The 65,000-nt window shown below is 38.7% G+C and overlaps 2 protein-coding genes across 2 annotated transcripts; one reads left to right on the forward strand and one right to left on the reverse strand.

The window, feature by feature from the left end:
• The first annotated feature begins 5,563 nt into the window (after positions 1-5,563).
• LOC139715513 (ras association domain-containing protein 3-like) lies at positions 5,564-11,481 on the forward strand. The gene is made up of 2 exons (XM_071627082.1): positions 5,564-6,027; positions 6,644-11,481. The coding sequence occupies exons 1-2, from the start codon at positions 5,917-5,919 to the stop codon at positions 6,815-6,817; spliced, it is 285 nt and encodes a 94-aa protein (XP_071483183.1). The 5' UTR covers positions 5,564-5,916; the 3' UTR covers positions 6,818-11,481.
• Positions 11,482-16,599: 5,118 nt separating this feature from the next.
• LOC139715485 (mitochondrial-processing peptidase subunit beta-like) lies at positions 16,600-32,645 on the reverse strand. The gene is given in 14 exon segments (XM_071627056.1): positions 16,600-17,506; positions 18,002-18,166; positions 18,658-18,809; positions 20,304-20,398; positions 20,662-20,700; positions 21,573-21,677; positions 22,316-22,508; positions 23,143-23,177; positions 23,179-23,250; positions 23,825-23,916; positions 24,271-24,400; positions 25,413-25,499; positions 26,492-26,635; positions 32,580-32,645. Coding segments are annotated over 14 exon segments (1,437 nt in total). The 5' UTR covers positions 32,643-32,645; the 3' UTR covers positions 16,600-17,441.
• Between the last annotated feature and the right edge of the window lie 32,355 nt (positions 32,646-65,000).

Below are 65,000 nucleotides of genomic sequence, written 5' to 3' on the forward strand. Positions count from 1 at the left end.
GGGGGGGGGGGGGGGGGGATGAGGAGACTGGGAGGGCAAGACCTTATGGTGGAGTGTTATTTTTATCTCTCTGTGTTGCATAGGTTTGAATACTGTAAAACCAGAAATTTCCTAAACTATATGCATTGAATGCCAGTAGCAATACGTGAGAATATCATGCCACAAATATTTCTGGTTTTACAGCGACTTGCCCACTATTTCATCAGCACATCTGGGCCCTGTTTCATGAAACTTGTTATCAGTGACAACTGCCACATTTCTATGACAAATTTGCTCTCAGCCAATCAGATGCATGGATTTCAAAAGCTTGTAACAACTATGGCAACTTGTCACTGATAACAAGTTTTATGAAACAGACCCCTGATTATAATTACTTTTCATTAAGTGGTATATTTGGATACTTTTGCCCAGCAACCAGACAGTTAAGAGTTAAACCAAACAGTAGTTTGCAAAAACTATTCCAGAAATGTTTGCCATTTTATAATTGGACATCATACACCATCATTAGCAAGTGGAAATCAAGATGAAAATGTGGATGTCAGGAAAGACCAGTATTTGATATCCTGGCTGTTACATTTCCTCTCTTCAGCCTCCTGCACATGCTCAAATAATTACCGGTAGTGTCAAATCCTGATTTTTGTAAAAATCATTTGTTCTCATCCGCAAAAGGGAAACGGTAGTTGAAATTTGTGGTTCAGTGAACATAAAACCTTAAATCATATCAGGGTTAACAAATGAAGTTTCGATGCATAAATTAGAAGAGCTTCCAAGATAAGCTTTACTTTCTTTTTAAAAGTCTGTCCTTAAATCATATCAGGGTTAACAAATGAAGCTTTGATGCATACAAATTAGAAGGGCTTCCAAGATAAGCTTTACTTTCTTTTTAAAAGTCTGTTGATACCTAGTATGTATAATCTGTCAGGCTATGTAGGTATGGTAAACCAATTACTGCAACTCTTGAAAAGAATGAATTTATCATTGTGGAAAGTTCATAACAGGATATGGTTGTTGTTATATAATTTTTTTTTTCTACCTTGAATGTAAGTCATAAACTCTGTGTTGCTATTAATCAGAGTGCAGTATTGTGAGCAGAGTAAAGTAGAAGAGCAGTCCTGTTTTGCTTTATAAAGAGAACATTTTAGGATACAATGTATTTTTATATCGCCAATGGGGAAAATTGTGTCCAACATGACTTTGCAAAACATCAGTTAAACCATTGCAAAAGAAACTTCCTTTTTTGAGTTTGATAATAATGACTTGTTAGCAATGAGACAGCTACAGTTTAGAATGACATTTTACATCCTCAAAACAGTTTCAAACATTCATTTCTTGGTTAATTCCACAAGACGATGGACTGCCAAGCAATTAATGTAGGGGTATTAGTGCCAAAGCTAAAGCTGAAGACAGGTAGGAAGCTTAGAGTATTGATTCAACCGTGGAGATAAATAATGATGGAAAATTGAAAATGAACTAGGGTCCAAAAAAGAAAACTAGTGAAGGTTATGATATTTGGTTTGGACTGGAGGTGGCTGCTTTTCGAGAAAATACCCTCGCGCGAAAAAGGAAATGAAGAAGAAGAGGGAGAGAGGAGTGTTAATAGAGGAGCCGAGTGTTAATGGAGGAAAGGAGATGGATGAGGTGTCAAACTGCCATGCTGATAGCAGCTAGATAAATTTGTTTTCTTGCTGGGGTGGGTCAAGGGAGGCTAGATGCCAGTCAATTATGGGATGGGATGCTCAGATAGGCAGTGTTTAATCAACATTAACTGTCTTCCAGGGTAGGCAGGTGCTGTCTGCCTGATTCCCAGGTGCACAGATGAATTAAAACAAAAAGACCCAAAAAAGAAGACATGATATGATGTTCAAAGAAATCAAGATTGTCCAACTGTGGCAGACAATGAGAAAGAAATTTTATAAACCTTGTTTTGTGAGGACATGTTAAAGAATAATGCTTGATAACCCTCTATACTTTCAATACATTGAGTGCAAAGAGATCCATCAAAGGTATTCTGCTGTCACTGGGGCTAGATATCACTGATTACATACAAACAGGAAAGGGTATATGAGTGTATGTGTGCATGCATGTTATTGTGTGTCTGTACCTGTAGTGTAATTAAGTAGCGTGATGGCAGAGTTCACCGCAGGGTTGTGCATGGCTTCATCAAGGAGCTGTCCAAGGGTGGTGAACACATGTGACAAGAAACTCAATTAGGGATAGCATGGGGAGGTACTGCATGGTACATGTCTCTGGTATCAGGGCATCAAGTTTAGCAGCTTGTCTGATATCTCCCTTTAAGTAGGACAGCATCAGCAGTCATCTGGAGAGTTGACTTTAACCTTGCTACATCACATTACATCACCCCACACTCTTTTACCACTAAATCAATCCTGCATTGAGAGATTGAAGAGAAGTGCCTGTGTCCTCATCCAGTCTTCTTGAGCTGAAAGATTAATGGCTGAGGGCAAGAACCAAGCAAATAAAATGTGAGCTCTTTTGCCATAATGGGTTAATTGTCAATTTGAGAGAGGAGAAAAAAGTCAGTGTTTGAGTATTGATAACTTTATTTAGTGCCCAGTTTCAGATGTAACTCATCATGAAGCTGCATTTCAGAAATCAGCAAAAAATGTCTTTTTTTTTTTTTTTGCTGTGGGCTTTATGAAGAACACATTTTCTTACTTTGCAATAGTTACAGTGATATTTGACCGTTTTGTCGATTTATGATCATGATCTACTGTCTGAGCTATACTTCACAGTTCATTCAGAGCCAATACTGAAATATTTATCAATGGTATACAGTAGCTTGAACTAGATGATTGTTTTGGAATTATTGGTCACATAGAATTGCCATGGGTGGAACCCATTTTTTTCTCTTCTTTGGTTGTTTTTTTCTCGATTGTAAGGGGGTTCAATAAGCTATAGGGCTGAAGGGCATTAGAGGCATTATTCTATTAGAGAGTTGGTAAGAAAATATCATGTGGAATAAGAAAGGGAGGATGTAAACAGACCAGCAGCTGTGTATTGGATTATAGACGGATCATGATAGCATATTGTGACAGGAACAGATTCTTGGGTGACAGACATTTTGGTATTTGTGTGCCCCCCCCCCCTTCTTTCTCCTCCTTCTTCAAGAAGGGTATTTCTTGCTGCTCATGTAAGACAATGTTTCATTCAACTTTTTGCCCTTTGCCAGACATCAGCCTCTTTCAGGATGGCAGTTCTCCTTTGACATTTTCATTATTTTTATTTTAGTGAGACTTACAGACTCTTCAGCAAGTAAAAACTGAGATAACAAAGTCAGATTTATCCTTCTCATTTGAGACTTTATCCCTTGCTAATGTACACCCAACCTGGAACCCAAGGTATCTCAAAGTTGGAAATGTAAGTTGCATAATCCAAAACATATGCCACAAAATTTGATGTGAAATTGCATTTGACATCAAAGTTTTTAGCACACACTACAGTGTAGACATCACTACATCGCCCTTGGCTTATTGTACTGCTTGCAGTGAGGAGTGTTAAAGAAGGCTTTATCGGAGTTATTAAAAAAAAAAAAAACACCCTAAACTGTGGTAGAGATGTTATTTGCTTATAGGACATTGACACCATTCAAAACAACATCGTAGAAAACAAGAACAAAACTTGCATCTCACCTTGTGGAGTACAAACTGTAGTTGTTATTGCTGTTTGAATGTTGCTTTCTTGTCAAAGCATTTAGCTGATGTACTAGCCTACAGTACAACTATTTGTACTGCAGTGTTGTATTTTCCCTTTGGCCAATTTCTAAGGAAAGTTGTTTGGTTGAGTAGGGTTTCTCCTGTTTTTTTGGTTTTTTTTTTCATTTCTAAAATGTATAATGGTGCATGAGAGTTTATGCAGGACTTTACAATTCTCTTCCTTTTTAAAGCACTGAAAAAAAATTGCTGGTAGACACACCATAAGACTGAGAATGCTGTGCACATCAGAGTTTTTGAAGGGTGGCTTTCCACGTGTACAGCATCAGGGCTTTGTTTGCTATTGTAATTCAGAAAATCTGAGCATTGAATTATAGGGGCATGGCCAGCTCACAGACTTTGTTTCAAGATAAACAGATACCTGCACTTTAAAATGTCACAGCATCAATGTGTAGTCTTACCTCAAGACTGGGATGATATATGATACTTAGTCTAGAGTATTGTACAGAAAAGAGATATATATGAAAGTAGATGAGAAGAATCAGTCACACTCTGATCTATGAAGGTGTGCAACTGCTACATCACAGAGAAGACACCATGTCCCTGCTCTCTAGTGATTTCTCCATTCCCCGGCATGATGCCAAGACAGTAGCGAATCCCGGGAGCTTCTGACTTCCATCACCCATCACCATCAATCTGACAATGTTTGAATTAGTGCAGATAGTTTCCTTTCCAGACGAGTCCCCTTTCCAGCCGGAGACATTCTCTTCATCTCTCCCGGTCTCGATATCAAGCAGGAAGACTTTTTTTTTTTAAAGGGAGAGTCACATCTTGTGAGAGTCATAACTTCTAGACACCATCTTGTGCTATATGCTATCTCCTAGTTAAAACAGTTTTCTGGCAATGGCCCAAAAGATAGTCAATGCACTTAACACTATCAGTCAAAATCTGCCAATCTTGTATTGTATGATGATGATAATACATACAGTTTTCCATTTTCCATTCTGATTAAATGCTGGAGGTGCTTTACACCAAAGCAAAACGACTGAAAATACATACACCATAAACGAAGAAGAATATGAAAAAGAAGACATGGTATGGTCTATATGGTACAATTTACTGGCAAAATACATCTTGTAGCATGTCAGACATTAGTGTCTATTGTCAGAAATGAGAGCAATCTGATATAAGAAATGATAAGAAAAGGCATGACAAGGTTTGATTAGTCAGCCATTGCTCAAAAACTGAGGGAAATTCCATCTTAAGTGACCATGTAACTTCCTGACCCTAGGGAGAATGTCTGTATGCCAAACTGGAGGTTGCTTATATTCTGTGGGTTGTGATAGTGGCAATCAATTGTTACACAAAATAGTCTGGAGAATGTCTGAAAATAACACAAATAAGCCTTTTAAATTGCCAAACTCACTGAAGTATTTTGCCTTTTCTCTTTGCTGAAAAGGAATGTGCATCCAAGGAAGACCTTTGTTTTTTGATATCTTTTTTCCATTTTTTTTTTTTTTTGGGTGGGGGGGGGGGGGGAGGGGGTGATGGTGAGGGGGCAGAAATTGAAGGAGACCAAAACAAGTCACATTAGCAGAGTGAAGATCCAATTACAGATGACTGTGCCAAATTATTGAGCGGTTGAAATTTGTTATCAAGATGTCCCGGAGGAAAGATGAGACATTAATTGCAGCCATATACAAGACTTCATCCTTATTGAAACCATTATGAGGTGTTAGGTTTCTTTGTGTGCTAATAAATCAGTGTGTTGAAGTGCAGGCATGTATCTGGCACCAAACCACAGGGAATAGTGAACCTTAAGACCTGAAACTATCAGATATGTGCCAATAGTGTATCTTCTTCTAGGTAACTGTTCTGAATGGCCAAGTATTGCTTGGCAAACATATTAGCTAATTTAAACTACTCTCTATAGAGTATGTATGAAATCTCCAGATTATAGCTTGTGTGGAGTGAGAATGCAATGTACCACTACATACCGTTGTAGTTGTCCTTATGGAGTGGGGACAAAACAAGAGGTATTAGAACTTTCATCTGAATTCAAGAGAGCTGCCTCTAGTGCTTGAAATTTTTATCCTGTGTCACTACATCTCTGTAACAAAGGAAATTTGAGTTAATTTCAGTAGGGATCCTGTGAGAAGTGATTGTGTCTGCAAGACTCAGACAGCTAACAAACATATCTTGTGTTTGTGGCCCCACACTGTTTGCATTCTTTCCTGCAGTGTTCATGCGTAAGATGGTTGACGAGGACAAGCCCCTCTTCTTGTGCCTGGGATGGGTGAAAGCCACCGGGGACAAGAAATTTGAGCTTCGAGAGAATGAGACCGGAGTTATTGAGGTGAGTTAAAGGTCCAACACTACATGGCTGACAGTCACATGTACTCACAGTTTCCATAACTAGCATGTTATAGTGGTAAACGGTTCCTGGTCTTCTAGGTGACAGGGCTCGTGGCACAAGTATAGTTTTGGAAGGTACAACTTATGCTTTAATATTGATATCAATGCATTGCATGAACATCAAAAGGCATTTGATCAAATCAGGAATAGAGAAGAAATCTTCTCCAGGGCTTACAACTGTTGTAAACTGATCACGTCATGATTTCAGAGAAACAGAAAGTACTCACAAGTTTTCTACACACCTACATTTTTGTGATTTCACCTTTTTTTAAACACAATTCACTTCTGTTTTGCTTGTCTGCTAAGTTTAGCCAGGTTCAAACTTAAGGTCGGCTTCCAATATAATGCCAGGCATTGTAAATTCACTATTAGTAGTAATATTATGTTAGGGAGTATTTTAAAAGATAATGCCAAGAAAAACCTCACAAAACAAACCATCCATGGCAGTGCACTGACCTAACCCTACACTGTATCTACCATGAATGTGTATTCAGAGGAAATAATCGGCTCAGAGTTAATCCTTGATTCCTTGATTCCTTGATTCCTTGATTCTCCAGTGGGAAGCCTTCACTGTCCCGGAGCTGCAGAACTTCCTGCGGATCCTGGACAAGGAGGAGGAGGAGTACATCCAGCAGGTCAGACGCAGGTACAACAAGTACCAGAGTCTCCTGCAGGAGGCCATGGAATCAGCACCAGGAGCCAGCCCAGAGAAGGAGGCTGTTAGATCTTGAGGGGGAGGCATGGCCGCTACGTACAGTCCCACATATTGTCTCCTGTGTGGTCATCACTCTCTTGATAGATCTGTCTACTCATAGTTTAGATTTCATTTGCTTGTTGTATGTCTCTTTTATTCTGCTTTCAGGGTTAGCATTTAAAGCTTGTAGTGCAACTGAGCCTTTGGTATCTTGTGACTATTTTGGGCTATTAAGGGGATTTTTTTGTCAAATAAGAATTGGGGAATCTGGGAATACTTAGAATATCATCTGGTTTGAACACCACTTGCTGGCACGCAGGTTATAAGTGCACCATTGTGGAATATCTTGGTGGAGGGATGTCTCAATAAAGTCTTTTGTAATTCTTTAAAAGGAATTGACTTAAATTTGAAAAATGCAAAAAAAAAATAGAATAATGGCTAACAACATATAGATGCAGGATGGAGAAATGTTGGAAAAGATTAGACAACATCCCAGACATATTAGGATGTTGTTTTCAAGAGCTGTTAGAGTTGACATTCCCTCCCAGCTCTCCCCCTGTATTATGCCAACCTCATCCTGTGTTTTGCTGCACAGAACTATGTGAGGAGGGTACAAGGGTTGACAGTGGAACATTCCATAGCTGTTTGACATTTCATACAGCAGTCTCAATTCTAGGCCATTCGTTAGGAAAGAAGAAAAATATAGTTCCGTATTGTGATTGGTGTCAACCCAGAGATCTTATTTCCAGTATTCCTTTTCCAATGGACCATTTGATGTCAATATTCATTTATCCTCTCATGGTGAGAAATGGAATGTATAAAGGTGAAGTTGGAAGTATCTCAAATAACCAGGCAACACTTGTGATTTTAAGTTACCTGAAATGCATATGGCTATCATATGGTTGAAAAGAATGTTCCAATATTTGACAAGATTTTGGCCAAAGGGAATTTAAGTGTTTTCTTTTGGTTTTAGTGATTGTGAAATTCAATGCATTACTTTAATGTTGTATGAAGAGCAGACAGAAATCAAACATTTAATCAAACTAAAAATTTGACAGATGTTGTATAAAAAGAAGTGAAGGCCTGATTTGAGATACTTTCAAGTGGAATGGCAGCTATAAGCACAAATTTCCACTTGGCGAGAATGAGACAATGCAAGATTCAGGAAGAGATGTTGATATTTTGTTTTCCTCATGACAAAGGGCTTATCAAGCTATGACCAAACAATCTCAGACTTGTGTGTGCAGGTGAAGTGTCGTACCAGCCACAAGGTCCGTGACTCGCCGGATGGGTGGACAAAGTTTGCTGCCGTATATTTGTTGTGTCAAGTTCCTGCTTCAAATCCAAAGTGAACAAACATTCCTTTTCCAGAGAGATGGATACGTGTATCAATTGGTGTCTAAACTGGTCTGTAAAATTTCAGCCTTCTTGGGTGTAAAGATTTCTTGATGTAGATGTTTTAGATGCAATAGGATTTGCTTCCTGTAGATATGCTTGCTGTGCTTCTTTTTTTTTCACCTTTTTTTTTTCAATCCATTTGGTGAATGACAACCTGAAAGAGTTTGTATGAGATTCAGTCAATGAGCCGCAGTTGAAGAAGCAAAATGAGATTCCAAAATGAAACACTTTGACAGAAAATTTGATGCTAAATAAAATACAATGCTCCTTGGACACCTGTGATAAAAGAAAGGATACAAAAAGAGATGTTCAGATTGGAGCTGCAATCAAAGATTTGTATCTTATGAGAAAGTTTTAACCTGTGTTTGATCAGTTTCTCATTTTACTGCTTGTGTGAGCTTATTTCATGCTAGTTTAACTCATAGTTGTACATTTACTCAAAGTTTTGTGTAGATATTCTGCTTGTGGGTGCAAATAGAACAAAATCATTCTCATATTGAATGTATTTTGGTGTGATGAGTGTGTGTAATTACAAGGCTCTGTAGGGCTCTACTTACAATATGTTGCAATCTAGGTTAATGGGGGCTACGATTAATTGTAAGGTAGGTTGAGGAACTTTTATTTTTTTATATGTGTGTCAAAAAGGAGAAGTGCATTAACTTACATTTTACCAAACACATCGATGTATAGGACATAATGTTGTAAGATACTGAAGTATTTGTATGGTTACTCCTATCAGTATGAATTAAGTAGCAGAGACCAACGAGATCCATCTTTTAATAGTGTTGGTAGTGAAGAGCTTTTTTTAGCCTACCTCTTTTCATGTGGCAATTCATATCACAAGGCCTATTTCCATACCAATCTTAAATACACAGTCTCTCTCTAGTCACTGTGCATTCCTAGTTGCATGTCACTGAGTGTGAATCAGTGTCAACCTAATATTCTGGTTTCTGAACCGTTTTCTCAACAAAAAAACAAACAAACAAACAGCTAGGTTCACAACAAACCATGCTGAGCAGAAGCACAGACAGCCAAAAAATACAAAAAAAGAGAGATCAATTTGATGCATATAAGGCATATCTCATGCTTTGTTGCTTATACCATATTTGTGCATCTCATGTATTTCTAGGATACAGCATACCAGACATAATTCTTCAAGATAGCTATCCCAAATTAAGCATTTCAAGCAAGACAGAGTAAACATCAATTGCCCACAGCTTTGAGATCTCTCACTACCGAGCTCTTCACTGCCAATACCAAATCTAACACAGTATTTTCTGAAATATATTAATGTCTCGTTCTAGGACCAAGACACCAGACTGACTGTAGTTACACTTATACTTGGTACACACTTCACGGGATGGTAGCCATCGCGTAAGCAGTTCCCTTTTATCACAAGAATCTGCCCACTTATGCTCAAAAGTATGTGTATGTCAAGACAGTGTATGGATCATTATCATTATTTTTGGGGGGTTTTCTTTAATGATTAGCTGCAAGATATTTTCAGGTGCTAGGGTGATTAGGCATAGGGTTAGCTATACTTTTTATTTTTAGTAAAAGCAATTCAAGTTTTATCTTGCCAGGTATTTGTATTCTTTGTCTCAGTTTGGAAAAGTTTGGATATTGTATATTACTTTTCTTTTTAAAAGTGTAAAGATATATGTTGTACTTCAGGGACTAACAGTGATTAACTTGTAAGTATGTCATAAGGACAGTGGTGCTTGAATTAGTGGACTGAGGCAAACTCTTATTCACATAGGATTACAACACAACTTACTTCTACCTTGATCAATTGAACATCTCAGTCAAATTGTGAGTTTTTTTGTTTAAGTTTGGAAAGATCGTTTGTGGTTGTTGAGGTTTTTTTTTCTTGAAAGATAGGATGTTTCCTTAAATCATAGAGTCCTGTTCTTATTGTATATCTGATAACCTTGGACCTTGCGTACATTCCTTGTGTCAATTGAATCCAGTGCATTTACTCCACAATCATAGGACTTAATTAGTTGTGCAATGTTGAGAGTATACAAGGTATGTGCAAGCATGTTCCTCTTTTCAAAGGCCTTCAACATCAGTCAAGTTCCTTTCAAATTGGGAAAGAATTAATTGTTAAAGTGATATTGATGAAGAACCCTAAAACACACTGGTATTTCCAGCCTGCAGTCAATGCATTGTCACCGATATCCCCGTCTATCTATTCCTGAGTTAGATGAGGTAGGATTGTGCAATGCCCTTTTACACCTATATCTTGACTTTCACAGTCATATGGTCTAAAGTCTAGTGATAGTCCCTGATGTGGGCACTGGTATGATAACAAGATCCCAGGCGAGTTGTCCAGAACAACTCTGCTGGGTTGGCAAATTTTTTTGGTTTACCAAATTTTTTGGACAATGCCTGACATTCCATTCACTGGGTGGCCCTAAAACTTACTCGCTTCCAGTCATAACAGATTATGGTATGCTTGCACACACCCTGTATATAATTCCCATTTGGCTGTAAGATAGCCAACATGCCACTCATGGAGAGGATGTTATAATTCCCATGTGGCTGTAAGATAGCCAACATGCCACTCATGGAGAGGATGTTATTACCAAAGCTAGGTGTAATTCTTGTAGTAAGCATTAACTGAACAGGTGTGAATCCATAGTCATTCTATCTGTGTATACGAGTGTATCTGTGTATTCATGAGGTCTGAAGTGTATAATTTGGTTACGTTCATATTTTTGACACCTTGTCATATATTATTACTAAGGCTGCAAAAAATGACTCCCCAGAGTAATCTTATACTTGTTCTCAATGTAAGCCCACCTGTTTTTGAGAAATGTGAGGAAATATCTTCTAGGGCTACTTAGCGTATTTTCATTTGTATGTTTTATCATTACTATGACTGTAATGTGTCTTCTTTGACAGTATTAATGGGTTTATAACTTATTCCAGTTGAAAATTCTTGTCCAAGTGAGCAAGAGGTTTTCACATGTAAAATAGGCTGTATATCTTGTAATCATTTGAGGACTGTGTCGTTTGAGTCCCCAGGACTATTTTTTCCCGAAGTATTACGTGCAAATTGCTGTTGATACAGACATTGTGATGCCTAGTTGGTTAGTCTTGTGAGATTATTTGAGCATGGCTCCTGAGATAGTGCTCTCAGTTCAGTTTATTGAAAGTAGATGGTAAATATGAGGCGTACCTGAAGCCACCTCAGCGGCGTCATCAAAATGGAATTTGATATTTGCACAACCATGTATGGTCTGTAACCATAGCAAGGTGCAAAGTGTCATTGCAGAGTAAGGCAAGAAGTGAAATGTACCTTGGGATGCATGTACGCAGAATTCTAGTTCTGTGTTCCCTGCATCTTCAAGGAAGGCGGATGAATTTGAATTGAAAAGCAGCCATATCTCAGTATTCATGCGCTTCGAAAATCTCAGTGGACTACACAGTGAGGCATCATGGTCATATATCATAAGGCATAAAATTCTACAAAGTGTGTGTATCAAGCACAGGACTGCTATGAGTTACAGACTTCGCTTTGTGTTTTTGCTTTGGAGTATGAAGACAGGAATTCAAGATGAGAGTGTGAATGTGCATCAACCAGGGTGATATAAAGACTTCCTGGTTTATGTGCAGGATATGTCTTGGATTTGTGTGTGAAAGGTTGCTTAAAGCGACCACGAGAAGTCTGAACCTAGATTAGAGGATACTGGGTAGATCAGACACCAAATTGTTTTGTGCTTGGACAGTGCCATACTCTTAACCACTCATTTCACTTGCCTCTGCTTACTATGCAGACAGGAATTGATTTGTGACCCATGACAGAAGTGTGAAATCCCTCATGTGACTTGGTTTATGTTGCGAATGTCATATTTGCTAGTTACCTTCTAACCATCACAGTGGGTAGGATAACAAGGGCAGTTGCCAGCTGGTCACAAGTCAGTGAAATCTGTCGTAGCAATAAAGTGCCGTTTTTACACCAAGGCTTTCTGTTGAGGTAGAACATAGTGAAGGCACATCTTCTAGAGCAGTCTCTCATTTCTGGTTGTACAATTGTGTGGCACTGACAGGCTTTCAGCAGCTTACTGTACGTTGCTTCAAGGACCAGGGAGACTGAATTAACCTATGCATTCTCAGCAGGATTATTTGTAAGATAGGGGCATTTCTATGGTAACCACAGTATTGTAAACTATGTAAGATCAAGGTGAATAAGGACAGATCAAACATAATGTACATAGGATATCTAATATTGATCTGTGTAATGTGACTACCTAGGTACTGTATACATGTAAATAAGAGTTAAGGTGTAAGATAGGCCAAATCACCAATCTTTGTAAAATATGTAATAATACTGTAAATTAATGATACAAAAACGCCAAATCTATACCGTTATATCAAAGCAAGGACTATGTACTATTGCATCTTCTTCCAAGAAAAGTATGAAAGAAAAAAAAGTGGACAAAAAAAGTGCTACAAATATATATATTTCAAGATATGCATGGCATGTTCTATGAATTTTTTTTTTTTTGTATGAGATGTAAGTGCTACTTGTGCTACAAAGGGAGCAAGATTCTTGCTGACTAATTGCAAAAGATGAGTTTTGATGTGTGGCAGATTTGAGTCAAAATGACGGGTAGAGGCATGGATTTTTCCTGCAATCAAAGTTATTTATGGCATATTTGCGATCTACACAATGAAAGAATGCCAGTGGTTAGTCTATCCGTCAGGAACTGGATGATCTGTGGGGATGGAGCCTTTTGCACAGAAGTGGTACCAATGACAATGTCTGGTTGGTCCTTCTGAAAGAGTGCCAAGATCTGCCCCTCAGGGGGAGAATCTCACAGCCGTGTGTGTGTGTGTGTGTGTGTGTGTTAGAGAAAGCTGTTTGTATATGTCATCGACATTTGAAGAGGCTAGATATCTAGTACCAGGTGATGCAGTGATTGAAAGGAGAGATTGATTAAGAATGCATGTATTGGTTTTCACCAGGAGGGAGGGAGACATCTTGGAAAATCCAGAAGTGATGGACAAAGAATAGACAGACTACATTGTGGGTTTTTTGTCTACAAAGAGAGTATGTTTATGATGTGACGTATATTTGGTCACAGAAGCAATTGTATCATGTTGAATTGTGAATCCTTGGAAGTCTACTGTCATCAAATTGACTTCAAACTCCAAAGTGTGTGCTGTAAACGTCGTGCAAGAAGTTGCTGCTCTATGGAGGTTCTTTTTTGTCTGTGTTATGTGAAAGGAAGAAGTGTAAAGACTAAGGCTGTACCTTGAATTAAGGAGTTAAGATTTTGTCATTTCCCTGTTGGACGTGGGGAATGATTTATTGTAAGGAGCTTAGGATGGTCTCATGAATATGAACTCTAATTTACTGTAATAAATTAGGAAGATTTATGAAGATGTAAGGAATGCTTTGGTTGTTGCCAAATGTTTCAGGTACTTTATATGTCTCTAACATGTTATTGTTTTTATTTTTTCCATGTCAGGGAATCACAGAGCCTTTGTAATGCATGTTTGAAGATTCGGAAAAAAAAAAATTATCAACAGTTTCATGTTTGTGCAGTATTGTCGGCAATAAACTGTGAATTGTTGAGAATCGTAAAATCACTTCCTGATCCAGCATTGTTGTCTTCCAGTATTCTGAATTATTGAAGCGTGTAGTGTCAATGTGAATGGTGCTCTACAGTGTGTGTGTTTGTGTGTATGAGTGGGAATTTTTAAGACTCTACTTCCTTAATGGAAGTAGGGCTTCTATTTTGTCCTTCTCCTTTTTCTTATCTTTTCTTCTCTTGCTTTCCTCCTCCTTCTTTGCCCAAGATATACGAGAGGAACATTGACTATGCCTGTAGGTGCAGGAGGCAAATGTTGACTGTGTGAGGATAAAATGAAGGTCTAAAGACAAGTATTGTACTAATAAACATGTTTTTGTGAAAAGGAATGATCAAACATGCTTGATTAGGTGCATGCGAAGCACTCCCTGGCAGATAAAAAGGTGTGGAAGTGTCAATGTGTACAAGATACATGCACATTGTATATGCTTTGTTGTTACCTGAACTCCTCTTTTACTACTTCCATTTCACTGAATTCATTTTCCCCAAACGTTAGTTCCCCTAGCACAAACTGTGAAACTTTTCCAGGGTTGGCTACATTTTGGTTGAGCCGTAGAACTAGACAACAACTATACGGCAACCAGACTAAATTGTATCAGACTCGGTCGACGCATTAATACCCATGGGCATATGGGATATCAAAGCTCCAAACTGACCAGTGAAAATTGCACTTTGGTATCTGAACCACGGCTGGATACTAGCGCTTAGCCACTTCCGTAGAGCAAGTAAAAATATGAAAATGGGGCAAAGTTTCTTCTCAGAGTAAGGGGGAAAATATCAACAAAAAAAAAAAAAACAACAACTTTTGTATCTAGCCAATTCAGTGTAGGATTCATTCGCATTAAGAAGTCATTATTATCTGAAAAGATGCACAAGTTCAGGAAATAAAAAAACAAAAAACAAAACAAACAAAACATTGTGACCATCATATTGGTAAGGAACAGAGACAGTGCTGGGCTATTGATGGCCTTGAGCAGCATTAGGTACTGGCTGTCTCAATGCCAGAGCCAGCCCAGGAGCAGCTAACTGAGCCGAGAGAACATGTGTACTGGGACTTGACATCGAGATATGGCGGTGCAGGCACCAGGGTTAGTTATGTACTATGTTGTGTATGCAGTGCAATTGCATGGTGACTAAACTCAGATTGCAAACACAGTTGACCAAAAAAAAGAAAGAAAGAAAGAAAGTTGGAGGAAAAATGACATTAATTTTCATGGTCGCCGATTGCTGACAGATAGTGAAAAATTGAAACCAAATAATTCAATTTTATGAATCATTTTGTTGCCTGTCCAGTGATCATATTTGTCATCCTCCCCTTCCCCTCCCTCCTATCATGGGTGATTTGAATCGTATTACTGTATAGTCGTTTAGATGTTTTAGTATGATCAATTGACAGAGATTAACACCTTGCTCAAGAATTCTTAAATAACTTCAGCATCAAAATCATGGGCATCTAAACCAGGGCTCCCTGCTCTTCAGCATATTCCTCTAAAAATTTTGAAGAAAAAAATAATAAAAAAATATTCAAAAAGGTTTAGAAATGTCCACATCTATTATTATACACATAATGACTACTCGTCTGTTTTGTTCCACTTTGCAAAGAGGGATTTATATTGTATGAAAGCAGTGAAACACAAAGAACATGTGGGATGAAATATGAGCCAAATAACCCCAAATCATTAAAGCCCAAATTGAACAAAGTCATTTACCAATATAGAATGTAGCAGCTACTATGATTACTGTCTGGGTGATTACAAAGAAGAATGATGTCAAGATATTGTGACATCTTGCTCTTTGTCCTTAGCAACATATTCAGAAGTTTTGACAAAATTCAGACATTCAATGGCCAATTTCAATGACATTTTCACTTGTCTGTTGCTGTCATCCTACTGTTTGTCAAAGGAAAGAGTCTCCAGCGTTTTAAAAAATGTTGAGACTGATTGCTGGTACTCATGAAATGCAGTCCTGTGGCTAGCCTGAAACTGCTTCTTGTACTGTAACACAAAGCTGAAGTTGCACTGTGCCCCGACCCTGCTTACATATACTGGTCCACCTCACATTCATTGTCAAAATGCCGTTGGAGCCCTCCCAGCTCCTTATGCCTATACTCCATGTGAATCAATACTCCAATGAGATATGACTTGAAGATATTGTATAATACAAAGTCATGGTAAGAAATGTTCAGTTTCATGTTTTGATGCTCATACCTAAAATTATATTTGTAAAGATGCAAGTTGTTACCAAATAAGTTACCAAGCACTGTACATAACAAATATGTGAAGCGCATATCTGCACATAGACATGCATGATTATAATGCTTGTATTTTTGTTGCAAATACATGTGAGATACTATATCATGCCATATATTTCATGTGTTCAAATTCTTTACCAGGAACCACACTGACAGAAAGTATTATCACTTTTCTAGAGAAAAGTAGCAATTTCTCACCTTTCAGATATTTTTGTTGCAGAAAATAACATTATTTGCAAAATTGTGAAATTTTCCCACACACACACGCACACACGCACACACACACACACACACACACACACGCACACACACACACACACACACACACACACACACACACACACACACACACACACACACACACACACAAATACACCGTGCTTCCAGCAACCATACCTGGTGCATGTGCAGACACATCCCCACATGCGACTACACCTGCACATTCACACACCACACATAGAGGTACAGATGCAGTAAATGAAAATGAAATAAGCAAATGAAAATAAAACAAGTGCATACACCATTCTATGGTTTCAACTTGGAAAAGACAACCACTTTACTCTCAGATTTACAAATTCATATATTGCCTTCTCCACATGACACAAGAAGTGTAGTTGCTTCAGTTTGCATGAACACATATGATGAAAACAATGCTTTCTTAATCCCTGTCTGGTAAATCATCTGCGTTAGTTTACAGCAGTGTGGTATCAAGGCTATCATTCTAATAGACACATGGTATATATTATCCCCTCATGAAATAGCTCCTCTTAAGAAGGGTTGAATGGGAACCTAAGGATGGTGTGTAAGAGAAATGTCATTGCATTTGTTTGTTTGTTTGTGTCCAATTTCCATTAGATTATTAGTTATTAGCAGAAGGAAACTGAAAGTATCTCACTGAGACAAACTGGATGGGAATAAATAACCGTTCAAAGTCAGCATTATATCATTTACAATTTTCATTTCTAGAGTAGCAGCGTCCTATCAAAGTGCCGAAAGGCTACATGTAAGAACTTGCTTCATAGTTGGCGAGGTATGAATATTCATCTGATTTCATTTTGACAACTGAAGCCCCACAGGCTCTCTATTTCCTCTGCTGTACTTCAGTGGCACAACGCTTCAATAGCCCAGCACACTCTCTTTGTGGTGAGATGAGATTTCATAGAACACATATACAAGACTTCAGTTCCTGTATCTATGTCAAGCACAAGACACAAACCACCAATGCACATTGCTTGACAAGAAAACAGCATAAAAGGTTTATATCTTTGACATATCTTCACACAACAAATCTATATCTTCATTTCTCTTGGTCTCTGGCTATCCCGTCTTCACAGTCGAAAGGTAGTCCCTCTTGCATTTCATGTGACTGGAGTCCAGAGAGAGCCAGAACGGAGGACCATGGAGGACCATTATAGCCTGATCCAGTACATGCTGGTGCGTATTCTGTTGTAGTCGGGCAGCTGCTCCACTGGGCCTAAAAGCCAAGACAAACATGCATACACAAACCCTCATCATTGGTGCTGGACAAAACAAACAACTTTGATCAAAACTAATAACATGTTCAGTACAACTTTGCTGATTCACACACTACATACTGCATCTATGGGAAACATACTTTTGTTTCCCTTAACTGATACACACGCTAATCTACCCATTTTTAGAGAACATGGATATCAAAAGGTACTGTATGCACTGAATACAATAATACAAAATTTTCCTCATATTGACAGAGGCATGTCAAATCATGGAAAGGGGACAAAATATCATAGAAACTTAGTTTGGCAGGTAGCTTTGAATTTTGATGTAATTCTCAAAAGTGCACGTAAACATCATAATTTCAAAACTGTCATAATTCAGAGTCAGTATAGGCTATTTTATAGCACCTATCAGTGTTTGCACAGCGCTGTCAGAAAAATCATGCTGATAGAACGAAATCTAAAATACTGAGGGTTATTCAGTCCACACTCACCAACGCCAGCGACAGCAGGGCATTTGTCATAGATGTAACGGGTGCATGCATCACGGACGGTCTTGGCACTGATGCTGTCAATCCTGGCGTCAAGCTCCGGGAGGGGAATGCGGCGACCATAGCAAAGCATCTGTCGGCCAATATCTTCACAGATTGGAGTAGAGCCTGGGGAAAAAGGTGAGATACACATTTTTATCATTCTTATTCTACATCGACCCTGTGCAGTCACTTACTCAAAATGAAGACACAATACTATGCCTTATTAAGCATGAAGTTCCTTGGGACTATACAAGTTTTGTACCTCCATATGCAACTATAATCCTGCTTTATTTTGAGGATAGAATACTTCAGTTGTAAATAGATTTCAAACAATGTACTACTTGAATACCTAAAAATACATCGCCTGTTCATCTACACTGCTCATATATCCACGGAAAACAAAATAATGTTTTCATTGGGTCATGTGGTCTTGTTCTTATCAAAGGAACAGAAAATGGAAATATATCATCATAAGAGGAAGCATCTCATGCCATAAAGAAAACACAGGTTGGAAAAGGCAAACAGGAAGACAATAGCAAGGCAGACTGACAGTGACATAGGAAAAGTGAAAGTAAAGCTGTTAATGAGAAAGAATCACTGGCGGTCGACACTCTTACCATCCAACTGCAGGAGCATGTTGGTCTTGAGCAGGTTCTTGGCCCGTGACACCTCTGACTCAGTCACACTGGTGCAGAGATACATCCACTGTTGCTGGATATGGTATACCATGTCCTCAACACCCAGAGGGTCAGCCACCATGTACACACCCCTGGCAATAACAACAAGCACATTCATTCACATTTATGCCTCTTTCCAACTTTTCAGAACAATGTGTGCAAAGTAAACTTGATGCTATAGCTTCCAGATTTAAGTCATGTGCAACCTATTGGTACTTTGTCCCATGAAATAACTGCACTTGGTGAAGAGGCATTACTTCCACTAATATGCCATTGCATGTAAGGCTACTCAAGACTAGCAAAAATGCGGTTACAGTTCGTTATTCCACGGGTTCGTTATTCCGAAGGTTCTTTAGTCCAAGGTTCGTTATTCCGAAGGTTCGTTATTCCGAAGGTTCGTTATTCCGAAGATTTGTTATTCCGAAGGTTCGTTAATCCGAAAATGTGATAAGGTTTGTTATTCCGAAGGTTCATTAATCCAAAAATGAAATAAGGTTTGTTATTCCAAAGGTTCGTTGATCTGAAAATGAAACACAGCTCGTTATTCCCAAGGTTCGTTACGGACCCTATTTCATTTTCGGATCAACGAACCTTCGGAATAACGAACCCTATTTCATTTCGGATTAATGAACCTTCAGAATAACGAACCCTATTTCATTTTCGGATATACGAGCCTTCGGAATAGCGAACCCCATTTCATTTTCGGATTAACGAACCTTCGGAATAACGCCACAAATGTTCGGATTATCGAACCCTTTTTCATTTTCGGATTAACGAACCTCTAGGTATAGGGACTTTGTGTGTTTCGGATTTACGAACCTTCGGAATAACAAGCCTTCGGAACAACAAACAGCACCCCAAAAGTGCTAACCTAAGGGTGCATTCCAGTGCTCTCCTAAAGTGTACTGCAACGTACCATACCCGCACCAGAAGAGCACTAAAACGACCTTTCAGTGTACAATACCATACCACACCATACCATACCGAACCAAAAATGGACCACTTCCTGATGTGCTTAAAAAGCATACCTTACCGTACCAGAAGTTGGCATGAGAAGAATGAATGTAAGATGCACTACATCATACAAAGAGTTGATTCTCTTTGTTAGGGACAACTGTACATAGAGTGAGTATGTCGGGTGAATGTGTTGGTTGCTGCAAAATGTGTTACCCCTCTGACTAGAGTCCAAAAATAGCTAATGAGGTACACTATCTCCACAGAGAGCTTGAATATTCCCAATAAGGCATTACATGGTATGGTACAGCATGGTATGGTTTGGTTCCATTCGGTTTGCTTTGAGCAGTCAAACATGGCCTGAAAGGACTCATAAGAAATAAACTGTGACATTGACATTAGATGGTAAACAGCTGTAAATACAGTCAACCTCGCCTAAGTCAAATCCAAGGGAACCAGAGAAAGTCCTTCAACTTACGGGAATTATGACTAACACAATAGAATTGACTCTTGTATATCCATCTTGGGAAGAATTTTCCATGACTTAGCTAATTTTGCCGACTTGTGTGAGGTTGACTGTATTCAATTTGTTTCCCTAACCACCTCCTCCCCTCCCTGCTGAGGTGTCTTACCAGAGGCCAGTGTCGGTGTAGCAGGTGTTGAAAGCCTGGAAGGAGTGACAGAGGTTGTCCTCAAAGGCTGCCTTGGCCAGTCGGCTTGAGGTGTTCTGGAAGAGACAACCAGTATCACATGCAATCAAGTAAAAGCAGTTTACACAGATCACCACTTCTACTGTCTACTGAACATTTAAGACTTTGAGAGTCACATGTGATTAGATAAATTGGCAAATGATGATGATTTCTGTAGGAATAATAGAAAGAGAAATATTTTGCTTTTTCCAGAAAGGAAGGCTATGAATGGTCTCTTATCTAGTAGTAGTAAGCAGACATCTACTCTCAGACAGAAAGTAAAAACAGCATTTGAACTTACTGCTCCTCCTCCATATGAGCGATCCCAACTGCCAATCAACTGGAAACAAGAAACAAAGGAACAATAAATCATTCATCTTGTAAAGGACTCAGAACATCAAAGCAGCAAATGTTTTACATTTGATAGCCAAAATTCTTCCAAGTTTGAGAGAAAAATTACGCAAATTGTTCTCCTTTTAGCGACTTGAGGTTATACATAGCCCTAGAATGGGGCATATGCAGTATTTGTTATAACACAGGTCCCCACTAGTGCAAGCTCTAGGTGCATATTTTGAGTCCACAGAGCTTAAAGGGTGTGTACAGTTCTGGTCGAGGTGAAGATTTAGCTTTTAACGTTTTGCGGGATATTCAGAAACCACTCTATGAGATGTCAAAGAGCATGCAGTTCTAAGAGGTATCAAAAGTTTATTCGATGAAAATCAATTTTGAAATGGCTGAGATATCCAAAAACAAGGTGAAACAAAGAGATCCTAATAAAGTTGTGGCATGTCGCCTTTTATTATTAGCATATTTTTGGATATCTCAGCCATTTGAAGACCAATTTTCATCAAATAAACGTTGAATCCTTCTTAGAATTGCATGCACTTTCATATTTCATAAGAGGCTTTTCATTATCTCACTTAGGAATGTTCAAAACATGAATCCCTACCCCAACCAGTACTGTACAGTCCCTTTAAGCTTCTGAGATATAACAAAAATGGATTACCTTTGATCATTTTTTTCCAATAATTCTTTTTCAACATTCCTTTAATGATACAAATGAATGAAAACGATTTTCATGTCTCCCCATTCCCCTGTAGATACCAATGACAATGACAGAATCATCAAACCAGGTAGTCCCATTATCCACAGGAAGACTTGCTCTAAATGAGACAGAATTTAACCACAGTTGTCAGCTAGCGAGATACTTACAGTGTTTGCTACCATGAGAGGGATGTTGTCTGGATGGGCCCAGCCTACTCCCTCCACACAGAGGGCAATATGGGCCAGAGGCATCTTGTCATCTCGGACAGTGATCTATAACACATAACACAGCAAGATGTCAAATTAGAACAGAAACTGTAGTTTTAGCATGGGGGTAGAAAGTATTACGTACCATGCCGATTTGCTAGTTTCAATATAACTGTCATGTTCAAAACAGCAGGAAGAAAGTGACTTTGCCACATTCTGCATGGATTCATTCAGAAAGTCTAACTTAAAATTGGTCAAGTAGCACAGCTACTTAAAATTAGCATTATAAAAGAAAACTCAACTGGCATGATGAATAGCTTACAAAAAAATTATTATGTTGGATGACACGCATGAAAGTATGTGATGCAATGATGATGTGCCTTCATTTCACAAACTTACATGGAACAAGTTCGAAGTAAATACTGGTGGTTCATAAATGGCAAACTGAGAAGACTACAGGAGTTGAATTTGTGGTATCCTTATGGGAACTGCAGCTTACATGTGTGATTTCATGCCTGTGAAAGCATGTTGCTAACACAGCTGGCACCAAATGTATCCTAAGGTACTATCAGCTCTGGTTATCTTATTGAACAATTTTTCCATGCACTCTCCTGTAACTGTCAGTAACACATAAAAAGTAGCATGTTAGTGGGGTTGCATATGAACAGCAGACTAATGCCAGGTGGAGTAGGCTTGATACATACCCCACTGCCTGTGTATCGGCAGGGTGTGAGGGCTGGGATCTCATTCTCGTACTCAGTTCCCAGGTTGCCAAAGTGCTTCTCAGCCAGTTTGACGAGCTCATCATGGTTGACACCTCCTGCTCCAGCCAGCACTATGCGGGGCCCCTTGTAGTGGGTGGATATGTAGTCCTGGAGATCTGCCTTGGCAATGGACCTGTGAAACCAGACATGTATGGGTCATTACAGAGTAATCACTTCTGCACTAAGACCTCTTCTTACACAAGTGCAAAAAGTGAGACAAACAAACATTATCTGCTATCTGAGGTAGAAATCACCCTCTGAAATATATGCTGTGTGTGAGACCACTACTACAGCTTTCCATGGTTTGGTGTGCTCTTACTCTCATCTTCCAACTAATTTATCTTCTTCCATTATAAACAGTCCTTCACAAGATAACTACCATATGGTAGGGGAAAAAATCCACATGCCACATTCGAATATTTTTCAAAATGTCATGTTTACACTCATGACTTTAAGACTGAGACTTATAGGAAATGAGAAGATTGATTCATTTCTTGTCTTCATACAACAACAAACAAAAAAAAACTGTTGTACAATGTACACTTAGTATTTGCTCAATGTAGACATAAGTGCACGCATCTAATACAATATAAATATCAGAATAAAATCCATGTCAAACTTCAACAGCAGAGGTACTTGTATGAGTTACATGATTCTCATGAGTAATTTCTGCGTAAGACCAAAAGCATAACTTCTTGAATCTTTTGTAATTCACACTTTTACCAATTCAATATTTCATAAATTCAATTTGGAAGACAAGTCTTCACCTGATGTTCTCAGTGGGGCCAAGGATGGGTTCTGCCGAGTGCTGTTCCCTGGTAGGCTGTGGCATGCAGGTGGTCAAAAATCACCTCTTGCAGGTTTGTCTCAACTTCCTGGAAATATCAAGCAAAAGAATATGGAAAGATAGCGAGGGTTAACCATTTCCTGCTTTGTCTATTGTGTATCATTGTTCAGTGTAAAGCTGTCATGAGTTTGGCAATTAAAGAACAAAAATGATGTTTTCATTGGGGTCTGCTGCCAAAACATCAAGACCGACAAAAATCATCTTCATGTAGGAAATCTGGAATGTAGGAATACTTTGCAAAATCATTCAGGGAGCCTGAAGTAGACAGGAGCATATTTTCACCTGATATCCTTTTGTGTATGTATGTCTCTGTCTGTTTTCAACAAAACCCAGCCATGAAATACCATATCTACCAAAAGTGCAGTCATTCTTCCAGAGCCATTTGCAGTGGACACAGAAAGACATATTGACCCAAAGTCTGACACTCCTTTCACACAGTTCTATAATGTTATAATGTTCCTGCCAAACAATAATTACAAATGAGCTGCTAAGATAGCTTCTGAGAGCAGCATTTTAATTCACTCCTTCATAAAAAAAAGTATTAGTAATCACTAGCACTATATACATTGCCTATGTCATCATATTCCCACAAGAGCCCATACCTGCATTTCCCTGAGAATAACACCTCTTTCCCTTTCGATCTCGTTCTCTCCAAGAGTGCTGTTCTGGATGATGTCAGCGAGGATTTCAACGGCTGGAGAAGAAAGAGAACAGTTAACGGTAAATGCCTTGGGTGAAGTTTTTACAAGGACTCTGCTAGTCCAGTTCTCAAAGACAACAAACTTGGCTGTACATGTGAGGTTATTTACACTGGTTACAAAAATATGATTTTGATTCATCATTTCATGCTGGATTATGAGCTAAGAAAATGTTATTTTAATTTATGATGTAGAAGGTCATAGTCAAGGTTCCATTTTCTTCAGATATGTAAAATACAGAAGAAATGAGTGCTACTTCAGCAGTGTTGTGGCAGAGAATCACATATTTTAAGGAGTTACATCAAATTTCAAAGAGAACTTCAACTAGCTGACGTAGTGAGAATGCCTACCTTTGGGCACATCTGACTCAAAACATTTGGCATAGTACACTGTCTGTTCCCTGGATGTGTAAGCATTCAGATGAGCACCCATGTTTTCAATCTCCAGTTCCAGATCCATCTGTGACCTGTTCTTGGTTCCCTGTGAGAAAATTGGGGAAAATGCAACAAACATGCATAAGCCCTCTTTTCTACACCTTGTCATATACACAAATATATTGCTTTGAATCGCACCTTGTTGCATATAAAAGATATGAGAGCATAACTGCATCATGCAGTTGTGTTCATATGTAACCGTGCATCACAAAACCAACAAAACCAACAAAAAGGTCAAACTCCCTGATGTTACATGAGGATTCAAAATAGGTGAAATGGGTCAACCTAGTTAATCTTGAATTTTTCATATTTTCTGAAAGAGCCATTCTTCTTCTACATTGTTCAAAGTTTGGGATCATAAAATGAATGGGTAATTGTGTTTTTGCAAGTTTTTTTCTAGAACACGTTTTTGTAGAATAGTTTGATTAGGTATGTCTCAGAAGCCCTTTTAATTTCTTAAGAATACTTTACATACCCTCCACTTTCAATTTTAATAACTTTTGAAAGGAAGGTGTTACTGCTTTGAAAGTTGGTATTTGTAATAGATAGAATCTGAATGTGTTAATACAGCATGATCCATTTCAGGTTAATCATATAATCCCTTCATTACTGTTGCTAAGGCATTTTACATCCTGTTTTTTGTCCCATTTAATGCACAGGTACAACTAATGTAGCACAGCCTGGTAAGATTAAACGCTTGAATAGACCCTTTACTTGGGAGCCTCTTTTCTCAGTACACTTTTTCCCGGAGTGTGTGCTTCCTTTTCAGGAATTAGACAGGTTTAGGAGAGTCCATTTTGAAATGAGTTAGAAATACATCATTTCAAAGCTTAAAGTCTGCTCTTTCAGAATCCCCCCTAACTAAAAATCTATGTCTGGCGACTTTTTGTTGGGGGTTTTGTGATGCAGGGTCACATAGTAGACGTATAACATACTGGACAGAATGAGAGGAAAAGGACATAAAGCATGTACTGCATTACACCATGGATCCAATATGCTCAATGATCCACACACAATACAGAACTTCAGTGTAAAAGCAGCAGCCATCTTGACTGTACCTTGAATGCCATATGCTCCAAGAAGTGTGCCACTCCATTGTTCTGCTGATTCTCATACCTGCTTCCAGCATCTATCCACAGACCAACCTTTGAGGAACCAAATCAGAATAAAATAAGCAGTGAGTATGGCATAATTCACAGACAGAAAGTACATTTTCAATCTTAATATATGAAAATGATTCCATACAGGGGAAAAACAAAACAAGCTATGGTATTAAAGGATCGCAATTGAACAGGTGCTGTCTTATTCCTTCATATCCCCAACAAATAACCTGAAGACATTGAAAATTTTTACTATTTTCCAATAGCATCACTCATACTTTCATTACTCTAGCTTTCATTTTGTAATTTCTATTTAGACCAGACTTTCTCTGTGCAAATTCTGTTGAGTACTGTATGTGAATGGGAGTAGTTTGTCTAGCATATAAGAAAGGAGACACTAGTCCAGTGCATGACAGGTTTCTCTTTGGCTGTATCAAATATGAAGAAAGTACAACCGTAGTAACAAGTAGTTTCCGGCATACACTAAAGAGACATGTTTATACCACATGCATTCACACACTGAGATTCATCTGTTAACCCTAAGAATCCTATAAGTTGAAGTATGAAATTATTTTCTTGATATGTTCTCCTTCTCCAATTTGAAGAGTGCTTTACAAACCTTTGGACAAAATGTGCTTTCAGAGAAGCTGGTCATTCTATATGATGAACTCTGTGCTTCCAAGTATCCATATTCATTAATGGTACCAGAACAAAGCAATTAAACATGCTCAAGACCATGCATGAAATACATGAGTACCAAATCAGAGAAAGGTGTTACTTTCAATTCAAATAAATGTTGAATTCATTTTTTTTTTTCAATGAAGCACTTTTTAGTTTCAATCTCATTTCCACGAACATTTGATAACTTTTTTTTTCAGCAACATTTTGGAAATTACACTTGGCTCTGAGCATTTCCAAAATACAACTATTACATAAAATTTATCACATTCTCATTTCACTTTGCACTAAGGTACACAACAACTATAACTTTCAGCATAATCAATAAATAACTTCAAGGCAAGAAGATTCTGACGTACTGTTGCTGTTGGTATCCCAGAGTCCTCGGATGCAATACGGAAGCCATTGCTTAGCGTTGTCACCCGTGTTTCAGGGACATTGACGATAGTCTGTTGGTATGAAGCTGTCTGAGTAGACCTGAGCCGCCTTGATGCATGCCGACCCTACATTAATATAGTAAAATGAAGAAATTTAATCATGTATATTTAGTGCACACAAGACTATATTACTGACTAATTTGTTAAATTAAACCCTGGGTTTATGCCAGCAAGAAAAGTTATTTCCATTCTTACTACAACATTTCTGGATAAGAAGAATGCAGTAGATCTCTAGTTAAAACAATATCAATGCATACATTACATGACACAAGCTGGAATGACACAAAGCAGACCTTGTAGACTAGTGCAATCATTTGTATGAACTGTATTAAGGGGAAAGTGTTCTTTGGGACAGTATTTTGATAAATGTATTAAAACACACATTTATATAACTACTTCATTTCAGCTGTTACCCTTATCAAATCTCCTGCTGAATCACCAAACCTTCTGCATCAACCTAACATTAGACCTGTGAATTTAGACCTTAGATGAGTTTAGACATGTGAGTTTAGACCTTATATACAAGTATTACAATATACAAGTATGCACACTCATCTTTTACTTTCAGAATCTGCATTACAAATTCTTCAATAGTATTTTGCCCAAAATTCTGATTAAGTACCTTACTATTCAGACCTACAAATCTACCTTTTGATAAACATTAACAAGTTTGAGGGAATTGCATCAATCCTATTTTTATCTATTTTTAGATATCATGTAAAGATGCAACCACACACACAAAGTAACCCTGCACTTATAATGAAAACCTGGTATTGCCAACAAAAATGTCAAGCATACATACAAGATGCATTTTTGTCATGTAAATATAGCAAAAGGAAGAGAAAGGAATAAATCCTACCTTTTAAAATGTCATTCATGTGATCATTTTTGCACCATTGATTAATCTGATTTTAACATCATTATTCTGATATGGTACATTTACGATTATGACTTTCAAAATTCAAAACTATACGCAGATTGTAATACAATCGCATCAGTCACATTCAGCTTTCTGCTTTCTTCAACCACTTGGAATTAAAATGTACAAAGAATTTTGAAGGCTCATGGAACAAGTGCGCCCTCATGCAACCACTTTGCATTACTACAAAGGACTGTCATCTCTGGAGGAAAAATCATACCAGATGAGGAATCATCAAATACCCGGAAAAAGGAGATCGCAGTACCCTGAAGATGCACTTTTGATGACTTTGATAAAACCTGCAGCTCAGTCTTTGAGACCTAGCATTCCACTTCGGTGTTAAGTCAGAACACAGTTTCACTAGTTATCTTGACATGGATTCCTTTCCTCAGCAAGGAACTTCAAGTATCCATCCACTGGCCACCTAAAGCGCATATTCTCAAATACTACCCAAGTTGCTTCAACAAATTCCAGGGAATTGTTCTCTGCATTATAGACTGCACAGAAATTCAGATTGACAGGCTAAAACTAGCAAGCTCACATTCCCAAGTGTGCAGTTAGTACAAGTCATAACCAACGCCAAAGTGTCTTGTTGGAATAACACCAGGAGGAATTTTTTTATTTGTGTCGAGACCAGCAAGAGGCAACACATCAGACAAGAAACAGGTGACAATGTCAAACACTGTAGACAAATTTGAGAAAGGGGACACCATCATGGCTGATTGGGGATTCAACATTATCCAAGACCTCTTCTTGCACAAACAAGTAACGAATTCATAAGTTGCTATACCAGTTTCACAATCTTTCTCATTCAGCCTTAGCTGAACATACCCTCAACACAGGATACAATATTGGATGGAATGATGCCACAATACTAGCCTTTGAAAAGATTTTTTGGCAAAGAAAATTTAAAGAGTGCACCTGGATAAAAAGAATCAAGCACACACTTAATACATTGTAGGGATTCCAGATACAGCTGCATTTAAATGACCAATCTTCGGTGCAATGACCACGAAACAAGCAGGCAGTGCTAGAGAAATTGTGCAATCACTTGGCCTGAAGAAGTCCACAGGAGTGGACGAAAGCTTGCCAGCAACTACTAAAGATTGGTAGAAGCCTGAATCTCCTATTGTCATACCACTGTTCATGAGGATGACAAGTCCAAGGACATTTTTCTGCAAAATTGGCTTTTTCTGCAAGTACTTTGTGCTTCTTGTCATTAACTGGCACTCGTCTATCCCTTGAAAACTGATTGACTTTAATCGTACTTGTAGAAAGCTGTACAACCCTATGTCTACAAGCATCATCAGCAATTATTGCAATGTGCAATCAGGAGACAAATATTGTTCTGATATTGCTCAAGGTTTACGGATCAAAAAGGGTTTTTAAAATGTGATAAAATGTGATTCAATTTTTATTAGAAATGCCACTGGTATGCCTCCACGATGTGCAATCAATTATTCTATTACTCAAGGTTTAATCTACAAGCTTTTTAAAAATGTGATGAAATTCAATTCAATTTCAATTACAAATGTCACTATGGCAACTGGTACTGCATACTATCTGTATGCCTGTGCAATGTGCAATCATGAAACAAAGATTATTCTATTGCTTGAGGTTTACATAATATCAAAAGAGTTTTAAAGATGTGATAAAATTTAATTAAATCTTAATTAGAAATGTTACTATGGCAACTGGTATGCCTCCACATCACATGGTTCTCTGAACAGAGTACGTAGAGGTCTAGAGTACATCTTGACAACTTGAAACGACAGTTTACAAATGAGATGGTACAAGATTTCGCACGAGGTGAAAGATAGAGGGGCTTTATTGAACTGTTCATCCATTTATGAAGTCACATGAAGTCATATAGTCACTAAGTTAGTGATTGTATTAGAGCAGTCTAGATCTATTTCTTCTGGGCATGGTCTACCTTACTCTTTCAGAGAGGGTAGATTTTCCAAGGTCACTAAAAATTATTGTACTACTACTTCTGCAAACAAAAAACCAAGATAAATGATTTACTAAATTAAAAACAATGAGAATAGAGTGAAAAACATTGAATATTGATGAGTTTATGAAGTGGTGACATTGATATCCAGCCTCTCCTGCAAGTATGTGTATGGTGTACAGTCCTGTCACAGTAATGTTACACTCACAGTCAAAGGACACAGTCACAGCAGGCGTGTAGCTAGCCCCGGAGACCGCGCCACCAGGCGCGGTCCTGGCGGCTTCCCCGCAGTTTCGCTTATGTTATAGTTCAAGTATTCTGTGCGCTTGTGCAAGTGATTGTGAATTCTGTGAACATCGGTGAGCTGCTTATAAGACATCATTTTGTGCATCACAAGCAATGAAATGCATCAAACAGTCGCCGATGATAGTCATTTAGGTTTCATCGACCCATGTAAGTATTCCTAGTAGTTTCTGTTGAAAAATTAAGGAAATATAGCGCCGCAAAGGCACCCGTTTGTTCAACATGAAGATCTTTTATGGGAGCACGGCGCAGCCGCCACACTGCGTGTGGCGGCTGTCGCAGTTAGCGTGTAGCTATATTAGGGGTTTCTAATGCACTTGTCAACGTAATGACTCACCCCACTACCCCCGGACATGGGTGCGTCATTTCCTCGTTTGGTCCGTCAAATTTGTGACCCAGGTGTGCGTCATTTTACCAGCTATGTCCGTCAAATTTTTGACCGAGAGGTGCGTCAAAATCCCATCATTGTCGTCAAATTTTTGACCGAGGGGTGCGTCATGGTACGTCACTTGGCTATGGAAAATAACACGCATTATTCTGAACCGAGGGGTGCGTCATGGTATGCACTTGGCTATGGAAAACTGCACGCATTTTTGCACGCTACCAGTACCGGATACACGTACGTACCGCGAGCGAATTTACAGTGAGCGCTTTCCCGCGGCAAGTGAAAATCAAAGTCGGGAAGCGTTTTGGAGTAGGCCTAAGAGGGAAAAATGCTTGCCCGAATCTGGCAAGCAAATGATTTAAAAGCCACCCTTTCTCCTCACATTTTCTTTCCAACAAACTCATGAAATCACGCATACTCAATCTCAAGCCAGACGGACTGTTTAGCGATATAACGATTTCAACCTCACAGTACTAAATAGTAAAATCAAAGATCGTATACGGAATTCCGTATACGATCTTTGGTATACCGTTGCGTGGTGCGTACTGCGCGTACCTGCAGTATAGTAGCAGGCAAGTCGAGTGTTAGTGGTGCGCGACTCGCTCGCTAACGCTGTCATGGCTGTGCAATTCGCAAGTGAGCAGCGTGCTCGTTATTCCTCATCGAACGTACATCGTCCATGTGTTGCATTCAACCGGACTAGAAATGGCCGCGCACATACAGCGCATCTGCAGACAAGTCATGGCCAGGTGACTATGGATTGCATGCACATACATTCGGAATATCGTAGCAGCAGAGTGATGTACGGTGAATGACGGTACGGTGCTTACACTACAGGGCCAGGGTAAGGGAAACTTGCCGAAACTTTGACAAATTGTGTTTGCGAACCGAAAGAAAATGAAATTGCGTGAATAAAGTGTATGCAAAAATCCTTTCAGTATTTACGGGGTGCGTCAAATGTACCGAGGATGTCCGTCAAGAAAGTGACCTAGGTGTTCGTCAAAAACCCCGTGTTGTCCGTCAAAAAAGTGACTGTGGTGTTCGTCAAAAACCCCGTGTGGTCCGTCAAAAAGTGACTGTGGGGGTGCGTCAAAAACCCCGTGTGGTCAGTCAAAAAATGACCATGACGCACCCATGTCCGGGGGTAGTGGGGTGCGTCATTACATTGACAAGTGCATAATTTAAAGCACGTTACCCTTGATTCGACCGTTTCCATGAATAGACCACTCTTACGAATAAAAATTCCCTGAATTCATGAATCAAAAATGGCGCAAATCAAGTGCGAAATTCAAACTATGCAACTACCTCCACACATGTTCCGAAGAGCATAACAGTGGGCCACGTCGCCGGACCCCCGAAATCATTGTCGCAACCCTCCCGGGTCAGCTCGCAAAAGCAGTTCAACGGGTAAGTAACGGGGTAAGTAAAGTTGCATAGCAACACATAGACTTGTTTCATTCCAAGTTTAGAAGTTACTAATCTGTTTATCTGCATTGAATCTGTAGTCTGTACAGCGTGTACACCTACAGCCACGATGGCAGCAGTTTCTGAGATAACTTGAGCGTTTACGCGATATTTATATTTTTGCATGCCACCTGTGCCAGAATTTGCGGTATCGCCATGGTTCGATAGCAACGTGTTATGTATGCATTGAATCTCTCGCACAGAGGGGAGTACATGGAGTCCCGCGCTCTTGTAGTGCCATGTATACAGTTTCGCCCGCACGTGGCATGCGCGCTAATCTATTCATAGGCAGGACGAGTGCACGGCCACGGCACAATACGTCGTGAATGTCGAAGCACGGACATATGGGGTTGAACAATGTGCACAGGCGTTCAAACGATGATCGCAGCGCAGGCGTACGTTCGAATCATGCATGCTATTTTGCTTCCGCAATTTAGGCGGTCGAAGAGTGGGTAACTTGCTTTAATTGTATCCGGCCACTCGGACTAGCTACGTACATTCTACAACAGTGAACCACATGTGACACGCCTGGCTGTCACCTGTGCTGTGGTGGGCGGAAAAGTGGGTGTAAATTAACTTAAATTTACTGTAAGTTTAGCCTAGATCATATAACTGTCAAGTGCTAGCTAACTGTTAGACTACAATTTTCTTTTTTGCCTTCTTTTTTTCACATTTGTTTGGTCTGGGCTGGGCCATACACGCATGTATGCTGGCATGCAAACAGAGAAGTTACATCATGTGCGTGCACGTTCTACACTTTATGTACCGGCACTTGAGACCTACCATTGACCTCTGTGTGAAACTGCATTAGACAAAATGCAGAAGGCTAGAAAAGGCTGCACCACCATCCACGCACGTACTTTCACGTGACTTTACCAGTGCTTCTTGAGCAAGAATTCATTCAGACATTACCGTCTATCTCATATATCTCAACAAAAAATAGAAAGTTACTTCCGTTCTTACTAATTAAGCAAAGAAATTGTCATACCGACTGCGACGATGAAGCTAATCTGGAGAGGATTCCAGACGTTCGAGACAACCACGACGCCATTTTGGCATGAATGATTCGGTGGTGCGTGTCCCACAAAATAGAAGAATGACTATGGATATGGGCACGTCTTTTCACGAGGGAGCAGCGAATGTGTAGGGGTAAAGGGTCATCCGCCTTTTGGTTGTGTACTTTTGCATGCTTCAGTCGGTGAAGGACATGAATCTCTGTGGGGCCCGTTGCATAAAAGTTACTACATGTATTATGGTAACTTTGCCATCCAATGGTAACTGCCATGGAATTCTTGATTTTGATTGGCTGTTGAGTATTGTTGCCATGGTAGTTACCATTGGATGGCAAAGTTACCATAATAGTAACTTTTATGCCCGTCCTTTGTTTTGATGCCCTTCCTCTGGACCCGTGCCCAGCCCAGTGTTGCCAGATGGTGGTTTGTGAAATTTGGTAATTTTTGAAGTTGTTTGGTGACAAAATTTTTGCCTGGTCACCAAATCAAAATTTGGTGATTTTTGGTATTTTTTTGGTGATTTTGAGACCAATGAAAAGTAATCACACGAATTGAAAACGAAAATGCATTTACCCAAAGTTTTCCCCTTATTTCATGTAGAAACATTACAGAGATTCCAACCCCAAGCACCTCTTGATCGGGAGATTCTCCCGCCTGAAACCCCTAGCAAACGGGAGACTACAATTTGATGTGCGCGAAGTTCCTTGCTCTAGGGTTCTAGATGCTCTCTCGTGCTATCTAAGGCTTATTTTTTCAACATACAATGATATAAAGAGCTATAAAGTAAGAATAAGTCATTTCAAGCCGGAGACACAGAGCCAGGGCGGGAGAAATTAAATCTCAAGCGGGAGAACGGGAGATTTTGCAAAAAAGGGATTTCGGAGGGAGATCTCCCGTCGAAAACGGGAGAGTTGGAGTCTCTGACATTAGTGCCCTTTTTTGTCACTCAACAAACACAAACGCCCTTATATCCCAACACATCGTTCACATTTTGCATTTAGTGTGTGTGACTACGGCGCACCGTAAATTGCACCGAGACTCGCGCTGAGTGTTTGATAAAGGTTTATTGACAAATTTGGTGATTTTTGATGGCTTTTGGTGATTTTTCACATGCCTTGTGGTGATTTTGCTCTATTGGGACCTGGCAATTAACGCTAGCCCAGCCACGAGCCGAATGTAGTTTGGAGACTCCTTTGCGTGCATCCCTATAATTAAGGTGGCCCTAGGAGACCAAATCTTACTACACATGTAGTAGCCTATAATAGGGCCATTCTTCAAAAAAGTGTGTAAAAATGCAATTTTCGTGTCGCCAGCATGTTCATGCAGTTTAACTCGTTTGTTTGTTTGGTTTGGTTTTTTGTTTTTGTTTTTTTTTTTTGTCCCTCGTGACCTCAATCCGAGAGGTATAGACCTCATATAGGCTATCACTAAAGCTTTTGGGACATCCAGGATAACATTGGAAATACAATCCGAAGTTTGATATAATCCTGTACTACCCCATGTCGCCAGAAAAGGAAGTGCTCATTGTATGGCAAGTTCTTACTCGTTTACATATCTAAATCAAATCTTTTGTAGGCCTACTTCTTGCCCCTCAAGTGCCTGAATATGACAAATAATATTACAGCTGTAGGTCCTATGTATATAACAATGTGACGTTTTAATATTTCTCTGGGAGATCGATAGATCATGACTAGGCCTAATGTCGCCAAATTGCAGTCAGATACGTGACCCTTTTTGAGACTCTTAAGAGAAGATCAAAGTAATGCCGCATAGCGTTGTACAATCACGCATAAGGCCTACATGGAATTAACCATTATTTATTCATTGTATCTTCTTGTTACAAAACATATGGGCCTACAGATCCGACGCTTTGGAAACATATGAGCTGAAATCAGATACGTTACTTAAGCTTTGCTTTTAAGAAAAAAAAAAATATGCTGTAGCCTGAATAAACGCAAAGCTAAGGTACTTTTGAATACTTCTGGTAATGTTTAATCACACGACAGAAATTGCGTAAGAAAAATACTATTTTTGTGACTATTGTGTGAGAACGGTAACAGCACATTACATCGTGACGTTCATATACGTTACTAACTCGGGCAGCGAGGTATAACCACAGTATAATATAACCGCGACACGCTTTTGCGCGCGGATTTAACCTTGTTAACCTGATCACACCTCGTGTTCTACTTCCTGTAAATGAAAATGGAGAAAATGCGAGCAGAAGTTCAGAAAGAATACAGGGAGAGGAAAAAGAGAAACGATCAAACATTTCTAGATAGAGAGCGCCGACAACGGCAAGATTGTGATGACCCACTGATCTATGAGTACTTTTATTAGGACCTCTTTCTTTTACTTTATTTTGGATGTCTCAACCATTTCAAAACCGATTTTCAAAAAATAAACTTTTAATTCCTCTTAGAATTTTTCGCTCTTAAATGTTTCATATAAGTGGGTTTCGATTATCTTGCAAAAAGTTAAAATCTGTATCCCCATCTAAACCAGAAGTGTATAGTATTCCTCAGAAGATGGCATTTACAAAAAGTGCAGTCAGATTTACGTTACAAATTCATTTTATTTCTGCTTGTGTGTGTTTGTGTTTTGTGGGTTTTTTTTTTAATCACAATAATTCTATGTCTGTAAAATCAATTAGAAGGATTTTAAGGGCTGAAGTCTTTCGTAACTGCCTTATGTTGTCAACTTCACAGCAAATGAAATTAATAATCTACATGAACGGTCTACCTTTATTCATTATACTTTTGCATCTTATTTACATAATAAGCGCTCAGTATACAGGGGCGTCACCAGTTTTTTTTTCAAGCGAGGGGGGGGTGGGGTGCGTTTATATTTCTGGTTCCACTTCCGGGTTTCTTCAGCTGACAAGCAAAAAAAAAAAGGGGGGGGAGGGGCCTTTATAATCCCGGAGGCTCCTATAGACCATGACGTTGATAAGTATTTTCTTAAGAGTCTGAAGGGGGTGGGGTGCGTTCGCACCAACGCACCCCCTCCCCCTGGTGACGCCCATGGTATAATTATGGTTAAAGTCAAGAGCACTCCCTTTAGATGCATATGCTCTGAAAAACAAAATATACAGGATTTCATGTCGGACGTTTTGCGTCAGGTTTTTTACATTACATGTTTGATTGATTGATCAGGGTTTGATGTAAATCGATAGTTTAATGTGTCAATGAACACTTTAAACGCTTTGTCAGATACGTTACCATCCTTTATAAGTTCTTGAGACATAACTTATTACAGACAGGAACAATGGACAATTGAATCTATGTGTATCATTTGCATAAAAATATTTTCCAACTTCATTTTTACCGTCTTCCGCGTAATTACAAAATTTTGGAACTATAAAAACATTGCCGGTTTGTGTGTTGTTGGTTTTTTTTTTACGATCTTAGAGTCATATGGGGAATCATCTAATCACATAATTTATGACGAGATCGTTCTTCACGGTTATAAGTGCGGTGGTTGTTGTTGGTTTTTTTTTTTAACGAAAATAGTAATGTAGTGTGGTGTTCTTACAAGTTAAAATACATTTATTTGCACGATTGACGTTGGGTCTGAAATTGTTATTACATAAATTATAATAATGCTAACGGAACTTCTGATGCACCGGGTATACGTTACCATACACCAATCTTCTTTTGATCCAAAATGTATTTAATCTGGCAGAGATGTTACGTGGCATTTGCTTTTTATCACAAGTGTAATACCTATTCATAACGTTCCATTATTACAATCAATGAAATTATTGATATAATTGAACTGCAGGTAGAAGCTCAATTTGGGGTAACATATTTCTAGCCAAAATATATACATATTATGTTCTCGACTTTTTTTAAGCCTTCATCATATAAATCACGATCATTTTTATCATCGATAAGATCAAGGCTGACTCCAGAATGTTTCCATGATGTTCGCTTATGTTCAAGCTTGACTTGTAGTTTTACATAAATATTGTCATTTTAAAGCAAGAATTATAGGCAGACTATATATCAAAAAATTTTCAAGATGCTACCTCTGGTAACGTATCTGAGATGTAGTTTTACATGTTAAAAAGGGCACTGAGTTTGGAAATGTTTCTTGAATAAAAATAATTTGAGCTTTCAAAAATCACCCGGTGATTGTTTTGTCCTGAGGGATTAAAATTTCTGAATTCATAAGAATTAAATGAAATCTTTGATGTTGAAATTTTTGTCATTATTTTTTTTTGTACAACTGTAATTGTACACTTTTTCTTTGAATGGCCCTACAATGTATTCATTCATGCCACGGTGCAAATATAGATTACTGGAATCAACTTTATCCGAATGTATAAATTTCGAAGTGACATTTAAGGGATGAAAATTTGGGGATGTTAAAGTCTGACGATGCAACTCATTATGCAATAACAAATGAGATGCAGCAATATTGTTCAGATCTACTAGTATGCGAAGTTCTCGGTGTCATTTTCTGATATACATGTGCTATAGTACTATGATAGGTCCTGTAAAACAATAAGAAACCAGTATAGGGCCAAAGAAATATCATAATATTTGCCGAGGGATCATCTTCAAGAAGCCTATATTTTGCTTCTTATGATTCCGCCACAGTCATGATATCATGTATTCTCTTTTGTGTGTGTTTGTGTGTGTGTGTGTTTGTGTGTGTGCAAATTTTGTTCACCCGATTAGTTATCTAAAGTGTACATGGAAACAAATGAAATAAAATAAGATTACTTGAGGGGCCCATGGCGTTAGTTTTCGTTCGCTTGCAGCAATTTGCAACGAGCTACGGCGACTAATTCCCGAAATCGAAGGAATGGTATACCGTTGGCCTATTATGTAGGCTTACTCGTAGGCCTAATTTTGTGTCAAGTATAAATCAGAGTCTTTTTCCCCCTATCAAACACAAAACAAGACAAAACAAAACAAAGAACTATTTTCTTAACAGGGTAATTTCCGACCAGTTAAAATTTTGATAAGAGAGACTTCAGTGCAAAACAGCGAAAATTGGATCAAATCGGAAAGAAGTAAGAAAATTACCTATTTTTGTGAAGTTTCGCTAATTTTCACCAAAACAAACCTCCCAGAAAAACAAAAACACTAATTCTTGAACAGTCAATATGAATATTTTAGAGCTGATTATGTCAACGCCTCACAACTTGCCATAGGTTATATTTTGCTTACATATACATTTGAATAATGTACCTCTATCTTTTAGATTTATATTTTAATTCCAGGTTTTCTAACAATATTCAGTAGGATTCTGTACAGCCTTTAAGTTGTATACTTCAACTGTATAAGTAGCCCTACATTAATGTTGCACTTATGAGTGTGGTGAAGTCTTCTCATGAAAAGAGCACATGAGGAGTGTATTGATGATTATAAATGGATGATAAGCCTCTTGAGCACTCATTTATATGTCACAAGTCTAATCAAACCTAATGTGCCATAAAAAACAGCAACTACAGTGAAGTAAAGCCACAGCCTGCTCATTAAATCAGTCAACTGCATGCATCCAGCTCCTTTACAAATATTATCAGAATTCATGATATTCTTGACATTACATTTTACGGTATAAGAGTTCAAGTCATTAACTATTAAACCTTATCGGTTCTTTAACACGAAGATACAATGTGTTTAGTTTGTGACGTATATAGGCTTACTGCATGTGCATACATACATACGTAATGTGCTTTGTTTTTGTCCTATACTGATAGGACACTATGCTTCTTTTCTTTTAGCTATACTCCTCCATCAATTTTCTTGGTTCATAATATGGATCTGCAATCACCTTCTCAGTATTCTAGGTCCCTCCTGAATGATATTCTATAGTAGATTGTGTAAGCCATAATAAATATGGCATATGTTATTGACTTTCTATGGATCCCTCCAATCTGTGTTACCACTGCACATCTCTTCTTTCTGTGTAAGCGTAATTTTGGTAATAGGCCTATAATAATCACCTATAGGCATTCTCAATTTGTGGATGAGTTTCGATCTTATGATACATGACTATTGTAGAACGTTCATGAGTTCACACGCGTTTACTCAACACAGCAGTGTGCTTCGAAAATAAAAAAGGCTGAACACGAATCGTTCGTGGCAAATTGGTTTATGTCATTCTCGTGAATAGTACTGAGATTCATACAAATATCGTAGGATTAAGAGGAATTTTTAAAACTTATACGGTGAATCAGATTCTGAGATAATAATTTACAATCCGATACGCATCATGGATATAGTTTCTTCGGGCTCGGTGAGTTCCATTATCATAATGCGAGAGAGACGAGGAGAGGGCAAAATCCGATTTCTCCGTCACGCACTTGAAGATTGTTCCAGATTAGCGAGGAGATGAAGTATCAAATCAATGAGTAAATCAGCGGAAGATGCAATAAATGTGAGTTTTATTGACCTCGCGGTGTGAGTCATGTATATCGTTGCTTTCCCTGTTTTGCGATTCCTCTGCTGTACAATGGGTGTAATCTAGTGCAGTCGTAATATACGCCAGCGCATCCAAAAGACGTTGTGTTGAGGAAGACAGGAAACTTCCAACGCATGTGCGAGAGGAATAAAGGACAGGAGGCAAATGACATGAAGAATATTGCCATTGCTTCGTTAGTTTTACATCAAGGTTTTCATATTACAAACATTTTCTTTGTTAAGTAAGATAACTGTTTCAGTAAAAACATCGGCTATCATTATTTTCTTCCTATAAGACTGTATACCGTATACACTCGCACACTTTTAGCCAGAAAACAATATTGCTTTCACCGGACCCAAATTTTGGAATCATCTTTCCGAAGAAAAACATGAATGCCCTTCCTTGTTTTCAAATAAAAAAAGAACTAATCAATGTTACACCATGATTATAAGTTGCCTGACTAATGCTTTATCTTGCAATTATCTATATTGTTCTCTCTTAATGTGTGACGGATTAACTTGAAGTGTACGCTTGCTTTGATTCTGATTTCAGCGTTTTTCCTCCATATTCTCTATACACCCATTCTAATAACTTGAATTCGTTACTATAATTTGACGGTGGATATGCTTATAATCGTTATACTTGTGTTGGCATTTCTTCTTCATCTAGTTCTGCCTCTCTTTCTTTTACTTCTTTTTACCTTTGTATACCTTGCTATTTTAGCAAGTCCTTATAGCATATTCTTACTTTGTGTCCCATCTCCATCGCAAGACGTATTCACATTGATATATTTTGTTCCCTGGAACCCGCAGTTGCAACCTCTGCTTTTACGATTCCTTCATATTTCACATCTTGTTGAAAATGGTCTGTTATGTAAATCTCGTATAACCAGTTATGCAGCTGTAAGCCACTGCACATATTGTCTTTAAGCATTTTTTCCTGGTTTAATATGAGGTATTAACTAAAAGTCAAGTGAAATATCACGATACGAAGAGAGAAGGGGTGTTGAATATAAGATTTGAGAAGTAAGCATCGACTCTTGAAGTATTTCCCCCAGACATTCGCGCAGCTCAAAGAGTTTTTTTTTTTTTTTTTTGGGGGGGGGGGGGGGTCGACATCTTATATTAAAAAGCGCTCTCATTTTCCACTAACCCAAGCTGCTTTACGGGTTTGCAAACACAATGGCAAACAACAAACCAAAATTTCACTATTCTTTTATGCTAGATAAGTATGCTGATCAGCGAAAAAGCTGATTCGCTTTTTAGTCCTACTCTTTATTCGACAAGCGCCAGAGAGGTGGTGGCTGCGAGTGAAACCATGAGCGAAGTTTGTATATGCTTGATTTTGTATAATCTTGATTTTTTTTTTTACGGTAATATTGTTGAGTTGCTTGCTGTATTATGGAAATGAAAAATAAAGTTGATTGATTGATTGATTGATTGATTGATTGATTGATTGATTGATTGATTGATTGATTGATTATGTAAACATACATTCAAATATTATTTTGTGGTATCTCTCTACGGTGCTATGTGACGAGTCTGCATGTAATGTATTTTTTTTTTTGTCTGTGCCTATAATAGTGTCTACTGCTTATTCCAGGTAATCACGTGGTTATATCAGCCTGAATAGGCGTTGCATGTTATCGTTTATCGACGTAATAAATATGTATATATATATATATATCATATAAAAGTATATATCAGTTACATTAATTGGCGCAAATTATTGATTATGCATCAAGAGAACTAGCTTACATTTCATTGACCTTCAACGATTGTATAAAGATCCACTAAATGATCCTATCCATCTTGTTGTCAAAACCTTTGGACCTTCGAAGCGTGAAAGCGTCAAGCCTCTAATGTCATTTCCCTAGTGCATGACTGTTGTTGACTGCTTTTAGAGGAGGTCCTGATGATATCGGTGTGGTGCCCATAACAACGACAAGGCCAATCAAACCACAGATCAAGATAATTTCACACACTCAATGTGTTTATCTCATCCCTCTGTCATCAGACAACTGAGAGATGATATATTATAGTGTTGTGAGGGACAGGATATAGAGTTATAATAGGACCGCTCGTCTCACACAATCTTCTTTAGACTATTAGACTATCTAATCAACAGATCAACAAACATTGCGACAAAGTCCGGGCGAAATCTTGAGTGAAGAAACTTTAATTATAGTTAATCTGTCACAACAAATTGATCCGTCTTATAGCTCTATACGTGACCTGTATTGTAACGATGTTGTGTAAAAGGGACGCATAATAAAGACCACGAGTATAAAGCAGTTTATTCCGCTAACTTGCGAAGGCGTCCTGACCTAACCAAATCAGTTTATCTAAAGCTTTTCTTCAATGAACGACAATTCTTCAATTAATGAACGATAATACTAAACTGATATACCGACCTTAATGTTTCATTTCTCATAGTTAGGATTTGCACAAAATTTTCATCTCTCACACGCGGGTCCTTCCTAATTCACAGTCGTTTACAAATTTTCAAGGTACACGATATAAATACTCTACAGATGGCTATATCTTTATGTACAAATGTAATTAGGAAATGCTTCCCTCATTAGTCTTGTATAATTTAGTTTCATACAATAGCAATTTAATTGCATCATATACTACCCAGCACGTAGGCCTTCTCGCATAGTGCAGCAATGTTCACTTATAGATAATCGTAAGATATCATCAGCAGAAAAGCTCCAAGACATGGACCTGACATGATATATCTGGAATTCATTACCGTATCGACTCCATCAAACATATGAATCTTTTGACTTCTTTTTCAAAGAAGAGAAAAAGAAATTCTATTAAGTCAATATTTTATGAAGCAAATATGTGTGTGTGTTGATAATATGTAATTATCTTCATGCATTTCACACCTAAACTTAATATAAAGATTACCAAAGATTATAAAACATTTTGAAGGTCAAATATCTCCAGTCCCCCCCCCCCCCCCACACACACACACACATACACACGCACCGGCCCCTCTTGTGTTAAGTAAGTAAATACAGGTTATAGGTTTCTTCCAGACTTGTCACGCTTTAAGACTATATGTATTTTGTGTCTACCCCTGCCACCCCATCAAACATTCTGCAAGAGAAAATGCAATCTGTATTGCGAATTGAATTTGAAATGGCGGCTGTGTCAGCATGTGATATGTAAATCAAGACGTTAAAAAATAAGAACTGTGTATACCATTAGCTTCATCTATTATCTTGAATATGTATTTTCTTTGTAAACAAAATGTCAACAAAAGTTGCTGAAACCAATAAATGAAATAGAATAGAATTAAACCTTTTCAGCTGTGTATACGCATGTAGATTATGATTCCAAAGCATATACTAGTACTCTTCCATCTTGATTATACATTATTTTGTCTCATTTTCAATCATAACTTCAACAATATTCCTTGTCAAGCAATTTATTGTATTAGAAAGGTTTATTTTCTTTCATCAGGATGGAAAGGTATACTTTGAAATGTCTAAAATGGCGCTTAACCCGTTGTGTGATAAAACTCTTTATTTACATTATCCACCTTGAGGGTATAATTGATATCTCCTAAAATGGTTTTTACATCGACCGCGTCCTCCTCTGAGAATTAATCTTGTTTTGCGAAATCAGTTGACGTCATAAATGAGGATAACAAACAAGAATACAAAAATATCAAGTAGCAAATCTGATGAAACTTTTGATTAATATTGAGAGCAATTCTAAACTTTTTGACGTTACATCACTTCTTCTTTTTTTAAATAACGGACAATACACTTGTCTACAACAAGCAAATTAGCTAAAGACTATATAACTGTATAGTTCTACCTGTAAATGGTGATAGACCACCCGTGTATGATTTAAAGCAGAGCTTTAATATTTAGATTTTTTTTCTTTGATTTTTTATTATATATTTGAATGAAGAGGATCTATGCGAGAGGAGAAGTGTTACAATCCACCTTCACATCTGATGCTACTGTGTATATCCATTCTACATTGGAGGGTCCCGTCACCGGTCGAAAACATGATGTCATACTTGTTCATCAGGATCCTGTGCGCCGACTCAGTGTCCAATCCTCTCTGATTCCACCATCTTCCACGGGCTCGCCCGCATACGAAATGTCAGACATTCCGTCGCAGCATAGCATTCGTGCCATGGGCCCAGTGTAGCGCTTACTCGTTCAGATTGGCAATCTCTTTCCGGGGTGACATGGCCGGAATGCGGTAGGGGAGTGAGCGGCCAGGCAAGCCCACTGACTGCTGGTGAGTCCATCGGCTGCCGCCACTGTAGACTTTCTTGTCGCCGTCAATTTACCTCTGATCCGCCATTATACTCCAAACCCCTACTAGTCTATTTTTCGCTACCTGTACGCACGAGCCGGGCCGGGGAAACATTCGGAGCAATGTACCATCTTGGTTGCCCGTATTCGATGTCTTCAGTGGGGCTACTTGGATTTACAATATTTTGTTAGTCAGATTTCAGCATCAAACATCTTGATTGTTGGAAGAGTGTACGGCGTCTCTGCATACTCACTCATGTTGCACATGGAGTGTCGTCCTTTCATATCTACTGCAGACAGCTCATTCACGCTACCCGCCACAGACGTTGCGATAAGTGCATTAGGCCATTCGGATACACCATCCCATACACAGGTTGGCCAAATGCAAACAAGGAGAGTGATCTCCGCTCGCCGAGAATTTGACGGATAAAATTTGACAGAGGACGCCTCCTAACCAAGGTGAGTAATAGAGCTCAGGTGACAAATTTATATGAATGTGCAAGCTGGTAATTATGTGTAATTATGTGTGCTCCAACCTTGTGATATTGAATAGGTGAATATTGGATAATGCATAGCGGACGAATAACAGCTATTGCAATCGATAACAGCCCCATGAATCCCTACGAGCAAACTAGGATAGTTATTTCAGTTCAGTCCCAAAGTATGGTAATTCCAAAATGTCTTTCACTTGATCAACAAGTCTTAAATGTGTGATCAGTTATAATCGAGTAAACAACGTAGAGGGAATCATGAAGAGCATGAAATGTTCAGTTCATGGCAGATTGTTCACTTTATTTCAGTTTCCTTGATCTTTGGGTCTTTGTCAAACATATGCATAATGCCCATAAAAGCCGCTGAACCTGATGTTAAGTCTAGATGCACGACTCTTCCACTATACAGGTTTGTTAAAGTGTTGCAAAACAAACCAATCAATGCAACATGTGCATTGCTCGTCAGTTGTGATATCCATGAATTCCTCTCAATACACCCTGTTCATGTACCTGACTTTGGCCGATAACAGACAGAAAAAAAACACACACACACACTCTCTCTCTCTCTCTCTTTCTCTCTCTCCCTCTCTCGCTATATACATATATTACTTAAACATACACACGCCATGTACATACCTATGCATATTACATGGCGTACATGTGTGTGCGTGTATGTGTGTGTGTGTGTGGGGGGGGGGTGTTTACGCGATTATTGTTGTCTGCTGCTCTGGACGTTTTTCGAAAATGACAGAGACGAGAGGTATATCCAAGGTTTGTTATGAGTCAAAGACTAGATCAATATCTCTTAAACCTCACTTCCATCACTCCGCATTTCTCTCATCGTCGTGCCCGAGTATACGGCCCTTTTCGCTGCAGAATAGTACTGTCTGTCCCCTTTTTTCCAAGGATTTTCAATGAACACACAATTCACCCAATTTAATAATTTCTATTCATCGAACGAAATCACTGATGAACAGTGAGATGTTCGTGAAAAAGAAAAGGATCAACAGAAATTGCACAGACCGTCATCCATGATGGTGGTGTCATAATGATGATACTGATTATAGTGATAATGATTTCTTTTAAAAAATGAGAATAATTACGTTATATTATATCTATCTGTATGATTCTTAAAATCACTGTTAAGTACGGTAGTACATCTTGGACAAAGAAGGCTGCCAATAGAGGATGGTAATAATAGACAAATGGACATAAATGTTGATACATGAAATGGAATGGAAACCCACTTGTGAGGCTGGACAACGATAATTCATAAACTCAGGTATGCTCGTAATGGACGAAATATTTGTTTTCAATGAATGTGTGTCTGATTACATGAATGGGGGGGGGGGGGGCTGTGGCAAAGTGGATAAGACTCCCGAATCCCAATCGGAGGACCCGAGTTCGATTCCCGCCCAGTGCTTACGTCCTATTGGACAAGATGCTTTTACCCACCACGTCCCTCACGACTCAGGTGTATAAATGGGTATCCTGGCAATGCTAGGGTAATAATAATGGCAGGGCCCTCTGGTAGAACAGTGCCAACACTGAAGAGGCTACCCTGGATAAAGAGGACCTTATTATTATCCATATAATTCATGTGTATGTAAAACTATGCATAGTAAGTGCGCTTGTGTGAATTCGCACGCTTGTAATTTTACATTAAGTCTAACAGTATAAGGCCTACGTCTGCGGATGCAAGTGACCTATATTCAGATGATTGTTGAGTCTCTCCTGCTTGGATTGGGGGACCCACTTCGAGAAAAATATTGCGACATATTTTTATTCATAGTTTTATCATCCACTTCCCTTGTCCTTCTCTTGACTGCACTGGTATTATTCGCCTTCGGTAACTTGCTGATGAACAAGGGCACAGTATTATTCAAAGTGAAACGAGTTTATACCATTGGAGAATGTCTCTTTAGAGCATATTCTCAGAATAAAAGACGGTTGAGTATAAACACTATGCTGCTAACAGGAGCTGTGATTAACCTTTCCAATTGTATGGCCTGTTTAACACTGCAGATAACAATACTGAGCTCGCCAGAACAAGACTTGGTATATGAAGTTCAGATTTTGAGTGCTTGCCCCTTGTGTGTATCTGTCCAGTAGCTATGACGTAACACACATGCCCAGGACTACTTTGTGTGCGTGTTTGTGTGTACGCCCGCCGATTGTTGGGCACGACTATCAAAAATGCGTGCGAGCGAATTGCATTATGTTAAAATCATATACATGCCATGGGCACGTTGAGATGTTCATGTGATAGGAGATAGGGATCGGAGGGGGCTCATCAACCAAAAGTTAATTTGAAAGGATTATCTTACGTTAATTCAAACAGTACTTATTGTCAGACGAATACAATGCAATTCAAAAAATGAGGGGGAGGGGATAGTTCCAATTCTTCATATCAAAACCCGTCATCCGTACACGGCATTGTCTCTTGCACTCATGTATGACCTTGACACTTGTCCATTTTAATTTGTAGACAATGTGCATTACGAGCAAATTGTTCATCATCACCAAAATATTGCCTCTGCTTTGTGCCTGTGTGAGCATCTCGTCCGCTGTCCGACCTGTTTTGGATTGACCGGAACGAGTTTGACCAAGTTTATGGATGATTGACCTAATCAATTAACTTAAACATAGCATACACGCGTGATGAGAACAAGAGAGAGTAAAGACAGAGAGAGAGAGAGAGAGAGAGAGAGAGAGAGCAAAACTTTGCTACAGTATGTGGGATATGATTATCTCTACCCTGCGACAAAATATGATTCTTGTATTCATCAATAATTAGTGGTGACAGATACAATCTCTTTCAGCGAATATGCCCTAGTCACGAATTTCATCTTCTAAATCAAACGGATAGAATAAGGCACATGCGCAAACAAGGCAAAGGGCTTAATCCTGTAAGGGATATTTATAAACTGACGAAAATGTGTTCCTCAATCTATGACTCCATCTTACAGTAATGCCTAACAAACAAAACTTAAGCTTCAACCTGCTCTTGTTGTTCTGCCAATTTTCTCAAAATGCTTGTCTCATGTTTCTTTCTTTTTGTCTACTTTTGCTTAACGCAACGAGTTCCCTTTTCAATTCTCGTTTTATTGTATATATTTACCAGCTGTAGTGACATATTATAGATATTATCTACTGTGTCATACACTATTTGGGACTAGCATGAAGGAAGTATTGTTGAAAAAAACGAAAACAAAAACAAAGATTTTGGATTTAAAAACATAACCTATAAACCGTAGCCATTTTCCTCAAAGCACAGTTTGCCTTTTCCATCGAAAAACGCAAGAAACTTTCAGTCTCTGAACAGACTGGATCAGGAGACCCTTATGCGTATAATCACATCAGTTTGTTTCAGGGTAGACAGGGTAAAGGAGCAGAATCAACCACCATATTGCCGTAACACACTTATTACAACTTGCCAACTTCGATTTAGCATTGTAGCAGACTAAAGAGATTGATCACGTATAGTTTTATTTCCGTATCATCTTGAAGTGAAGAACACGTGATAAGACTTTTGGAAATGCGAAATAAAGAGAATTAGAAAAATAATATACACCAGTTGGCCAACAAACTTAAGATACATGCTAAAATGTTGGTCCTAATGCTAAAGACGGGACAATATTTCTATCCGTATTTGCTCATCTGTATACCTAAAATTGACCTATTTTGTTTGTTTGTTTGCCTAAGCCATTGGAGACTCATAATGTATTTATAACTAATGCGCATGAAACAAGTGCGAATTCCAGGCGACTACAGTGACTTCGTGTGCAATATTATCCCGTGTAATGAAACGGACACGGCTCATGAGCTACCCAATGGTTTGCAAAGCTCAATGCCGGAGACTGTCAACACATTTTTAATGCTCTTTCCGTGGACGTGGATGTGTAATTAAGATTCTGCCGCTCTCTCTTTTTGCTGCTTCGCGGCCTTGTGCAGGATGTACACACGCGCCAGACACAAACAACAATGCATGCAAGGCTATTCATCGAACACAGGGTGTGAAAGCCCATTCTCTTGTGAAGATATGGCGTTGTTTCTGGCGTTACCTTTTGTGCAGTTTTATATGCGAGGCCATGTATGGCGTGAAGAGAGCATTTGCAATGAGGTGGTGGCTAAGGTGTATATATGAATATATCATTCTGATCTTGCGTTTTAGAGTGCTTTTAGGGCGTGTTTCCTTTATCATGCCGACTGCAGTTGGTCTGTTTAAAGCACTTATTTAAATCAATCTGCACTTAAACCTTTATTTTTGTATTTCACCAAGGAGCAAGGCAATTCTGTGGATGTGACTTGTTTGTGAAACAATTATTGTTATGACAACAGTGACTAGTAGGCTTTATGATGTTATATTTCACAATATCAGTGGTCCGTACGAATGATTAACACATTCCATTTACAAGACAGTGTCCATCTCACATGAATTACTTCTCGTGGAAGCGATCCGGTCGAAGATCATTCGTTATTTTGTTGGAACAAAGGAACAACTATGTTACTTGTTTTTATTTTTGACTCGTTTTCGTCTATGTTACTTGTTTATTTGTTTTATATAGAAACTTTGTTTAAAGCGCGTTCTTCCTCCATGTTCATCGAAGCAGCGAAAATCCATTAGTGTTATTATCTTTTTCAATCTGTTTCTCTTTGCAATCAAACTTACGTCTGTGATGTCCCTATACAAGAAGGGCAGGTCTGATTTGCCTGCACCTATTCACTCTAGTAGTCAAGATATTATGTCTATTTCGTTCGCAAGCTTAACCTGGAATGATTCCTATGTGTATACCAAAAGCGCAAAGACACACACATTCGCAAACATCGAGGGAAAACCATATTGATCTTATATAGCGTCGATACACAAATGCGCAATAAAAAAAGAGTGTTCTTTTGATTTTTGTTCTTTATAGAAAGGATACAGTTTGTACTTTTAATTGTGTGGCAGGCAAACATAAATAATGAGCCTTAATACGCCCAGCAAAAAAGAAAAGAAAAGAAAATATAACAGCAGATTGTTGCTGCTTATAAAGAAAAGAAAAGAGAGAAAAATGGGGCCCTACAAAACAAATAATTTGCCCCAGACAATACAGACATAGAATCAAAACATAATAGATCTTAAAGATATCAAACATGAATATTAGATATACCATATAATGTCTCCACGAGGGAGCTCATATTGGAAGTCTCAAGGGAACTCATACAAAATATCTCCGCAAAGGAGCTTATACGAATTTCAATTATTACGGTAATATCATTCAGTACCAAAAATAATAGTCATGTCTCAAAAAAGAGATCATAATTAAAGAATATACTATAAGGTGACAGTATCTGTACTGATGAATTACCTCACTTCCATCACTCAAACTCGAATAACTATTCAACACACGCGCGTGTACCGCCCACTCACTCACACATGCACACAACACACACACACACACACACACACACACACACACACACACACACATACACATACATCCAACCACGCACACGCACACTTATATCAGGGATCAGCCCAAAGTGATAAACAGTATTTAGAATAAGGCACACACACACACACAGTTATATGTATTGCAAAATCAGGGAAAATACTATACTATACTATTCGACTCAAATTTTCGGCGTCCTACGCCTTCTTCAGGAGTCTTGACTCCTGAAGAAGGCGTATATAGGACGCCGAAAATTGGAGTCGAAGAAACTCATACTTTATTGGCCAAAAATGCATGACCAGTTTGTTTCTTCATTTCTTCGTGGAGCCAATACTTGAAATCTCAACACACACACACACACACACACACACACACACACACACACACACACACATATATATATATATATATATATATATATGTGTGTGTGTGTGTGTGTGTGTGTGTGTGTGTGTGTGTGTGTACATATGAACACAGAGGTTTGTGCATCATAACATTGATGCGAGGAAAAACCAGAAGCGTTTTTACAGCAAAGTAGTTTATACAGCGTAACATTGGAGAAACATTGTATACAAAATTGTACAAATATAGGGGTGGTGTTAGAGGTGTATGAGTACCTGTGGGCTTCAAACCAAAAGGAGAAGGTAGAAAATCAGTTCCAGAAAATGGGAGTCAATTTACAATCTTCAAGGTAAATTTAAACCACAAATTTGTAAGTATTGAATAAGTGCAGACGACTCATACGAAAAAGGGGGGATTTACACATTTTGGAAATTCTTACGACAAAAAAGCAAATTGAATAATAAAACATTATTGCAGTTTTCACATTGACGTTGTTTTACAGATGGTGTGGAGGTGTTGAGCTCTTTATCGTCTGCTATGTTGTCATTTATTAAACGCGTTTAAATACAAAAGGATATCAAAAAAAAAACTACAATATACACAAGAGAGACAGAGAGGAGAGAGTAAGAAGGTCAATAAAAATATGGTCGATACATTTATCCTCATGGAGTCATTTCCATTGCAAATTTTCTGGGCCCTCCATCTTCTTCAGAGCTTTGATTAACCCTTTGTTAATCAATGACTTAAAGAAATGGGAGCCCCCTCCAAAAAAAAAAAAAAAAATCGCAGTTGAAATAAATTCATTGGCAAAGATGGATTAACTGTATTTTGTTGACCTTCAATGTGTAAATGCCAATAAGGGTATTATGTAGGCCTATATATCAGAACTACACACGCACACACACACACACACACACACACACACATATATATATATATATATATATATATATATATATATATCATACCTGCCAATTTTAACACAATCATGGTTTATCATTGTTTTAACGTTTAATCAAATTATTTCATTTTGTGATGTTTTTCTTTCATACTTATCAGTCACAGTACGTTGTATTTGAAACCCTTTATTGTACCTGGCAATTTTCACATAGCTAACATGATTTATGATTGCATAAATGTTATAGTCAAGTGTTTCATTTTGAAAGTTTTTCTTTATTTTTTTTTTAGGGTCACCAAATTTTATTGTCGGGACACCAGAAGCGAAATTTTATGATTTTGGTGGCCCAAACTGGCCACCGACAACTGACCGAGAAAAAAAAAGTTAATGTTGAGCCTTGATATAATGATGCACACTGACATTTCACATTGACTAACATTACACAATTAATATGCACACGAGATTACCCCCCCCCCCTCAAAAAAAAAATAAATAGATAAATCACAAACAAAATAATAACCAAACAAAAACTCCTGTCCAATGTTCTCAAGATGTACCCCTTTGCATCGGTAAAATCGTTTGCTTTTTGTTTAGCTATATCTCTGTCTTGAAATACAGTATTGACTGAAATATATAAATCGGTAATTCTCTCTTGAAAACACGTGTAAACCATTTCCATCTTTCTCTCACCCTGAAGGGGAAAAATTGTCTCCATGTGGTTTTATTTCCCCTGCCAGTGAACATGATTTCTGAGTTTAAGAAATAAAATGAACCGCGACGAAGATCTTCGTACGTGCGAAGATTTTGTCAATTTCAGAAAGTGATGTAATGGAATTGACAATTTTGAGAGAGATTGGGTGACACATTGACAACGTAATCATCCCCCGCATCACCTTCAACCTTTCGGGGTGCGCCAAAGTAGGCCCCAAAGATGTATATTTCTCGTTTCATTTTATGGATAGCCTGCAAGCTAGGGGACATCGTGGACTTTCTCCAGTGAAACAAAATGCGCAGCATTAGGAGCACATCCATAGCACTCGAGCTTGTAGAATTTGCATGGCTATGAGGACTTTAATGTGGTTCGACGTCAAATTCTCAGATCGTATACATCGGTAAACTAGTTGATACCATCCAATCTTTGTATATAGGAGATCCTAGCAGTCATGCACCCACGGGAGCATACGGTCACTTAGATCGTTACACGTGTCTCTATGTGCAGTTATTTTACCTAATTATAGATTCAAACCAAATTAGGTGCACGAATCATTGGATTGTGCATGTGCTGTGAAAAGTTTAACCCGTGATTTATAGCTCAATGTGTCTTGTGCAATTTCCTTTGAACAGTACAATATTTCTCAGACACCATTCTTACACAGAAGGTGACTGAAATTCAGCAGGTATAAGAATGCGACTTATACATTAGAAACGTATCTCTGAGATATTATGTTGCTGCTGTAAAATAACCAAAATCTGAATAAATGCGCATGATCATAATCCGTGAAGGTTGTATGCACTAGACATTTACCAGCAGTTTGGAAATGTTGCCCCGGCTAATTGCTGGGCCCAGGGGACCAATCAAGTCAGAGATGTGCGAGGTCGACTGATATTACAGATCCCTTAGTAGGCCAGGTAGGCTTATTAGCTTCGGTGATTCCCGTCAATTTAGTGCCCTTTTAAAAAGTACCCTGATAATGCGAATGTCATTTTGAGAAGATATGGCATTTGTTAATGTGTCTGCCTTGAATGCCAATAGTCAGCTGCCCACACTGCTCCTCATTCCTCTTTCTTCGTTAAGCACAGATTAATCATAACGGATTATCATCAAGTCAAAGCGGATATTGTTTTTATGTGTTTGTCTCTGCATGCCCGGTGGCGTACCATTATCTCCTTTGCTATCCATCCCATAATGTTCGTCTGCCGTGTCTGTCTGTCTGTCTGTCTCATCATTCATGTGCAGTATTGTTTCGTTACTATAGGGCCTTAGGGAAATTGCATTCTGATTTTGGTACAAGACTCCATAATACACTGTAGTATTTTTTTTACGCAAATTTGTGTTCCGAAGCTAATCATCAACCCTCCACAAACCGCCATGACACGTAATCAGGCGTAATCAGACACAACCCATCGAATACAGTGTTCGTGACTTTTGACATAAAATGAACATGTTCATGAAATTTGCATGGGGCCATGGCAAACGCGATAGAAGTGAGGGTACAAATGATACGGTGAATGTGTTACATGGACTTGGCGTCGCACTCTGCTTGTTAATGTTGACGTGCCACTCCCTCTTTGATAGAGTCACCAGCTCATCTCGTCTGCACAGCATCCCTCCAGCATCTTTTCTTTCTCTCAGCTCATCCACTGATTATTCTGATGCAGAGAATGAGGGAGAGAGAGAGAGACGGGAGAGAGAGAGAGAGAGAGAGAGAGAGAGAGAGTAATGCTGTCAGTGGCCAATTAAAACATGTTACCATAGCGATGCAATGAATACATGGAGATGGGGCGTTTCTGGGGGTCACAGCGCGATGCCCGGCAACGCGAGTAAGAGATAATGTCGAGGGGCCCCCTGCAAAATGTCGACAACCTGTTGCCGATCACTGTGCAGCGCACATATTATGAAATCACGTCATCATGAGCGACTGAATATGAATTGGTGCAGTGATGTGGATTCTGCTTTGCTCCAAGAGTTTTCGTAACGCACCATACTTTATCATCTTTAAGACTGGCCTCAACTATATGTCACAAAAGTATACCACATTTTATGGCTGTGATATGATAAGCGAACGCATTCATTATGCTCCATTGTCAGATGTAAGGTATTGTTGCTATTTTACTCATGCTATCATTTTTTGAATATGTCTTGCGTTAAAGGCATAATATAGTTTTGGTTGAAACCAGGTTTCTAACATTTTTGGGTGAAATAATGAGAAACATCTTATGAAATGTGAAAGAGCATGTAAATTCAAGAGGAATTCACCGTTTATCTGATGAAAATTGGGTTTTGAAACACTGGCTGAGATATCCAAAACAGAGCGATTCTAATAAAAGGTGGGATCCACCTTTTATCACGATCGCTTTGTTTTATTTTGTTTTTGGATGTCTCAGCCATTCCAAAACCGATTTTTATCAGCAAACCTTTAATTCCTCTTAGAATGGTATGCTCTGTACTATTTCGTAAGTGGTTTCTTGGTATCTCGCAAAAAGTTAAAAGCTCAATCCTCATCTCCACCAATACACCATCCCTGTAATGTCGAACTGTTCCGTAACTTGAAATGATAAAGGGAAGCGCAAATATTTTTGAAGCTCGTTATTAAAAAAAAAAAAAGCAAGAAGAGAGCTGCGAAAACAAGCGAATAGTACGTTACACACCGTATGCGAGTAATTGTTATTGGGGAATCAAATCCAGTCCCCTCGAAGGAATATTTCAATGTTTAAAAGTCGATTGACTCTGTTCGTACTTCAGTTTAGGTGGTGATCACTATATGGCAGACCGCGAGACCACCTCCCTGGTAAGACATACCAGCGGCTCTCAACATTTTGCAGTCAATGAAAGTGCGCGAAGTGAGACCAGATGGAAAAAAACCCCAAAACGTCAAAAAACAAAAACCTCCAAAGACTAGAGCATCACAGCTAAAAATATCGCTTCCTTGGCTCCAGTCACCACCTGATTTGCCTGGAGAGGAGATATAATTGAGTGAAAGTTCCATTTTTGTGTCAGATCGCAATCTGCGTTTTGACGTCAGCATGTCTGTGGAATAGTGGGGCAACGGTGGGTCATGGGTGCGTGATAGCACGTGTCTCACGTGACCGGGTCTCCTTGTCTGTCTGGATGCCAGCCTTGCTCCTTTGACGCGGGAGTGTTACATCTAGCGTTTGGTGTAAGGCCATACAATGCTTTTGACGCTGTAAACCCGGAATTGACGGTCTGGATGTCTTTTCGGCTGTGCAGAGCGCCATGATTACAAATTCATACGAGGGATGATCCTCCGCTGTGACGTCATCAAATCCCATGATGCCCGCCTTGTCGGCAATCCAGATTACTCGGGTACGCTGGCGCGCAATATTCTATACGGAGACTTGCTGATTTCGATCGCTGCCTGTTTTTACGTTATACACGTCCAATAGGACAGCATCGTTCCTCCCAAGAGCTAAAGTAGAATAACTCTATAGCCTAAAATATCCTGCAATCTGACAAAACACCTTTCTGAATGTCAGCTTTAATACACATTTATCTATAAGAGTAATTGAGATAGGAGTAAGGCACGAGAACACCTATTTTTCTCGCTCACGGAATATTATTCTCTATTGCATTCATTTTCATGTCAGCCAAGATATGCCATGGTCAAGACAAGATGATACCAAGTTTGTGGTCGAATCATTGTTAATCTTTCGCAAGATTTTACTTTTCGAACAATATGATGGTCTCTTTAAACGATTACATGTCGATGTCGATGAAAAAGCCCCAAACATTACTGACTATCCAGCAATACATTTTGAAAACATTGGAATACAGCTCGACATCCATAGATACCGATGGCTTGCATATTATCTGACACAGTGGGCTTTGTATAATTTCGCCAGTGTTTTGAAAATAACTTTGAGATGAACATGAGTGAATATCTATCTCAGTAAATGTCAGCTATAAGAACAGTATTGTCTCTGAAGGCGTTTTGATCCAGACGGAGAAAATATCGCCCACAGTGCATCTACGTTTGATCTACTGCCGCAAAAGACTCCATCTAAAAGATATGACTGTGCTTAATGAATAACCTATCCCCTGTAAACGGACATTGCCCGAGGCGCTTTCTGGTTGAAAAGATTTATTGTAGAGTCAAAAACAACGTAGACGTAATTCATCGTGTCAAAACATTAACGTCCATCGTTCTCGACGCCTTGACAGAAATCGTGTGGAGACCACAAAGTATAACAGCGATAAAGGTCATGTTCGAGAAAAAAAGAACTCCTTCCTTCCAATTTAATGAAATGAGTGTTTGCCATAAGTGAGTATTTATCTGTTTTCGCTTTACTGGAGCTACAGCTCCATGGTATTACCTATTTCCGATGAATGATTATGCTATTAGTGGAACTTATACTTTAAGGAGTGATTAAGAAAGGTGTAAAATATACCTCTGCGACAGCCACAAAAATCATTTTTTATTCCTTTTTTTCTCAATATTTTGATACTGAACAAATTGAAGGTGAAGAATACATTTTCATAATATCCTGCGTCTTACTGTGTTAGATGTTATTTTGTGGCATGCTTAAGTTGTCGATACCATCATGCTCTGCTTTAAACCGTAATTGATTGTGGGGATATGCTTTAATTATTGATGGAGCTATAGATATTGTCTGTAGAGGCTAGAGTACATTGGTAAGTCTAGGGGCATAGGTTTACTAAATATAACGCGAGCTGCTCTCGCTTATACGATAATTTGCGGTTGACTACTTACTCTGATTAGCATGGCACTGGAACGAACGAAACTGCATTGGGGGTAGACATCGTAATTACGTCTTTGATCTAAACCCGCCATCATCCTGCTGATATATACAAGGGAAAAGTGTGCACAAGTTTGCGGGGATGTAAATAATTTCCTGAATGCATGTATGAGGTATTATAGCTATGATAACTGGATTTGTTTGAGGTCACTCATTGACAACATGTAAGACAACCGTGACTTTGTATGTTCTTTTATTTGGGCGGGGGGGGGGGGAGGAATCTCAAGCTGTTCTTTATGCAAATACATAATAGTAGAACTACAATTATTTATTTATCCAATTTTGTTTTTCATTCAATAAGATTTGAGTGTAAATTTGACATCTTTCTTTTCTGAGATCTTTATAATCGTTTCTATTCGTTTATAATTCTCGCTGACATCCTCGCTGATACAGAATATTGCCTTCATAAAGCAAATTCTACTGAAGAAATGGCAAGTGGAATACATTGATCAATGCGCATGTCTTATTGATGCGCTCCGCGGGTCAACGCACAATTCGTGCTTTCATACAGTCGTATTTTTGGCGATGGCGTTTCACCGTTAATTTAAATGTACGATGCAGATTATAATTTTATGATATACGGAATTATAAATTATTGTCTAAAAACTGGCTTCAAACTGCAAACTGAACAGGGGCCGGATACCTGTAATAGATGATAAAAGTATCCCTGTCCATCTTTGGCGCAAGGTTTGACCAATCCAGTGTTCTGTGTACAATCAACTGAAACGTGGAGGCAACCCATTATCAGAGTTCACTGTGGCGCCAGTTTGGAGAGTTTGCGGTTGTTTTGGATAACAATCTCTCCTAGATCAAGTCAAGCATTCTTCCTCATGGACGAATGCGTACAAATCCGATCCCCCCCCCCCAAAAAAAAAGCATCAGCTTTTCGCATGCAAAGTCGAGGCTGTCGTATCGTTAACATATTGTTATGATAATATGACATTTTCTGTTCTCTGATGTTACTTATAATCGAAACGGTCTTATACTTTAAAAAGGGATAGACCTACATTGTATCATCAATAGTAAATCATTGCAAAAACGGCTAATGTAATACGCATCCTTTGGGTTGCATACGTGCACAATATGGCGATGTATCATGGAACGGTCATTTATTGCGGCCAAGCCTGAATCAGTGAGGCATGAAATTTAATATGCGCAAGTCGCCGAAAGTACGACTGACGGATTGCTCCCTCGTTATCCCCTCAGTGTACGTAATATGGTAATTACAGTCAAGTGACAGGCGGATAAAGGAGATGGGATGGTCTGACGAGGAATGTTGCTTTTTTTTTACCCCCTGAAGGGGACATCAGTCATTGCGTACCAGTCCTGGTCTATGCGGAGCTCTCTGAGTGTGAATGGATTTCATAGACTACACGCAGGAGGGACCCATGAGCAAATCCGGGAACTTTTCTCTTTTTTTTTGGGGGGGGGGAGGGTGGTCGGTGTTGATGTGTCTTCCAGCAACAATCTTGACCTCTTCTGTATATCAATATCATACATATTGAAAAATGACAAATCTGAACGCGCACCTCAAAGTGATTTTAATGTATACTTGCATGTGTGTCTTGATCGAAACGTCTTCCTTAATTTAGTAGTTATTTCCCGCCCCAGACATAGTAAAAGTTATTGTCATTATTACGACTGTTTGCTCGAAACCCTTCTTCTTCTTTCGTAGCTACATTGTTAAGCTTGTTTAACCTCCTCAAAAAGCATTGGCACGAAAAACATGCTGTTTACACTGGTCCTGTAGGTTTCAACAAGACAGTGTTAGTTTTTTCCCATGCATGTTACGGCCATTATGTCGGGGGAGGCTAAGGGGACTTCGGTGTGGTAGGGTCTATATAGGCAAGGGGATTTTGGCACGACCGCCGTCTGGGTGTGACAGCTGCATCTTAATATGTACAGCAGAGCTGCAGAGTGCAGGGAGAGGATATATTAAACATACACACATATACACAAATACACAAGTATGTATTATATATATATTATATAATATTATTATATATATATTATATATATAGATTGATTTATATATGTATTTATATATATATATCAATTATGTATATATATATATAAATTATGTATTATATATATAATATATAATTGATTATATAAGAGAGTAATAGAGAGAGAGAGAATTATTATTACATAGTATATCTATATATTCTATCCATATAGACACCCACACACACCACACACAATCGAACGAATGACGTCGTTAAGATAGAAAGTCTCTGAACGAGTTGTTACTAAAGCCCAACATTTTAATTGATATCCCCAATTTGTCTCACAGAATATTGACTGAGACACAACAATGGCACTTCAAACAGACCGAAGTTAATCTACAGATAGACCCCATATGCTCTTCCTATCTCATAGAACCTCTACACGCAACTCCACTGCTCTAATGGTGATACGGTATTCATCGGGGTTTATATGCAGCCAATAATACTCTAGTGTACCAATAGTCTATTCCGGTAGCAGGAGCGGCCATAGTTGACGATCGCATACAATATAGTACAGCAACTGAATGGGACATGTCTGTTGCGTATACACCACCAAGGTTCGACATCAATAACCTGCTACAGCTACCAGGGATTGGGAGGGGGGAGCGAGATGAGCTTTAATCAATTATCCACAAAAAAAAAAAAAAAAAAAAAAAATCACAGGAATCGCACCCTACTCAGACACGGTTTGATTACGGCGACTCATATGCTACAACGGATGCCATGTCTGTAGAATGATATTGACATTTATCCTTGTCGATGCATGCGTGATCCCTGTCAGCATGTATGCTACACTATCCACTAATATCTTTCATCATTCTATCTGATTCCATTGTCTATTTTTCTCTCCCGATGTCTTGTCCTCCTCTCTCATCACTCTCACTTCTTTTCAATCATCTCTCTGTGCACAAAAATAGCGAGGTGTTGGATATAAGTGAAATGATGTATTGCTCTTGACAAGTCCACACTTTTATTGATATTGATATTTCGCTGTTGATGTCTGTTTGATGCTACACAGACATCATGGATAAATAATTCTCTCTTAAAGATTCAGTAAAGTAATTGCTTAGTATTTTTCTATATGTTTACTTATAAAGGATGATTCCAAAATCGATTGGGTATAGATTCTTGATTGTTTTTTTTTTTCCACAAGAGTATAGATTTTGATGTCCTTTGCAGGGCACATTGGTATGCTATTATTTTGTCCCATTACCTTTATACCAGAAGCTGCATCAAAGGAAACGGACGCAGAGTATATTGCACAATGTGAAATTGTGTGATATCTCCAATATTGCGGTAGGGGATTACTATGAATTTTTGAAGTTGTGCATGATTTTTGATATCAGATTGGCTGGTACAAGGAGACTTGAATGGCTTAAGGATCAGGACCCACTGGTGATTTGATTCAACCTGTTGAGTGTTCTTTGGTGATAGAAATATTAATAAGCTGAAGTTTTCGGGTATAATTTCAGGTAATTTGCCGAGGTTTATGATATATTCAGCCATTACCAGCAAGTGCATGCTAAATGATGTGGCAATTCATCATAACAATATTTTGATTTCGATAAAATTAGATTAATCGAGGGATATTAATTTCTTCTATTTTATATCCTTAAACTTCTGTGGTGGTTGTGTTTTGAGTCTAAGTTCGAGGAGAAATGAATAAATAACAATCTTCTTCTTCGTATGGCACAAGGTGCTTGGTTGATACCATTTGCTAACTATCGCTAAAGTCACCTGGAGCAAACCATGAGGGGTCGGCGCCATTGGCCCTTTTTCTGTCGTTGTGGTAGGACCACTCCCCCCCCCCCCCCCACTTAGGTAGTCAACCATTCACATAATATGCATGTTCCAGATTCTTAGAGATTCTTAGAGATACCCCTTTAGGATGGAAATGGATTAGGATTTTGACCCACCATCACGGGCTTTTTGAAGGGATGCACGGTTAGCACCCTGCTCTTTGCATTGGATAATATTGGAGTGACATCTTTGCGCAGGAGTCGCGATTCTCTCACACATGGGACATCCATTTTATTTCCTATCTGAGGGACAGAGTGTTTTGCCTCTTAATAGAGGTGATTTCACACAATTGCTCAGATAGACTTAATTTGAATCGAACCCCAGTCTATTTATTGCGAGACAGACCCGCTACCAACTGAGCCACATCGCTTCCCTAATGAAATACAATGAAATCTGAAAGCAGAGCATTCTTTTGGTATACTATACAGTCATATGTGTAGACTCCATTGCACTCGGTACGTGTGGAACTTTTTCATCCCTCGAGTAAATCATGGTGTAGGAGACCTACTGTGTAAATTTCAACGCAGTTTTGTACGTGCACGCATACCTTGAAGTACTACTCAGTAGTACATTTCCATCAGAGACTTCGCAAATGCGCGTTATGCAGTGGCGAAATCCCCACGCCTTGGGGAATCGGGGGCCGCGGCAGTGGCTGTGGCCTTCACAGCATGCTCAGAGCTAAATCTGTCTGTTCTGCCTTGAATTTCCCCGTACAGAACCTCCCAGCCGTGCATTAGCTATAGTTATTGCATAATTGATGGTTCCCAATGGCACCAATAGATGTAAGTCTCGATGGAGCACGACGATTACGAGAACGTCTTTATGCAATATACATCGCGTCCAGGCTAGGCTGGGCAGAGGGCAGGGGCGTGAAGCCACGCATATAGGATAATTTGTCAACAAGTTGAGGGGTATCCCTCCTGTCTCTACGTCTTTATTCCTTCAATTTATGGATCATGGCTGCATCCCCATCCTTGATTTTTTTTTTGGCGGCATCTCAGAGCCCATTTCCAGGACTTAAATATCTCTATAACGTATATAGAGACTCACCCGCCACCTGTCACTAATTCGTGTATCCTTCTCTGTGAACGGCACACCCTCCCATAGCCAGCGTCACACCCTTCCCTCTTTTTATCTCTTTTGCTCTCTCGCTGTATCTGTACTCATCTCATCGGACTGAGCGTTTACAGGTGCAAAATGCTGAGAGTTTATATACAAACATATATTTTGTGTGTATAGGAAAAACTCGATGAGAGTAACATTGAGAGAAAGAACAGTAAAGGGATAGTATATAGTTTTGGTTGAGACCTGCCTTCAGGTTTCTAACTTTTATTGGTGAGTTAATGAGAAACCTCTCATGAAAAATGAAAGAGCATGTAATTCCAAGAGGAATTCAACGTTTGTTTTATTGAAATTGGTTTTCAAATGGCTAAGATATCAAAAACAGAGCATTTCTAATAAAAGGTGGGACCCACCTTTTATTACGATAACTTTGCTTTACTTTGTATTTGGATATCTCAGCAATTTCAAAACCAACTTTCATCAAATAAACTTTGGATTTCTCTGAGAATGGCATGCTCTGTAACATATTATCACGAGTGGTTTCTCAGTATCGCGCGCAAAAGAAGAGAAGAAGTCAAAAGCTGAATCCTCATCTCCACCAATACTATATCACCCCTTTAACTTTGTACACATTGAGAGAGATGAGTGAGGGGAAGATGGCGGTCAACTACAGGTGTATAAAGGAGAAATGGACAATGTGAAGAATGTAGAGGGAAGCCTGATCTTTTGGAATGGAGAAAGAAAGACAGAATACTACTCCCATATACATGTATATTGTACGTATGTATAGTGTTTGAAAGTCAGGTGAGAAGCCATTCGTTCTCTTTCTCATGGAATATTGTTTTCGGGAATTTTCCGGGAATTTTTCGGGAAACAATTATGTATGATTTTGAATTCTGATATTTCGGCATTGTGCGTCGGAATCCAGCTGCTTAAAATAATATGTTGCTCTTTTTTTTTCTCGTTGGACTGGAACTGTGCAGCCACCCAGCAATCCAAGCTTTTTAATAGCTCTCCCGTCATTAAAACACAGAGTTAACGAGTCAATTAGTGGCATAAATGGGTGACTTCATTCCCAGTCCACACAAACAGGAGTCACATACTGGCCTGGCATAAAAATGCGCAGATGGTTTTATGATGATGCCCTAGTAGCTATTAATGCTCAAAACCTCGCTTTATTATCCCCCAGGGCTGGCTAGACATGCTAGTTGGATTCTAATGGCTTTGATTTACAGTAATGCTTAATAGCCATTCGGATAATAATTCACTTGGCGTTTTTGTCTGTAACAGAAGAAGTTTGCACTTCTTACAGTGTGGTTGATACAACTCCTTGACGTCAATGTTGTTTTGGCTCGTCCACTCACCGAATCACGTCATAGATGGCAAGTAAAAAAAAAATCACCTCCCTGTGCATAAAGGAGAATGATTTTGAGGCCATTGGTTTGTGATTTTTCACAAACAAACAAGGAAGGAATAGAAAAACATGCAAAATATACTAGCCCCAGGGTTAGGTAGTCAAAATCGGTTGAACCACACTTGAAGTATTGTCCGTTTTGACAGGGAAATATCAAGTAATCTTCTAATCCATTATCATTCGACATTTTAGCAACAGCTTTCAATTGCTATATTATACTTTGTAGGAAATTCCTGATTTCTTTGTTAAAGAACATAATATTATATACTGCTAAAGTCATGTTATGTATGCATATAGTGGGTTTGGGTATCATATAAGCAAATATCAACCACGGCAATGAGATTGTCCTTGTCCTCATTAACGCATGATGCTACATATAACATCGCATAGTACTGTCTTGCATGTAGGACAATAAAGATGTAGAATCATTCCTGTTTACCAAACGACTATTCTTCATTTAAACCTCTGTCTTTCTATGATTTAGTCACAGAGATCACATACAGAAACTTAATGACTTTATTGACCCCAGAGGTTGTGTACGTGATTCCACATTTTACTAATAACACGCATGATTTTGTTCTTTGTTGTAGATGATACGCATTGTATCAACCAACGTAACCATTGTCTTGTCTTAAAACGGAGATAACAGGTGCTCAGATCGGAAAATTCAAGCTTCAAAAGTTAAGCTCACATAGACTTGCCATCCAGGGACATGGTCACAGGAGTGCTGTATTTTCCTTTAAACTGAATAAGGGAGCATGTAAACAAACAAGGGACCTTCTTCAACGTGCCTTTGCACCCATCCTGCTCCCGTCTCATTATTTACTTTGCACCCCTCCCCTAACACCCCCCCCCCCCTTCACTGAAATGAGATACGTACCTCTCCATCCGCCATTGCACATCCAGTCGGGACTTCCTTCTCTTGTCAGCATGGTTCATTAATATGTCGGGTGGCAGATACGAGTTAAGTGCGAGGTATTACGAGACCGTGTATTAGACACACGTGAGGCTCATCAATACTGACATTTTGCAATAAGCACGCCTTGCTAAGTGTGTATATCTATGTGGTTGACATGACTTTAGATGTTCATATAATTTCATTACGATTTTTGTCCGTAATTAAGAAACCCTGTGTCATGTTCTGAAATTATTACTCAGGCCAGTGATGTGCTGATAGCATTTATTATGTAACATCCATGACCATGTCTTAGTCGCAGTGTGCAACGCTCCCAGCGGAAGATCCAAAATTCAAATACCAGTACAGACATGAATGCCCAGCAATTTATGATGCCTTGATTTCATAGACAATATAGTGAGTATCTTTAACCGAATGTCATCTAAAGATCGATATACTCAAGGAGGTACTTATAGACTGTCTTGTCTATATATAGTATATCTCCTTGGTATACCTAATCATGTCCGCCAACATTCACATGTCTGGGCGGTATATATATAGCATATCAACAAGGCATGCATGCGTCCACATTACAGCTTCAAAGGAAGTAAAATATTCAAGCCATTTTTTTTTTGTTCCTTGATCAGGAGTTAAGATTTTAGACCCCAAAGACCACATAAACTTGCAATTCAGAAGCATAAACATTTACAGCCCCTAGGATGATATTACAAGCGCCGCCGAGAGGAAACTGTTAATGCGGTTGGATGTCATCGAGATCTCACCGCGCACTTGCTGCACGTCTAATGTCGATGAAGAAGTTGGATCCAGACCGCAATATTGAAGCACATCGACCAAACTCACCGTTAGTCTTGCCTTCTAGGCTTTTGGGGGAATAGTATTGAATTGGATAATTTATGTCGAGTTAATATTTGCAGTCCCACTGCTTCTGATGTACTCATATTTAACATCTACTCCCTAATACCGATCTTTAATGTGGTCTTCATTAGATATGAACTCATTATTGACGTGATCAACGTCATTTTAACGGTTTTTATGCTTTATCGTCATGATTTGAATTCTTCGCTACACTCTATGATTCAAAGGTATAGTCTTTCTTTTTTTAAGGGGGGGGGGGGGGAGGGGTGCCCGTATACAGCTTTCTAAATAGCAAAATAATGGTTTTGCAATAACGAATTCTTTATGTTGGCGAATGAACAACAATATTTTTTTCTAGTTTCTTCGAAGCCTTCTGCAACATGTTCATAGTGAAGAAGTTCCACTGCAAGAACCATTACAGTACTCTATCTATAACGTGAGATAAATGAACAATGTCGAGTAATACAGAATGGGGAATTAAACATTGCCATTGACTAAATGGAACAGGAGGGAGCAAACACAAAGCCTACATGTAGCCTGAAAATGTCTAGAACTTCCGATCTTTGAACTAATAGTTTTGAGCGGGTATATGAATGCACGTATACTGCCATCTTCTGATGGCTAAAGTACATGCATTTTAAGGTTGATTCATTGACATGTTCCTAAGCTTCAGTTCCATATTCTCACTCTGCTTTTACTCTAGGTTATATCCATCGACTAATATGAAAAATAAAAATGTTATTTTCATGATTGTTTTTGCTTTTTGAACTACTTGCACTACTATGGGACTTCCACTACAGAAAATGTTATTAACATGGTTAGCGTTCAACTAAACTATCACAATACGTGTAAGGGTCGTCGTTTTTACGAATATTTTTTGACAGAAGAAATAAAGCTCACAACCAACAAGGGATTTCTTTCTCTATGAGTTTCATAAGTGATGGTACCAGGGCATTATAACGATCATTGCCAGACAACT

Source organism: Diadema antillarum, unplaced genomic scaffold (genome assembly GCF_040938485.1).
Source record: "Diadema antillarum isolate AM-2024a unplaced genomic scaffold, OU_Dant_1.0 scf00000049, whole genome shotgun sequence".
In the NCBI taxonomy this organism is placed as follows: domain Eukaryota; kingdom Metazoa; phylum Echinodermata; class Echinoidea; order Diadematoida; family Diadematidae; genus Diadema; species Diadema antillarum.

Bases quoted from the DNA above. Each gene is read 5' to 3' on its own strand.
- LOC139715513 (XM_071627082.1), top strand. From the start codon at position 5,917: ATGCGTAAGATGGTTGACGAGGACAAGCCCCTCTTCTTGTGCCTGGGA. The intron at 6,028-6,643 runs GTGAGTTAAAGG...TTGATTCTCCAG, and splicing joins ATGAGACCGGAGTTATTGAG to TGGGAAGCCTTCACTGTCCC.